The sequence below is a fragment of the Salmo salar genome, chromosome ssa11 (assembly GCF_905237065.1).
Source record: "Salmo salar chromosome ssa11, Ssal_v3.1, whole genome shotgun sequence".
Taxonomy (NCBI): domain Eukaryota; kingdom Metazoa; phylum Chordata; class Actinopteri; order Salmoniformes; family Salmonidae; genus Salmo; species Salmo salar.
Genome location: NC_059452.1, coordinates 19,078,221 through 19,149,677, shown reverse-complemented (window position 1 = coordinate 19,149,677; position 71,457 = coordinate 19,078,221). Strand labels below are relative to the sequence as shown.

The following is a 71,457-nucleotide window of genomic DNA, read 5'->3' as shown; positions in this document are numbered from 1 at the left end:
AGCCGCACTAATGTGTCGGAGGAAACACTGTTCACCTGACTACCGAGGTCAGCCTGCAGGCGCCCGGCCCGCCACAAGGAGTCGCTAGAGCGCATTGAGCCAAGTAAAGCCCCCCCAAACAAACCTTCCCCCTAACCTGGACATCGCTGGGCCAATTGTGCGCCGCCCTATGGGCCGGTTGTGATACAGCCCGGGATCGAACTGGGCTCTGTAGTGACGCATCTAGCACTGCGATGCAGTGCCTTAGACCGCTACGTCACTCTGGAGGCCCGTTTCCAATTTTTTTAAAGGAACTCAGTCTGGCTTTAAACTTACTTTTGAAGTTGTAGTAGTAGTAGTAGTATACACAGGGTGCAGTTTCAAAATGGGGTAGTGCGTCATCAGTTCCTCTTGTCATGTCAGTCATTGCATATCTTAGAGAGCTATTTATAACTTGTCCAGATCAACTGACCCATGTCAGCTGACGTTTATTTATTTTGTTCGATATATATTGGTGTCATTTTTTTGTCACTCAAATATGGCAGGAATACACATTAGACATGGCAAAATGAATAGAATTGCAAGAAAATGTGCTTTAAAACTGTAAAATGTTCATTACACCCCATTACAAAATGTGCAGAATTGCAGGAAATAAGCTTTAAACCTACAAAGTTCTCTCCACCAACAAGAGGGGTGTGAACCGTTTGTCATGAACAGTGTTTGTGCCCATTGAAATAGAAGTGGCTCGTGCGCGGGGGGTTGCGGGATGCTCCCCAATGCTGGAAGGGGGGCCCCGAGTGGAAATGACTAAAATGTAAATGTAGCCTAACCTCAGAATATTGCCTGTAAACGTGTGGTCGGTTGGTTGGCTGTGTGACTGTGGTTGTCTCTCTGTGTGCCAGCTGCAGGAGCAGGCTGATGCCAGCCGGGAACTGCGGGCAGAGCTGTCCCAGGAGCAGGCCAGGCAGCAGGAGCTGCAGGAGAGGAACCAGGGGGCCAGGGAGAGAGAGGCCCGGCTGGAGTCAGAGAGAAACCAGCTCAGAACCAACCTGGAAGCAGCTCACAGCCAGGTAGATTCAAACACTATAATTAATCAATAAGGCACCTCTGGGGTTTGTGGTATATGGCCAATATACCACAGCTAAGGGATGTTCTTATGCACGGCGCAACGCAGAATGCCTGGATACAGCCCTTAGCCGTGGTATATTGGCCATATACCACAAACCCCAGAGGTGTCTTATTGCTATTATAAACTGGTTACCAATGTAATTAAAGCAGTAAAAATAAATGTTTTGCTATACCCGTGGTCTGATATACCATGGCTGTCAGACAATCACCATTCAGGCTCGAACCAACCAGTTTATAATAATGTATATAAAACTAGCGCTCAACTAGACATGTGCAGTCAACAACTCAGCACTCAACCAGGTGCTTTCACACACATACTAATGTATCCAAAAACTAGCGCTCAACTAGACATGTGCAGTCAACAACTCAGCACTCAACCAGGTGCTTTCACACACATACTAATGTATCCAAAAACTAGTGCTCAACTAGACATGTGCAGTCAACAACTCAGCACTCAACCAGGTGCTTTCACACACATACTAATGTATCCAAAAACTAGCGCTCAACTAGACATGTGCAGTCAACAATAGCACTCAACCAGGTGCTTTCACACACATACTAATGTATCCAAAAACTAGCGCTCAACTAGACATGTGCAGTCAACAACTCAGCACTCAACCAGGTGCTTTCACACACATACTAATGTATCCAAAAACTAGCGCTCAACTAGACATGTGCAGTCAACAACTCAGCACTCAACCAGGTGCTTTCACACACATACTAATGTATCCAAAAACTAGCGCTCAACTAGACATGTGCAGTCAACAACTCAGCACTCAACCAGGTGCTTTCACACACATACTAATGTATCCAAAAACTAGCGCTCAACTAGACATGTGCAGTCAACAACTCAGCACTCAACCAGGTGCTTTCACACACATACTAATGTATCCAAAAACTAGCGCTCAACTAGAAATATGCAGTCAATAAATTCACACATATTGCTAATGCATGTCACACTCACACAACATATGTTAATCATACTGTAGTGTTTGTTTGTTGATTTATGACTAAAGGCAATTTCCCAACACAAACAATTAGTGTCAGTGAACGTCATGAATTAAACCTGTGCTTGCTGACAGTTAAACGTTTCAAAAGGCATTTTTTGCCTTTACATGTTGTTTTTCCATTCATCAGGAGAGTGTCTTCTCCTCACATAGTGTCTGACTGAAGCCTGGCTACACTCATCTACAATCCACTCAGATTCCCCCTCCAGCCATGCTCGCAAATTGAATTAGTTTCCGTCTCTGAATTTGTGTTTCAAAAATAGTAATTCTTTTTTAACCCCCAAGGAAGCAAGAGAAATGAGTCAGATCTGCACACGTCATGAATTTTGTGAAATAATAGTTTTCCACCAGCCAAAGGGATACAAGCCTGAAGCGCAGCAATTTACCAACTGTTCAGCTGCTAGGAAATTTAATTGAAGCACATAATTCATATCTTTAGAAAGTTAAATCAATCTGATCAAAAACTTTCTCACTCAATTACGGCCTGAAATTAATCTCCTTAATCCCAATTTAAAATCTGTCATGCATGTAAGTGCAGATCTCTCATCTATCTGCCCATCCATGTTACTTAATCCTGGAACAGAGAGCTAAGATGGCGCTGCGATTGTCAGATTTAGACCCATCTATCTTTGAGCCTGATATACACACAGTGACACACACACCTGATGGGAGCTCTGATAGGGGTGTGTCTCCTGTCTGTCCTACAGCTGAGGGAGCGGGAGAGGACAGTGGGGTGCCTGCAGGAGCGTGTGGTAGAGCTGCAGAGCACCACCCAGAGGCTGCAGGGGGAACAGACAGCCTGCCAGGCTCAGCTGCAGCAGTGTAGGAGGGAGCTGGAGAGCAGGGAGGGCCAGAGCCAGAGCCACAGCCAAGAGGTCAGAGGTCACAGTCACATACTGTCCATATGCTGAGTGTACTTGGTGTGTAGTTAGGGGCCCATGTTCCATGTGTGTGTTCTCCTCTCCAGATAAGCATCCTTCAGGAGACGGTGTCCAGGCTGAGAGAGTGTGTAGAGGAGGCTCAGGCCAGCAGCAGGCAGGGGACCAGGGACACAGCAGCAGCACAACACAGCCTCAGAGAGCTGAGACTGGAGCTGGCCTCCACCCAGGCTTCCCATAGAGAGAGCATGGAGCTGGTGGGTGCCCTGCTTACACACTAGTTCTCTGTCAGGCATGTCATGAAAATACTGACGTTAAAACAATGACACTGACTCTCAACTTGTTTTAGGGTAATGAATGTGAGGAAATAATGTGTAGTGGGACTAACAATGTATATTTTGTGTGGGTGTTTGTTTTGTGGTGTGTGGCTGTGCGTGTGGTGGTACTGGTCAGCTGGCTGAGCAGAGTGGTGAGGCTGCAGGTCTACGTAGTGAGCTGTCCCGCCTGCAGCAGAGGAGCTCCCAGCTGTCAGAGGAGAGAGGGGGCCAGGAGGAGAGGACCAGGCAGCTGGCTGCAGAGCTCCACAGACTACGCACCGCCAGCAGACAGTCACTGGACGAGGTGAGAGAGAAGGATCTACACATCAACATTTCCATTCATCCTCATGGCAATTAACCAATAACCATCCATTTCATTGTCAATAACCACTGATCTGGTTCTAGATCTGACACTGTCAACAGCCAACCATTAGGTCATGTACCAGATAACCTCACATTACATCCTAGACTGTTAAAGCCTGTAGCCAACCATTAGGTCATGGACCAGATAACCTCACATTAAATCCTAGACTGTTACAGCCTGTATCCAACCATTAGGTCATGTACCAGATAACCTCACATTAAATCCTAGACTGTTACAGCCTGTATCCAACCATTAGGTCATGTACCAGATAACCTCACATTAAATCCTAGACTGTTACAGCCTGTATCCAACCATTAGGTCATGTACCAGATAACCTCACATTAAATCCTAGACTGTTACAGCCTGTATCCAACCATTAGGTCATGTACCAGATAACCTCACATTCAATCCTAGACTGTTACAGCCTGTATCCAACCATTAGGTCATGGACCAGATAACCTGACATTAAATCCTAGACTGTTACAGCCTGTATCCAACCATTAGGTCATGGACCAGATAACCTCACATTAAATCCTAGACTGTTATAGCCTGTATCCAACCATTAGGTCATGTACCAGATAACCTCACATTAAATCCTAGACTGTTACAGCCTGTATCCAACCATTAGGTCATGGACCAGATAACCTGACATTAAATCCTAGACTGTTACAGCCTGTATCCAACCACAACACCATCACATGATTAGAAGTGTGATGGCTCAGTCGTTGTATAATAGGAAAAGGGGTTATCTAGTGTAATATACCCAGAGCTGGAAATGAACACTACACCCTTAGAATGCCTGGTCATTAGTGTAGAACACACAGCCCCTCTGAAGTAGAGACTTAACCTCCACAGGTCGCGCTGTACACTAATTGACCACTACAGGAGAGAGCAGGTTCTGTTGTAGAGAAAAGAGGTGTGACTTGTAGCAGTGCCCTTTCTGTGTGTCCGGGGCTGTATTCCTAAAGCTGATTGGATAATGAGACCTCTCTCCCAGACTCCCACAGAGTCTGCATGTACAATACACACACACACACACACACACACACACACACACACACACACACACACACACACACACACACACACACACACACACACACACACACACACACACACACACACACACACACACACATACATACATACATACATACATACATAGAGAAAGTTTTGCTTAGAGGAACTGCCTCACATAATAGCCAAAATATAAATCACAGTTTAACTGAGATACTCTAAGGCCTCATACAGTACAGAAATGTAGTAACAGGTTTTCAATTGAAAATGTGTAAGAGACCTTATGGTTTAAATATTCTAAGCATTGTGTTTGTATTGTGACAAATCCAAAGCACTTTGTTTGTGTACACAGGCACATAAGAGCTGGGTGTGCTTGCTCTGCAGTGCCAAACCTCTCTACAATGTGTTTGTGTCTGTGTTTAGCCGAGGGCACATCTCTGTGGCTCATCGCTGTGGTCTCACGTCATCCTCCTTAAGTGCTGTCAATGTTGCATGGTAACAGCGGCGCTCTGCCCTCTTAATTGGTTTAGGAAGAGGATCCTTGTCATTTTGCGGTCAGCAAACTCCACCAGAGAAAATGAAGTGCGAGTTGCCCCCTCCACGCGCAACCCGTCCCACAAAAAAGAATGATTATGTGCAGCAGGGTGTGTGTGTGTGTGTGTGTGTGTGTGTGTGTGTGTGTGTGTGTGTGTGTGTGTGTGTGTGTGTGTGTGTGTGTGTGTGTGTGTGTGTGTGGTTGTCTGTTTTTACTTTCCACTTTTAGAAATAATTGCTGGTTGCTTGGTGGGATCAAAGGAAGGGTGCAATGATTCTCTGGCCGTGTGGTATGGCTGGGTTCTGGGGAGGTGGGGAGGGAAGGCACTGGGCTGGGGGAGAGCAACTCATTTCACACACCTAAACGTGAGTGTGTGTTTATGTGTGTGAATGTGTTAACATCAGTGTGTGGTGTCTGTGTTTTCTATGTGCTTAATGTGTATCTACATACTGTACTTATGTGTAGTTTAGATGGGGGGGTGGCGGTGTGGGTGTGTGCACCTCTGTCCTAATCCTGTCCGGATTAGCAGGTGAACGCAGCAAGAAGATGGTCAGACTGGGGTTGCAATGCTGTCACACAGGGGTTAGGGGGAATACAGAGCTGCAGTACTGCAGTTTGGAGCCTCCAGTCAGGCTCACCCCCCCCCCACACACACACACACCACTTTAATTGCCTTTGCTTCTTTCATTACATGTATTGCCTCTCCTCTGCATTGCGTGCTCCCTGGGCTTGTGGAAAGGTCATTGTGGTGGGGATGTGAACACTGCACAGCCTCCATGTGTCCCAGCCAAGCAGGCAGAGGATAGGGTGGGGGATGTGAACACTGCACAGCCTCCATGTGTCCCAGCCAAGCAGGCAGGGGATAGGGCGGGGGATGTGAACACTGCACAGCCTCCATGTGTCCCAGCCAAGCAGGCAGAGGATAGGGCGGGGGATGTGAACACTGCACAGACGCCATGTGTCCCAGCCAAGCAGGCAGAGGATAGGGCGGGGGATGTGAACACTGCACAGCCTCCATGTGTCCCAGCCAAGCAGGCAGAGGATAGGGGGGGGGATGTGAACACTGCACAGCCTCCATGTGTCCCAGCCAAGCAGGCAGGGGATAGGGGCGGGGGATGTGAACACTGCACAGCCTCCGTGTGTCCCAGCCAAGCAGGCAGAGGATAGGGCGGGGGATGTGAACACTGCACAGCCTCCGTGTGTCCCAGCCAAGCAGGCAGAGGATAGGGCGGGGGATGTGAACACTGCACAGACGCCGTGTGTCCCAGCCAAGCAGGCAGAGGATAGGGGCGGGGGATGTGAACACTGCACAGCCTCCGTGTGTCCCAGCCAAGCAGGCAGAGGATAGGGCGGGGGATGTGAACACTGCACAGCCTCCGTGTGTCCCAGCCAAGCAGGCAGGGGATAGGGCGGGGGATGTGAACACTGCACAGCCTCCGTGTGTCCCAGCCAAGCAGGCAGAGAATAGGGTGGGGGATGTGAACACTGCACAGCCTCCATGTGTCCCAGCCAAGCAGGCAGAGGATAGGGCGGGGGATGTGAACACTGCACAGCCTCCGTGTGTCCCAGCCAAGCAGGCAGGGGATAGGGCGGGGGATGTGAACACTGCACAGCCTCCATGTGTCCCAGCCAAGCAGGCAGAGGATAGGGCGGGGGATGTGAACACTGCACAGACGCCATGTGTCCCAGCCAAGCAGGCAGAGGATAGGGCGGGGGATGTGAACACTGCACAGCCTCCGTGTGTCCCAGCCAAGCAGGCAGAGGATAGGGCGGGGGATGTGAACACTGCACAGCCTCCGTGTGTCCCAGCCAAGCAGGCAGAGGATAGGGCGGGGGATGTGGCTAGGGAGGATTGGTTATTACTGTCCTTCACATTGTTCCTGTAAAGGAAAACTTGTAATTTATGTTGACCAGTGACCAGTTCTTTGATGTAGTGGCTCAACATGTACATGCATATTAGCATACGCGAGCATTGTTAAGAGTGATTTAGAGTCAGATGAATGTGACTATGACAGGACAATGTTACTAGAAGGAGATGTTTATGGAGGAGTTCACTACAATGTAATTAACTAATGAACTATCGTTTCCCAGTTTCCTACCTGGGCAGGGTTATGGGAAACCCTCATCAATATACATTGCATGTTGCTGTGACTCATTGTTCATCATTCATTTAAAAGGTCCATCAGTCTTCAGAAATGAGAACAAATAGTATATTAGGAAATGCCAGTGACAGGTATCATCCCTCTCTCACCTAGACTCGGTCCTGTGAGGGCAGGCTGGCAGAGCTGAGTGCCCAGCTGGGGAGGTCTCAGCGCTGGGGCCAGGAGCAGCTGGTAGCCCTGGAGGTCCGGGAGGAGGAGGTAGTGCTGATGAAGGTGGAGATGGCTTCTCTCAGGGAGAACTACCATGCCAAGGTGGCCCAGGTCAGACACACACTTACACAATGGGTTCTGGGGACGTTCTGGTAGGGTTTATGACGAGGGATAGCAGGTTTTGCTGACCATGTGACCTGATCAGGAAAAACTCTGGGCCCTTATTGTAGCCTAACTGCCTAACTGTGTAACTAGGCCCAAAGATTTCCTGATCAATTGATGTGCTCATGAAAACCTCTTGGCTCTAGTTATGACATATCCTCACACTTTGCAGTGGCACAGAAAGACCAAACAGCATCGTTAGTAATCCCCTCTCAATGGAAAATGAGCTGTATAGCCATTAGGATGTGCAGCAGGGGTTTGTTCATGTGTCTCTGTTCAGGTGGATGCCTTACACTCACAGCTCCATTCCATGGAGCACAAGTACAGCACAGCAGCTAATGAGGTAGTGAACCCTTAAAACCTCCAGATATGTCAGATAGACACTGTTAGAGTTCTGAGTTATAGACTCTCATTACCTCCTCTCTCTCTCTCTCTCTCTCTCACCCCCCATCTATCTGTCTCAGGTGGAGGTGTTGCACCAGTCTCTGGGTAACGCTCGTTCAGACAGTTCTCTTCTACACAGGGAGAGTGAGCTGGTGGTAACAAACGTCAACCAGTGGGTGAAGGAGCAGAAGTAAGAGCATACCTAACTCCACGCACACACTGATGCCCAGTCACGTTCTACTCTACATTCACTAAGCAGCATTAACCCTGTCTTAACCCTGTCGACAGGCAAGGCAATGAAAAACTGAACCTCAAGATCAAAGACCAGAGCAAAAAGATCATCCATCTCACTGCAGAGAAGGAGTAAGAGCTCTTCCACACACATCCAGCCTGCCCTGTTGTTGTTCGACTCACATTGTTTATTTTATTCACAGGAGACGGGATAGTGATAAATGGTGAAATGCTTAAGCAATAAGGCCCGAGGGGGTGTGGTATATTGCCAATATACCATGGCCAAGAGCTGTTATTAGCACGACGCAACACAGAGTGCCTGGATACAGCCCTTAGCCGTGGTATATTGGCCATATACCACAAACCCCTGAGGTGCCTTATTACTATTTTAAACTGGTTACCAATGTAATTAGAGTAGTAAACATACATGTTTTGTTATACCTGTGGTATACAGTCTGTTTATAAACTGGGTGGTTTGAGCCCTGAATGCTGATTGGTTGACAGTTGTGGTGTATCAGACTGTATACCACGGGTATGACAAAACATTTTTACTGCTCTAATTACATTAGTAACCAGTTTATAATTGCAGTAAGGCATCTTGTTGCGTCGTGCCTAAGAACAGCCCTTAGCCGTGGTATATTGGCCATATACCACACCTCCTCGGACCTTATTGCTTAAATATACCACGGCTGTCAGCCAATCAGCATTCAAGGCTCAAACCACCCAGTTTTTAATTATGATTAGGTCCCCATGTTTAGAGCACTGGTTATCAAGTGTACAGGAGTTAAATGGCTTTAGATTAGATGGAGCAGTGAACATGCTATACTTGTGAAATAAGTGTAAATGGAGCCACCCAGGAGTTGTGACCCGGTTTATTAACTGTGTGTCCAGTCACCTGCAGGAGAGTGTGGAGGGTCTGCAGGAGCAGATGAAGAGGCTGAAGGCTGAGCTGGATGAGAGCAGGATTGAAGCCGAGAGGTTCAGGGTACGTACCATACACAGTTACACACACTGGATAACACTGTCAGACCTCCACACATTTACAACCCTGATATACTGTAATATAACAACACTAATTGAAGAGCATTGTTCCTTTCTATTGAGTAATGTCACTTGTTTTTGTGTCAGGCCTCTCAAGCCAGTATGAGTGACCAGCGCCAGCGCAGTGCCCTGACCAGACTTCCCGTCCAGCTGCTCCACACAGAGTGAGTACTGTACTACTGGCACTGACCTGAGACACTGGATCAGTGGGCTTGGCTCTAGTCCATCCCCTGGCAACTTCCCAGTTCTCCAGGAACAAGAAGCAGCAGGTTCATACGAGACTAATGACTACATGTCCTCTAACTCTCACTAGTTTCTTTGCCGGGGCTCTAGAGACAGCGTCAGTGACAAAGCAGTGACTTCCCAGACTGAGTGAATTCCTCTCTGTTTCTAGAGTAGAGCTGAGACATGGGTCAATAGCAACAATCACCAACACATCTCAGACAGTATTGGTTAAGAGCGGGAGCCTGTCTGTAACTCATAAGAGCTATTGGCAGCCATGTTGATTTCTGTTGTTCTGGGATTAGCATAGGCCTCTCTGTGTTTCTTGGGGCTAATGGTCCGTGTCGTCCGGCTGTGAAATCAGTGGCCTGAGAGCCTCTGAGAAGCCTGCAGATTGGCGTTTCAAATCCCCACCCCCCTCTAATGCAGCCCAGCCTGTCTCAGCCACTCTCTCCATCTCCCAGAGTAGAACAGTTTCGCTGTTCTTAGTTCCCCCTCCGCACCCTGGCTGACCCCCACTGCAGTTTCCTCACGCCGGGGCCCAGATGCCACCGGCCCTTCCTGCCCCACAGGACCACTGCGGCTTGTTAACACCGAAGATGCATTTGTGCAGTCAGGCGGGAAATCCTAGAGGTGGCTATGGATGGTGGTAATCAAAGACCTGGTGCTCTGACACTGAGGACTTGAGGAGGGCTTAGAGATGACCTCTAGTCTAGCCTTCTATCAGGTCTGATCGTCCCACCTAACAGAGACAGCAGACAGACAGACAGACAGGCAGGCAGGTAGACAGAGCCATCCAAGGACACGATCTCCTCTCCTCTGGGCCAGACAGTTCTTAGTCACGTCTGTTTTCAGAAACCAGTCTAGACACTCAGACAGACATCACACACACATTGCCATGATACCGACTATATCTTTTTAAAATTGAACTTGCATTTTATATGTCATGCTGAGAAAAGGCGATTTATTGGTGAAATTGTGTTCCATTTGGTTGTTTGACAGTTGAAACCGTCTCATTTCGCCCTGCCTATACCTCCTCGCTTTAAAGTAAGCCAGTCCTGTGCTCACTGGCATTTCCCTGTAATACGTTCCCGTCTGATTTCCTCCTAAATTGAAATGCGGTAAAGTTAGGGCTGATTGGAGGGATAACTTTTGTTGAGTGTGAGATAGAGGGGGAGAGGGAGGGAGAGAGGAAGAGACGAGGCTGGTTGTGTGAACCCAATCAGAGCCCTGTGCTGACTGTGCTGATTAGAGGCTTGTAGTGAGTGGGATCCATTCTATCCCATCATTCCCTGTGTTTGCTCTGATAACGGAGCCTCAACACTCATCATGGCCCTAACCTCATCCTCATGCTGTCACTTACAACACGCCATACTGAGCTCTCTCAAACGTCTTACGCAAGGTGGCTAATGTACCAAAAGACCCTTTAGAACTTAAAACCTGCTTTGAAAGAACAGTTAGTTTAACTGGTTGGCTGAGTGTGTTAAAAAAAACATTTTAAAAAGTTGCAATATGAGTTGAGGAGCACTGAGGCATTGGGAGGACGTTGCTCTGGAGAGCGTACTGTAGGCTAATAAGTGTTTGTGTGTGCGTTGTGTGTGCGTTGTGTGTGCGTGTGTCGTGCGTGTTGCCTGGCCTGATACCGATGGAGGGCAGATGCAAACTCAGCCCATAAAGGCCCACTGGATGACTGTGACTTCACTCAGCTAATGTTCCAGGAAATCCAGGAAGCCTGTAGGGAGCTGGGAGAACACAGAGGACCTCTAAAAGCAGCCAGAGAGAGGGAGAGAGAGAGTAAATACAAATAAATAGATAAATAAGTGAATGGCATGAGAGGAGCGGAGGGAACTGTCGTCCATTCTCACGCACGCACCGCATTTGTTTATTTATGGCGTCTGAGGGCCTGAGCAGGGCTGATGGGAGGAGGAGGACACTGGGCCTCCTTCCTTATGCATGCCTGGCTCTGCTCCCCAGCTTTCATTAAGTGTCATTACCAGGGCTTTCAGCGCTAGAGCCAAGCTGAGACCTGACAAACACTCCATAGATATGTGTCCATATGGATGGACTGCTGATCCCTCTTATCCGCCACTGAGGAGGGAGAATTAGGCCGAGGGGAGGGGAGGGGAGGGAGGGGAGGGGAGGGGAGGAGAGGAGAGGAGAGGAGAGGAGAGGAGAGGAGAGGAGAGGAGAGGAGAGGAGAGGAGAGGAGAGGAGAGGAGGATGCAGCCATATGTGACTTTAATGGCTAGGATATAGCTATTACTTAAATGAAGGACAGTATTCATGCCTGATTTGTTGTCATGAATATGTCATACGGGTCAGGTTATCCACATTTTGAATGTTTGTACACGTGTACACTCGTAGTGTAAGGGCCATGTACACTGCAGTGTGTTGTAGATAAGGAGGACTAGGAGTTTTAGTGCATATCAATACAGTTACATATCGGGATATCATTTTTTACAATCTATCGTAACGTTTTGACAATATCGCAATATTATTTTTGCACTAGTTGGCTGTACCTGCACCAAAACACCAGTATCTTTTCTTCATCTTCTTTTTAATGCGGAAGCAAAAAAATGATCTGCACTTTTATTTCCATGACTGATCAAAACTCGTTTTCTCATGACTCTCGTCACTGCAGCAGACAGTGACGAAATCACAAATACCGAATCGCAATACATATAGAATCGTGAGAATCGCAGTACACATCGTATCAGCACCTAAGTATCACAATAATATCGTATGGCGAGGTGCCGGGCCATTCCCAGCCCTAATGGCCAGTAGCCATTAATAAAGGCATGCAGCTGATGTGAGATGTGCGTTTCCTTCTACGCATGGTGTTCATTTTTCAATGTCCCTTTCCTGTTCACTTCCTGTTAGAAGGCCTGCTGATTGATGGCTTGTGCTGTTTATTTGGATATCAGCAAATTAAATATTCATGTCGTCCGCTTTCCCAAGCAGAAGTTATCTAGATGCAGTGTAAATGGTACTTGGGATTAGATTTTCACAGCAGATTGCTGTTATTACAGGAGAAAAAGGTGAAAAGAGACTGTGTGAGCAGTCGTCTTCCTGGGAGGCAATCTATTTCTCTTCCACACAGAGCACCGGAGCCCTGGACCAAGCTCTTAATGCGCGGGAGAGAAAGTGCTTTGGTCTGCAACCTTTCACACCTTCACCTCCCCTTCATATGATTGAATAGTTAATAACTTTAACTTTCCTTTGAAAGCCTGTGATGTGGCTCCTACTGAACGGCCTTTTGTCTGGCTGACACACCTGCCTATTGCTCTCTCTGTCTGTCTGTCTGTCTGACTGCCTGCCTGACTACATGTCTACTTGGCCCAGATGCCAGATTATCTGATAGCCCTCTCACTTTCAAGGCTGTCCCTCGCCTGAATTACCGCCTAGCTTATCTGTCTGCCTTATAGGAAGGAGCCTGTACATCATCAGAATGTTGATGGAAAGGGGTTTTGATTTCTTCCTCTTCTTCTCTCCTTCCTTCCTCCCTCAAGACACTTGTACACAAATAGACACACACACACACACACACAGGGAACTCATTAGCGCACCCCGTGCTCACAGCTCCAGCAGAATGTGACCCTGCCTAATTGTGCGCCACGCTCATTTGTTCTCCCTGCATGATGTGGCGATTGCTTATTTATTCTCCTCAGGGCTCCTCTCTCACATTAAAATGATTGACTTATTTCATTCACTGCACATTTGCCAAGCTTTATTTGATAAGCTCATTTCCCTTGGTGCCCAGAATCCCCCCTGTTCCCATGTTTAAAAGTTATAATGTTCCCAATGCAGATTATTATTCATACTTGTGATTGTTTCTTCGGCTAATTATCTGTGTTGGAATAATTTTGCATCTGTGAGCCTGTTTATCCCGGCGGAATGAAATGGCACAAAAGGGCACACATTAACGATGCGGCTGGAATATCCGAGGAGCCAGTTGTGTACACAAAGCTGGCAGACGCGGTCAACAAGAAGCTTAACAGGGATTGGGACTTCGTGGAAGGTTTACCAAAATAAGCAGACAGAATTTGCATTTGGTTAGAGGGCTGTTGACGAACAGAGCCATCAACATTTGGTCCATCAGGTAATGAGATGGGCTCTGTTTTGACGTGGATATATGCAGCGAGGTGGAGCTAAACTAGTTGTAGTCAATAGAGGTCATGGTTAAGGTGGGTAGTGCAGATCCACTCCACTCTGACCCATTGACCACCATCAGCCCTCTCCTCCCCTACAGTGGGGAGACCCTCCCTGCCCCAGACCAAGAGGAGAGTTCTAGAGAGACTCAGCAGTTTAGAGAACAGAGCCAGTACCAGAGCAGAGACACAGACAAGCTAGCAGCAGGAGACCTGTTCAGTAGTGTACCGGTAGGTTAATACACTGGAATGGATATGAACTCACCAACAGAGGACACAGTGGGATAGTATTAGGTAGGGGAATGATTAGCAGTATTTCTGCAGTGGGAAGTGAATGATACCTCATAATGAGTCATGTATTAACAGTAATTCTCTGGATAATATTCATGATGATAAATATGCAAAGTTAAGGTCCATGGTGATGCCAACATACCAATAGTAACACTGAGCTCTGAGGCTGACTATTGACGGTATCTTATTTGAATGTACAGTAATCTGTTTCTGTCTGCCGCTGCTCTGTCTCAGATCTGCTCTGACTGCGACAGGAGCCTTGAGTGGTCAGGGAGACAACCTGTGGAGGAGGAAAGCTCTGGCTGCCAACCTGCATCTGCGTTAGCCCCAGACGCAGCCTGTGCCTGCCTGGCAGGGAGGGGGGCCACGTTTGCTGCGGAGGTGGCCAGAAGAGTGGCCCTTAGGGCCCTGGAGCGCAGACCCCTGTCATGTGGCCACCAACGCTGGAGCAGACCCCGCTCTCTCAGCTGGGACGGGCCACACCCTACACATCTCAGGGAGGGACACTGATGGGTGCTAGTATGAACCAGTGAGAAGGGAAGTACAGGTAGTTAGTATGTTATTATGACTCAAGAGAATACAGCACAAAAATATATATATTTGATTTGTAGTTTGATAGATATGAATACATGATTGTATTATATTTAAGATTTTTTAATGAGAATACTAAACTTGAATAATTTAATTTCTTTGTTATTTTCAGTATGTCCTTTTTTTCAAAATCTTATCTTTTGTGGCACAATATGTTCTCTTTCCTGTGTTCTCGATGACTTCATGTGATTTTGTGGCACTACTACCTTTGCCTTACAATTTATTTAGAAATCAGCTCAGTACTTAGATTGTAATTTACAACTTTATGTATGGATGTACAGAAAATCTGTTGTGAATAAGTAGACAAACATAATGTAGAACTGGGCTGAAAGAGTAATGGTAAGAGATTAGAATCTTACCTGTACAGTATCTGGGTCCTTCCACCAGTTCGGTACCTTTTTAGAAGTGCAACTTGTGATTTCACAAAATGTTGACATTCTGTCCTAAAGAGCACATGTTCAACACGTTGCCATCTCAAGGGGTTAAATTTAAAAAAGACTATAGTTAGTGCCTATTAAGTACCGAATAAATTCTCTGGGTTGATCGTATCAGGGTTGATCGTATCAGGGTTGATCGTAACAGGGTTGACCGTAACAGGGTTGACCGTAACAGGGTTGACCGTATCAGGGTTGACCGTAACAGGGTTGACCGTAACAGGGTTGACCGTAACAGGGTTGACCGTATCAGGGTTGATCGTATCAGGGTTGACCGTAACAGGGTTGACCGTAACAGGGTTGATCGTATCAGGGTTGACGATCTTAAATCAGCCATAAATCCCCTCGTGACAGGGGGAATGGAAGCTTGTTGTGTGCAACAGGGAGTGGCAATTGAATGCAAGCTAACACACAAAAAAATCGAATTGCTAAAACATTTCTAGCCTGTCTATCTATGGGTAACAGGGTTATTCGTGTTATGCTCGACCCGAAAATGGCCAAACAAGTATAACCAGCTCACCTACATTTACACTATGATTTAACTATTAGAAGTTCAAGGTTTCTTTTGTAAAGGAATGGTTTCAACATATGAGGGACTGATGTAAATTAATCACTAATCAAATGAAATAAATATCTTCAGAAATGACTTAAAATAACTAGAGATTTACAATGACGGAGAAATGTTTGGATTAAGTGGGTTGAAGTCTTCCTAGAAGTGACATAGGGTTGGCACTTTAGCAAGCCTTTATTCATATTAAAAATCAGATTTATTGAATTCTCCATGCGGTCTATATTAAAGGGCACTTCATTGAATATAGCAGGCTTTTAAAATCAATATTGGTGGACAATTTCTACCTAAAATATCTAAAGGCACTCTTTGTGAAACGACCCATCTGACAAATACTTGTATCTATCCATTCAGGGTTTTGAGTTTCATTTACATTTTTGTAGAAACCTAGAAAGAAAGAATCCGAAAAAAAAGTGTCCAGCCTTTTGTTGTGGTATGAGAAATAGTCCTGCTTATTTCTGAGGTTGTCAAATGATGACTTGATGTCTAGATAAAAGTCCTATAAATGTATTGGGGGATTTCATGTTTTCAGTCACCTAGAGCAGTACATCCTTGAGTTCATGTAAATCCTAATGAATTGTGTAGGCAGAGAAGTCTTTGTGGCCAAATACAAGTCTGGTAAAGGCATCTAAACCCATAACAAGTGTCCCTTTGTTCTAGCACTACTCCATTCATCATGAGTCGGCTGTGAATCCAGGCATTGCTGCAGCTTTGAGAGCAACTCTGACAGTTCCATGCCCACCAGCTTTCAATCACTGGGGATGTCGGAGCTTGACAGTAGAAAGTATTTTTTCTGACTAGAAGACAATAAGAGCCCTAAGCAATAGTAGATGAGCTGTTAGTAAGCACACAGTCCACTGGGAGAGAGACAACATGGCAGCATACTATACATAGTGCAGTGGTGAAGAATAAAGCATGTGAAACAGGCGATACTAGCAAGACTGGAGATTAGATCTTCATTTATTTATTCATTTATCAGTGGTTTTTATTTTAACATAACGTTACATACATATATAGACAAATATAAATTAAACAATTATATTTTATCGATCTAGTTAAAAGCGAAATGTAATACTATTGTTTGCAGATATTAAAGATATCCAAACTATAGCCCCCCTCCCCCCCAAATACAGTAATAATCTATGCCCATCATTGTAATGATCCACACCAGCATGCAGGGCGAACTTTAGAGGAGGTGTGTTCACAGGGAAGTTATGTGTCCTAAAGAGGCCCTAGTCAGTCGATGGGATCGAGCAGTGGCTGTGGGTCACTGGCAGCCTGCTAGGATTAATCCCAGCCGTACAGGAAGAAGACACCATCTCCTTCTGCCTTGGTCGGATCAATAGGCAACATTCTCTCCAGCACAGCAGTCAATACCCAACACTTAAGGTGTCTGAGGAAACTAAAGAATGCCAATAATTGTTATTAATGCCTAGGATTTCCCCAAGTACTGCATTTATAGGGTAATTCCGATGTAACAGACATTCAACCAACATCACACACACACAACACCAATGCCCTCTGGAGAAGTATTGTATACATTTTAAGAAACCTATACACAAATACAAAAATGAAAAAAAATCTACAAAATGGAAGTGTATCCTTTTTTCAAATAAGTATAGTGTTTGTAACCAGATTATAAATGGTATTGCTCTTTTGAGTCCGATACTATAATGGTACTGAGTAGTGAGCTACAGCTCCGTGCTCTGGGTAAAACCTTGGACCGTTCAGGCCTTATGGAGAAATTGGTCACACTGAGATCCAATAAAATTGCCCAAGGTGCTAGTTTAATCAGTATGCCTGATATGCCTTTGGTATATTAAGCAATAATGCACGAGGGAGTGTGGTATATGGCCAGTATACCACGGCTAAGGGATGTTCTTACGCACAACGTAATGCAGAGTGCCTGGATACAGCCCTTAGCCGTGGTATATTGGTCATATACCACAAACCCCCGAGGTGTCTTATTGCTATTGTAAACTGGTTACCAATGTAATTAGAGCAGTAAAAATAAATTGTTTGTCATAGCCGTGGTATGCAGTCTGATATACCACGACTGTCAGCCAATCAGCATTCATGGCTCGAACCACCCAGTTTATAATGGCCTAAGAACATCCCTTAGCCGTGGTATAATGGCCATATAACACATTATAAACTGGGTGGTTTGAGCCCTGAATGCTGATTGGCTGACAGCTGTGGTATATCAGACTGTATACCACGGGAATGACAAAACATGTATTTTTTCTGCTCTAATTACATTGGTAACCAGTTTATAATAGTAATAAGGCAGCTCGGGGGTTAGTGGTATATGGCCAATATACCACGGCTAAGGGCTGTATCCAGGCACTCCGCAATGCTTTGTGCGTTAGAACAGCACTTAGTCGTGGTATATTGTCCATATACCACACCCCCCCGTGCCTAATTGCATAATTATGCCACAAACCCCGAGGTGCCTTATTGCTATTATAAACCGGTTAACAACATAAATATAACAGTTAACTAGTAGTTTTTCGTTATACCCGTGGTATATTGTCTGATATACACACAGCTGGAATGCTGTTTCAGCAAATCAGCATCCAGGACCCAAACTACCCGGTTTATAATTACATTTAATAAAATGTTGAACATTGTGTGTGTGTGTCTTTAATAGCAGGTGTTATTCCGACCACGTGCTGAGGAATGGGTTTGTGTGGATTGTGGAGTGTTATAAAACATGATGACAGACATTAAAGAAATAGCGCATTTTAATGCCTTTTCCTTGCCTCCAAGATCAAGAGGATTTTTTCTGAGAGCCAAAGAAAGGCATTGATAATTTTGTCTGATTGCTCAAGGATCATAATTATACCTCTGCCACTTTGAAGCTGCTCTGTCAGGAAGATAAAAAATGTAATTCTAGGCATTGCCTGCCATATGAATAAGATCACAGTAAAATGGATGTTTTAAAATATGACCTTTCTCCCATCAACCCTACCTCCTGAAGTATGTTTTTCATTTGCTGTATGTTTAGATTCCAGGAAGTAACAAAGAATCCAACTTCAAAATTGACTTAACCATGAGAATCTACTCCAGCATGGATGTGGGCTGTCCTGTATGGAGTTTTGATTTCCATCCAATTGTGTGTTAATTCATTCTGAAAGCACAGGGTCAGAGTTCACAGGTTTTAAATGTAAGCAATCGTCCTTTCACAAGGCCTAAATACATACTGTACGTACGTGCTGCAAGGACAAGATCTCCCATCGGGTGGGCTGCAGCAGAAAGAGTAGGACTGCTTCAGGGAGAGGGGCCCTCGGAATTGGTTTTATTTCGCTCAAGCACCACCACTCCACACGACACAACAGCTGCTCTAGCAGTGGAAAGTGAAGGACAGTAAACTCCAAGCATACATTCCCTACCTCCTCTTTCCATTGAAAACCACGTGGGGGGGTTCTAAATTCAATGAAGTGAAGGCCGTCCCCAGCAGGCAGGGACAGAGAGAGAGAGAGAGAGAGAGGGGGGACGGATGGGGGAGATGAGGGGAAACTCAACTTAAGTTTCCACTGGGCCTGCTGGGCTTCTAATGCAGCCTTGGATGTAATTGGGTCCCAGAAGGCTGTTCATTATCGGGGCTGAGTGAGGCAACAAAACAGAGGGGTGGAAAGGAAATAAATGCCTCGCTCCACTCTGCGCCCTCCGCTCTGTCCCAGCGCCATTATGGGATTGGAGTTAATTAAAAGAGCAGTTGATGCCTCTGTTTTCCTCATCAATCTCACTTGTGCTCTTATTACATTTGTAATGACAGTGGGGCTTGTCCCGGTCTGCCACACAGCAGGGGAGAGGAGGGGGAAGAGAGGGGGTACGAGGTATGAGGGACAGTATATTTCAGCAAATCTCTCAGCGGTCAACAACTAATACACAACATGATTCTTCTTCCTTTAATTCTCCCGTTGAGGATGTAGGTGGGGGGTGGGTGTAGATACTGCAGCGCTGTGAGAGGACGACAGCCCTCTTCTTTATTCAGGGATGTTGAGGCTGAGGACCAGTCAGAGAGGTGTGGCTTTACTCCCTAATCCTGGAACTCCCATCCCAGTCACCTTGGAGGCCATTTTACTTCCTTTCATCATTACACAGACTTTCCCTGGAAACCTCCTGGCAATCTCAGGTAATTAATGCTGGGAAATTCTGTGGCATGGTGTTGCTTGACCTCCAGAAAGCCTTCGATACAGTAGACCACCAGATTCTACTCTACAAGCTAAGGGCCATAGGTTTTAAAACCATGGCAGTAGAGTGGCTCAATTCATATCTTTCAGGAAGGTATCAGAGAGTTGCTTTCAATGGCACTTTGTCTAATGCCAGGTCAATCAGCTGTGGAGTACCACAAGGGAGTGTTTTAGGGCCTCTTCCTGTTATATATCAACGATATGAAATCAGCTTGCTCCTGTCAGCTTTTTTTTGTATGCAGACAATTCAGCTATTTTGGTCTCAAAAAGACAAGAGTGGTAGAGACTAGGGAGCCAGCTTTTGCAGAACTGGAGGGTTACGGTAACTGGCTGTCGGATAACAAGTTGTCTATTAATTTAGGGAAAACTGAGTCCATTTTATTTGGCTCTAGATTAGGCTAGGTAGATCACCACGCTTCAGAGTCATGGTTGGTGTCAGCGGTTACAGCCAAGAACTGTGTTAGGCTGTGAACTTGACAGGTTTTTGACCAAGGAGGGCATGGGACAGAAAGTTATTGCCAAGGTGAACCAGAAAGTCTAATTTCTTGCCAGAAAAGCCACATTTCTGTATAAGGATACCTTGAAAATACTTTCAACAGCATTAGTGCAGCCTCACTATGATTGTACTACTGGTACAGTAGCTCCCCAAAGGTTATTAAGAACAACCTGCAAACGGAGCAGAATAAAATGGTAAGGGTGATACTGAATCTTAGCCCTCGTTCTCAGGTTGGCCCTTCTCAACTCAGAGAACTCCAGTGGCTAACAGTTTATAAAAGGGAATTGTTGGGATTGACTCACAAAATCCTGTATGGCACAGTCCCCCGGTATCTAAAAAGCTATTTTACTTCAGTAAGGGACTCACATTCTTATGCCATGAGGCAGTGCCACAAACTTTGTGCAATATTTTTTACTTTAGTTTATTTAGTAAATATTTTCTTAACTCTATTTCTTGAACTGCATTGTTGGTTAAGGGCTTGTAAGTATGCATTTCACGCCGCATGTGACAAATAACATTTTATTTGTTTTAAGAGCTGTACTGGGGAAAACGTTTTTATATACGGCATTGGTAGAGTGGAACAAACTCCCGGCTGCAATAAAAACAGTTTCTGACAGTCATAGTTTCAAACACCCCTGCAGGGCTTGGTTAATAATGTAAACCACCCTGCTCTATTGGAGGGATTTTCTATGTGTGTATATTTGCCTTTTTGTCTACACTGAGTGTACAAAACATTAGGAACACCTGCTCTTTCCAGGACCAGGTGAATCCAGGTGAAAGCTATGATCCCTTATTGATGTCACTTGTTAAATCTACTTCAATCAGTGTAGATAAAGGGGAGGAGACAGGTTAAAGAAGGATTTTTAAGCCTTGAGACAATTGAGAAATGGATTGTATTTAAGTGCCTTTGAACGGGGTACGGTAGTAGGTGCCAGTTGTACCATTGTTGTGATTGAATAACATTTTGGGGTATACAGTATGTCTTGCTGGGTGTTAAATGTTTATGCATATTAAATTGGCAAATACATTTTTTTTAAAGGTGACGCTGACACAAATGCATAAGGACTATTTCAAAATGTCAGCCTATAGCCTGAGTGACGCAGTGGTGTAACACACTGCATCTCAGTGCAAGAGGCGTCACTGCCGTACCTGGTTCGAATCCAGGCTGTATCACATCCTGCCGTGATTGGGAGTCCCATAGGGCGGCGCACAATTGGCCTAACGTCGTAAATAAGAATTTGTTCTAAACTGACTTGCCTAGTTAAAAAATGTGTCTCATTAAATTTGGTGGAGTCCATTATAGCCGCTTACTCGCAATCAAGCAGACTTGGGGAATTGAGTTTGAAGAAAATGTTCACAATCATCTTCATTTGCATAAGGGTTACTGGGAGAGAGAACTAAATTGACCAAGTAGAAATGAAAATTCAAGAGGGAGGCTGCCTCCACACAGCACAGGGGAATAGGCAGCAAGTTGTTGCACACCACTCAAGAAGGAATAATTCACAACAAAGTATCGAATTTTCATCTAGTCCTCCAAATGTTTGCCAAGCAGAATGTAAGGTTTCAACTAGAAAACAAAGACATCAAGATATGTCGCCAGAAACACAATGACGACACTGGCACATCATTAAGGCTGTTTGTTTCATACTGGGTATGACCTCAGAGGATTTACATACGGCTTCAGACTCAGAGAGATGCGAGACACGTCTACATAACTCCTCTCTTTATCTCCAACACTCAACACATCAACATCTTACAGCTGAGAAAATCCAAAGCACTGGAATCATTCATGTACTCTAGAGCTGTTGCTGCATTATGGGAGGAATTCAAACCCGAGTTACATAGACATAAGTGGAACATGTTTCCCTTTTTATGCATGTTCTCTCGACACGTATTCTGACCTTGGGGAAACGCATGTGCCAGCCAGGTATTTGGGGAGTCAGAGATGTGTCTACTCTGCCAGTAGTGGTGCGTGGGTAAAATCACCAGGGAAGCCAAATCAGGAAAAAAAGGCATATTATAACCTGTAATGTGATAATTGTGTTGTTGCTCTATAACCTGTTAGTTCATAGGCTTTGCCACTGTGATATATAGGCCAAAGGCTGAGACAATAAGAAGACACAGTGGCAGAATAAATTCAAACACACATTTGTTTCATTACAAAACCGGAGAGCAACATCTGTCCACAAAACATATTGCATGTAACAGTTACATGATCTACAGCATGGTCAAGCAAGGTAATGTTTCCCACATTTTTGGACTACTAAACAACTATTGATTTAGAACCACAGAGAGTTATTGCAAGTTACAAAGAAAACAGGCGCTGCCTCCACTATTATTCCAGCACCATTTCAACATCATCTAATCACCTATACTTAGTCTAATACAGTGACAACTAAAAGAAACCAACAATTATTTAGTCCAATTAACGTAAGCTAAATATGGTGTGTGTGTGTGTGTGTGTGTGTGTGTGTGTGTGTGTGTGTGTGTGTGTGTGTGTGTGTGTGTGTGTGTGTGTGTGTGTGTGTGTGTGTGTGTGTGTGTGTGTGTGTGTGTGTGTGTGTGTGTGTGTGTGTGTGTGTGTGTGTAAGTAGATTTCAATTTTTTTACTCACCCTCCTAATAGAAAAATGCCAAAGCCATCCTCCTCTTTCAGGTTGCCTAAACGGTCTATGACTCTGTCATACAGACTTTTAGTTTTGTTGTCCTTGGCTACCTGGCTAAAATGCTTGCTCGCTAGCCTAGATTCCTTTCATGGGCAATGATGCGCTGTGTCCAGCTAGTTAACATTAGCCTTACGTTACTACATCTGGCTGCATGTTTAACTTCCATCCTCTCAGGCCAGGAGCAAATGTTTTAACTTTATGGTTGGATCAGAATCACAGTTATAATCATTGGCCAGTACGGAGAATTAAGTAAAACCACAAGTCCAAAACATCTCCATCCATGGCTAATTTAGGAAAGGGACATTTTTAGCTAGCTAGCTAGCCACTGGAGGACAACGACACAAGGAGATGGAACAATTCAAGTCTTGTCAATGACGTTTGGCTTCTAATATGATGTGATTGGTGTGAAGCCAAATCTAAACTGGCTTCCGTCAATACTTTTTTTTGGTACGCCAGGACCATCCACAGCTGAGCTCACTCAGTTTAGCTCAACGCTGATTAGCTTTTATTTTATTTACAAAAATATCAAGAGAGGCCAAATGCTCGCTGGCTTCCCTTGCATTCAATGCTATGATTTGACGAGACAGCATAGATGGGCTACACATCAATCAAATAAAATAAAATGTTATTGGTCACATACAAATGGTCAGATGTTATTGATAGTGTAGCGAAATGCTTGTGCTTCTAGCTCCGACAGTGCAGCAATATCTAACATGTAATCTAACAATTCCACATCAACTACCTAATACACACAAATCTATGTAAAGGAATGGATTAAGAATAAATACATTTAAATATATGGATGGGCAATGACAGAGCAGCATAGGCAAGATGTAATAGATGGTATAAAATACAGTATATACATATGAGATGAGTAATGTAAGATATGTAAACATTATTAAAGTGACATTATTAAAGTGACTAGTGATCCATTTATTAAAGTGGCCAATGATTTCAAGTCTGTATGTAGGCAGCAGCCTCTCTGTGTTAGCGGTGGCTGTGTAACAGTCTGATGGCCTAGAGATAGAAGCCGTTTTTCAATCTCTCGGTCCCAGCTTTGATGTACCTGTACTGACCTCGCCTTCTGGATGGTAGTGGGGTGAACAGGCAGTGGCTCGGGTGGTTGTTGTCCTTGATGATCTTTTTGGCCTTCCTGTGACATCGGGTGCTGTAGGTGTCCTGGAAGGCAGGTATTTTTCCCCCGGTGATGCGTTGTGCAGACTGCACCACCCTCTGGACAGCCTTGCGGTTGTGGGCGGTGCAGTTGCCGTACCAGGCGGTGATACAGCCCGACAGGATGCTCTCAATTGTGCATATGTAAAAGTTTGTGAGTGTTTTAGGCGACAAGTCAAATTTCTTCAGCCTCCTGAGGTTGAGTTCTTGAGTTCTTCATCTGACTCCTTTCTGCATTGTAGCATGCAGGCAGTTGTAGGAGAATTTTGTCACTTTGTCACCGTCTGTGTGGGTGGACCACTTCAGTTAGTCTGTGATGTGTAGGAATTTTAAACTTTCCACCTTCTCCACTGCTGGCCAGTCGATGTGGATAGGGGGGTGCTTCCTCAAGTCCACGATCATCTCCTTTGTTTTGTTGACATAGAGATAGAGGGGCGTTGTTTCTTTCGCCTGGATGCTTTCTCCAGTGAGATACATTCATCCTCTTTTGAATTGAAGGAATTTTATGAAACCCAGAGACTACATTTGCACACACTGTACATTTTTCTATTGTGTTATTGACTGTACGTTTGTTTATCCCATGTGTAACTCTGCGTTGTTGTTTTTGTCGCCCTGCTTTGCTTTATCTTGGCCAGGTCGCAGTTGTAAATTAGAACTTGTTCTTAACTGGCCTACCTGGTTAAATAAAGGTGACATTTAAAAAAATTATAATGAAAAGATACCAAAGAGAAATTATGTGGTATATATTTTTTCCTTGGTAATTTTTTTGCCTGGCTTCCCTTGGCATCGATGAATACACGCCACTAACTACAGATATGCCATATTCTGACGCGCAAGGATCATGAATAAGGATGCGCGAACCTGTCGGTTCCAAGAATTAACACCACTCTCCATGCACTGTAATTTATGAATTGATAAGATCTATTAATAAGCGCCAAGTAAATGAGTAATCCGTTTGGATAAGGGGATTTTAAATACAATGAGCAATTGTTTTAGATCATTTTTTGTTTTGATCGCTGGAGATGAATGTGAAACCAGTCAAGGCCGCAAAGTGAAAAGCATATCAACATGACAAGCATTCCCGCCCCTTTCCTTTCCACAGTGAAGTATAAAATGCTGTGACCTTATGCATAATTTTTATTGTATGGCATTTGAAGGAAATTGGAGACGCAAGCCAAATAGGTAGGCCAAGAGCATGTGATGATGATGCAAGCATTGTGCAATGACAGTCGGCCCATAATTTAACCTTTGGGAACTCTCGAATGTTTTAATTATATGCCCTGACTTTCTCTGTATCCTACTATTTATTCATGTCAAATATTAGCCTCTATCAGTATTGACTGTCAGTAATAACCACACATATTTAACTGCCAATTTGTTTGGAATAATACTGTGAAATTGTAGAAATTATGATAATGCCCTTTTAGTGTTAGTTGAAAAAGCCATCTGAAATTTCTGTATTTGGTTGCCTGGTGACATCACTTAGTTAATAGACCAATAAGAAAGTTCCAAACCTCTCTGCCAATAACAGCTAGTTTTCAGTTTTCCCCTCCCCACTCAGACCACTCCCAGACAGTCCTAGCAAAGTTCTTGCTTGAGAAATTGGTCTTTGCTAAGATGCTATTTTAGTTTATTTTGTACCATTTTAATTTAAATCAATTACAGTAAGGTACTTAATCGTTACCCAGAAATGATTTGATACTGAGATAAAAAATTCTGCATTGAAACTGATGCATGGTGCAATACTTGGCGTGTCATCACACAGTTCCATGGTCAGTCAGGCCAGCAATAGCTCAGGGTACACTATTCTCCCTATTAGAATTATACGCACATTAACATTCCAACATTACCATGGGTTGAAGAACTGAATGTGGCCATTTTCAGAATGAATCCAACCACAGTTTTTTTTTTATTATATATATTTTGTACTCCATAGGCTGCATTCTACTGTTGTGCTGATCAAATTAAAAGGTACACAGTATTTAAAGGGATTGCTTTAGATAAATGAAGAGAAAAACAAATTGAAGATAAACTCCCTGATCAAATTGGTAGGCCACACAGTGGGTGTTTTCTGGGATTTAATAAAAATGTATTCAGTGCGTGTAAGGGAGCCACATCCGCAAACCTCGTTATACACATGCTTAAATCAAAATTCGTAAAAAGGCATACATTTCCTATGTCTGAATTGGACCCTATGTGCTGGGGTTTAATTGGGAATTCAGAGGTTGGGGAGTTATGCCAAGATTTGGGATAGGGCTCAATTCAATCCATATCGTGGAAGTATAGCACTATAGGGCAATTACAATTTAAAGGCAATGTTCCTGCGTTAGCGCAGACTGCATTCACGGTATACGCTGCATATGTTGGCTCGATTGGAAATGACCTTTACATTTTACCTTTAAATTGCGCTATAGCACTGAACTTCCGCAATACGGATTTAATTTAAGCTAAGGTTAGGGTTGTGGCTAGGGTTACACTGGTATGTGGGCATCAACTAGGGTTAGGGTTGAACCCGGATATGGACATTAAGCTACGGTTAGGGTCAGGGTTGGAGCTAGGGTTAGGCTTGAGGTTAGGGTCAGGGTTGGAGCTAGGGTTAGGGTTGAGGTTAGGGTCAGGGCTGGAGCTAGGGTTAGGGTTGAGGTTAGGGTCAGGGTTGAAGCTAGGGTTAGGGTTGAGGTTAGAGTCAGGGTTGGAGCTAGGGTTAGGGTTGAGGTTAAGGTCAGGGCTGGAGCTAGGGTTAGGGTTGAGGTTAGGGTCAGGGTTGGAGCTAGGGTTAGGGTTGAGGTTAGGGTCAGGGTTGGAGCTAGGGTTAGGGTTGATGTTAGGGTCAGGCTTGAGGTTAGGGTCAGGGTTGAGGTTAGGGTCAGGGTTGGAGCTAGGGTTAGAGTTGAGGTTAGGGTCAGGGTTGGAGCTAGGGTTAGGGTTGAGCTAGCGGTCAAATATAAGGCTTGGGACAACACTAGCTCAATAATCCCTAATCATAGCTCAACACAACCCTAGCTTCAAGTCCACGTCACGGTTCAACCCTAGCTTCAACCACAACCCTAGCTTCAAGTCCACATCACGGTTCAACCCTAGCTACAACCCCAACCCTAGCTTCAAGTCCACATCACGGTTCAACCCTAGCTTCAACCACAACCCTAGCTTCAAGTCCACATCACGGTTCAATCATAGCTACAACCCCAACCCTAGCTTCAAGTCCACATCACGGTTCAACCCTAGCTACAACCCCAACCCTAGCTTCAAGTCCACATCACGGTTCAATCCTAGCTACAACCCCAACCCTAGCTTCAAGTCCACGTCACGGTTCAACCCTAGCTACAACCCCAACCCTAGCTTCAAGTCCACATCACGGTTCAACTCTTACCCTAACTTCAACCACAACCCTAGCTTCAAGTCCACGTCACGGTTCAACCCTAGCTACAACCCCAACCCTAGCTTCAAGTCCACATCACGGTTCAACTCTTACCCTAACTTCAACCACAACCCTAGCTTCAAGTCCACGTCACGGTTCAACCCTAGCTACAACCCCAACCCTAGCTTCAAGTCCACATCACGGTTCAACTCTTACCCTAACTTCAACCACAACCCTAGCTTCAAGTCCACGTCACAGTTCAACCCTAGCTACAACCCCAACCCTAGCTTCAAGTCCACATCACGGTTCAACTCTTACCCTAACTTCAACCACAACCCTAGCTTCAAGTCCACGTCACGGTTCAAACCTAGCTACAACCCCAACCCTAGCTTCAAGTCCACATCACGGTTCAACTCTTACCCTAACTTCAACCACAACCCTATCCATCTTCAAGTCCACATGAAGGTTCAACCTTAACCATGATTAAAGCTGTGGTTCATGTTAAATCCTAACCCTAGCTGGCTGCAACCCTAATTTTAGCATAACCTTGGTTTATCATACTTTTATTCTACTTTTCTTTTTGGACCCGTAAGGTGCTGAAGCTCTACTCTGCCTGGCACTCCCTTTAACAAGGAGTCTGGCTCTGGGTAGCCTGGCTCAATTTAACCACTGCATATGTGAAGGGAAAGGGTATAGCTAGTCAATTGCACGACTGAATGCATTTAACCCAACCCCTCTGAATCAGAGATGACTGGGCTGCCTTAATCGACGTCCAGAGTAGTTGTTGTCTGGGGTTAACTGCCTTGCTCAAGGGCAGAACGGCAGATTTTTCCACCTTGCCGGCTCAGGGATTCTAACCAACAACCTTTCAGTTACTGGCCCAACACTGTGTTTGTGTGAGGGGGATGCATTGATTTCTTTTGTTTTATCTGACAGGTTTACTCATCTAAACTCAAGTTGTGTTCACTCTCTCCTATGTCAATAGAACGTCACCGCAATTCTGTCAGAGCTACTAGTGTTGAGCGCCCGGGCCATTTCTGCTCTACTACACAGTGAAATCAGTCATGACCATTGCACTTCACCCCTAAGGTCAAACATGAGAAATGAGAAAAAAGTACAAAAGGCCATGTAAATCTATGCTAGCTGACTGGGAGAAACATTTAGAAAAGAGTAAAAAGGACACTGCTTTGTTTGTCCAAGGATGGTCTTCCATCATAATTATAATTAGAAAGTGTCACCTCACCTTTCTGCCCGATCAGCAGCTGATTAAATATTCTCTGGCTGCAGCCAATAATTGAATTGTGTGTGTATGTGCAAGCAAGTGTGTGTAAAACCTAAGGGCTGCTGGGAAAAGCAAAATTAATTACGCACAGGTCTGGCGCCACTAATGAGTGGGCAGTGACTAGCTCCTTATTTCTTCACATTGTGTTGTTGGGCAAGGTTCACCTTTGTCTGGCAGAAAAGCTGTTGGAACTGTAGTCACTACTAGTCAGACATTAGCAGGTTATATACATGAAAACCCATCCATCATTAGCAGGTGATTAGTCCGGTATTTTACCTGTATGTAAACAACATAAACATGGACTGGATAAAAATCCGTATCACAGAAGATCTGTGTTCAAATGTAAAGGTAATTTCCGATTGAGCCGACATAGCCTATGCAGTGTTTACCGTGAATGCAGTCTCCGCGAACAGTGCCTTTAAAATTTTATTTGCGCTATAAACGCAGATCTTCCGTGATACGGATTGAATCCAGCCCTTTAAGCGTTGATCATTATTTCAGAGATGAGGTTTAGGGGATGGATTCAATCCGTATCGCTGAAGTTCCACGGTATAGCATGATTGAAATGTAGGGGTGGATTCAATCCGTAGCATCGAAGATTAGCGCTGTTTCCCGGTACAAATGTTACGATCATTTTCGATTGAGCAGACATGCAGTCTCCGCAGATACATTGCCTTTAAATTTCATATCACGCCATAATGCTGATCTTCGGCGCTACAGATTGATTCCAGCCCTTAAAGGCAATGCTCCCGCGTTCATGGAGACTGCATTCACAGTAAACGCTGCATGTCGGCTCAATCAGAAATTACCTTTACATTTCAATTGTGCTATACCACAGAACTTCTGCAATACGGATTGAGTCGAGCCTTTAGGCTCGCTACACTTGCATTAACACCTAACCATGTGTGACAAATACATTTGATTTGATTTTGATTTGACTGAACTAGTGTTTACTTTGTGGTGAGTGAATCAAGGACACATAAACCAACAGAGTTAAAAAAAAAAAAGACCATTTATTTTCAGTTCCCAAAAGTAGTCAAGATAAAAATTATATTCGCAAACCATGGGCTGGTGTTACCAGAGCCTAATTTCACATCACAAAACAATCACTGACCACCAACAAGACAATATAGTCTGTACAAAACTATACAAAGTCAATCTAGTACACAGAGAATGAATGACTTCAGAATCAAGTCCACCACTTGGAACTTGCTGAACCACCTTGCTAAACCTGACTACTCAAGTGCAGGACATATCAGTCTGGGGTCCTGGGGCCCTCCAGGTGCACTTTTGGGTTTTTGCCCTACACAGCTGATTCAAATAACCAACTCATCATCAAGCTTTGATTATTTGAATCAGCTGTGTAAAAACCCAAACGTGCACCTGGGACCGAGAGACGTGCACACACACACACACACACACATATCAACTCCAACCATGGCCCCTGCAAAATATGGCCCCTGCAAAATACATTTCTGGGATCATTCACTTGACTTGGAGAGGGGAATCTCAAGATAAAATTGGTGGGCATTTTTAACACAAGGATCATGAGAGGCTGAGGCCGTCATGAGTTTCATCCAGGTTCTGACATTCATGTGTAAACGGAGAGAAGCTGACTAATATATATATATATATATTTTTTTTTTTTAAATTTAACTAGGCAAGTCAGTTAAGAACAAATTATTTTTTACAATGACAGCCTACCGGGGCTCAGTGGGTTAACTGCCTTGTTCAGGTCAGGGGCAGAACGACAGATTGTTACCTTGTCAGCTCAGGGATTCGAGCCAGCAACCTTTCGGTTACTAGTCCAACGCTCTAACCACTAGGCTACCTGCCGCCCGTCAGTGCGTTGAAGGGCTAATGGGGTTAGGAAAAGCTCAGTTGCTAAAGCTTGTCCTCCAAACAGTTTGCATGAAGGGTGTTGTTAAGGTAACTCCAGATATACGGTCTGAGACACTCATGCCACAAGCACAGTTTGGATAATGCTTCAGTCAGTGAAGGGGCACTTCACCATGGCACAGGCCATTTTCTACACACGACATACAAAGGATACAGAGGTCAGCCAGTTGTACAATGTGAAAATGATCTCTTGAAGGAGATTCGAGAGGGACATGATGAAATTGAAAAATAACTAAAGAAAATCAGGCAGAATTCATGAACACACGACACAGTACTACTTCTGCCTCCTCTCTCTACTCACACTGAATGACATACAGCCCAATGAACACACTACGGGATCAGACTAGTTTGGACAGTTACATATCTGGATATTATTTGACGATATTTCGTATTGTTTAGACAATATCGCACTAGTTGGCTGTACCTGTACCAAAACGCCAGTATTTTTCCTTCATATCTTGTTCTCTGTCTTCTTTTGTATTCAGCACTTTTATTTCCATGACTGATCAAAACTCGTTTCTCATGGATCTCTCTCGTCCCTCTGCAGAAGTTATATGGTGAGCAATATGTTTGGAACATCGACTCACAATAAAATCACGGTATTGAATCGCAATACATATAGAATCGTGATAATCGCAATAAACATCGTATCGGCACCTAAGTATCACAATAATATCGTATCGTGGGGTCCCTGGCAATTCCCAGCCCAATTGAACAGTTTATATTGATCGGGAGAGACTACAATCAAAAAAATAGCCCCTTGTAGGGTACAGTAGGAGATGGAACAACTAAACATTTCCTGCTTGGACACTAGCCAGTGAAGGATTATGATAAAGGCCTTGACAGATTTTCAAGGTATATCAAATACTCTTTAAAGACGATACCTTTTCAATGATGTTTCATCATTGTGTTTATATATTTTTTTACAATCACAGAAATAGAAAATACTGCATTCTAACATACATCTCTGCACATAAAAATGGAGCGACACTATGTGGATTTGCTGACAGAAAAGGTCTGTTATGGGAGCCTCATGCCTTATACAAGTTCTACCTCTGCTGGCCTCTGTCTGAACTGCTGCTGGTTCCAGACAATAGGAGGGGACAGTAAGGCCTCACAGCAAGGCTCATCCAGTGATGGTATGGTACACATACAGGTGATATTTAGTGGGGAGTTCAAGTGTTTAAGTCTTAACAGAGAAGATCTAGAGCCCAAAACGAGCTGGGGTGCGCTTTGGGGTCATGGGTGCCTCCTCCTTCCTTCCCGGGGTGCAGATTTTCACAGCCCTATCGAGACAAAAGAATAAACAATTGGCAATGACAGAAGATAATAAAAATAAAAAAAACTTGCCATGTCAAACATAATGGGACAGGCTAGTAGGGAGGGACAGGCTAGTAGGGAGGGACAGGCTAGTAGGGAGGGACAGGCTAGTGAGGGGGGACAGGCTAGTAGGGAGGGACAGGCTAGTAGGGAGGGACAGGCTAGTAGGGAGGGACAGGCTAGTGAGGGGGGGACAGGCTAGTGAGGGGGGACAGGCTAGTAGGGAGGGACAGGCTAGTAGGGAGGGACAGGCTAGTGAGGGGGGACAGGCTAGTAGGGAGGGACAGGCTAGTAGGGAGGGACAGGCTAGTGAGGGGGGACAGGCTAGTAGGGAGGGACAGGCTAGTGAGGGGGGACAGGCTAGCAGGGAGAGACAGGCTGACAGCAAAATCTATAATCTTTAATTACAGTAGCGCAACACCCTCACACTACCCAGTATTCTCTCCTCAGTCCTCACACACACCAGCAGCAGCAATTACAGCCATCAGGTCATAACCCAGTCCTTCCCTTCATCCCTAAGTTCTGACGTAAAGCTGAATGACAGACAGGAACCAGATCAAAATGTGTAGTAGAAGTGTTTCATGGGGCCCCGGCACGGTGAAGGGACGCTGGTGTTCACAGGCAGAGGAGGACAAAAGCAGCTGAGAGCCCACGAGAGCCAGCCATGTTTATTATCAGAATTCTGAGGCACTCGCTCTCTAATCTATTCCTTAATCCTCCGTGTTTTAATGTGATTATTTTGGAGAATGGCTGACACACACAGACTGATATAGAAATACATCTGCTGATTCATTAACAATAAAAGTGTTATTTCTTTCCTCCCAAAGCCATCTCTCTTTTGTGAGCCTTGTGGAACGAGTGTGAAATAAAAAATGTCCTTTCTAATTTGAAAATTAACGCTGGCTCCTTTCTCCCCTCTGCTGTGGCACCATTTAAATTGCAGCAGTAATGGGGGTCAGCCAGGAGTCAATATTATTCATTTTGTCTCGTCTGGAGGGACTGGAGGTGAGAAAAGCTCATCATGGAAAGAGAGGCAGAGAGGATAAGAGAGAAGGAGAGGCAGAGAGAATAAGAGAGAGATAGGTAGAGAAGACAGAGAAGATAAGAGAGAAGGAGAGGTAGAGAGAATTAGAGAGAGATAGGAAGAGAAGACAGAGAGGATAAGAGAGAAGGAGAGGCAGAGAGAATTAGAGAGAGATAGGAAGAGAAGACAGAGAGGATAAGAGAGAAGGAGAGGCAGAGAGAATTAGAGAGAGATAGGAAGAGAAGACAGAGAGGATAAGGCAGAAGAAGAGGCAGAGAGAATAAGAGAGAGATAGGTAGAGAAGACAGAGAAGATAAGAGAGAAGGAGAGGTAGAGAGAATTAGAGAGTGATAGGAAGAGAAGACAGAGAGGATAAGGGAGAAGGAGAGAATTAGAGAGAGATAGGAAGAGAAGACAGAGAGGATAAGGGAGAAGGAGAGAATTAGAGAGAGATAGGAAGAGAAGACAGAGAGGATAAGGCAGAAGAAGAGGCAGTGAAAATTAGAGAGAGATGGGTAGAGAAGCAGCTAAATTAACCAGTTTCTACGACTCGGAAGGGGCCCATTCTGGAAAACGAACATTGTTTCCCATTGACCCCCACTGTAAAATAGCAAACTTCGTCGTCCATTTTTTTGTTATACAGAAATAACAAAACATGCAGAAAAGCTGCTGCTGTTGTTCAATGTACATGTAGCCAGGTCAAAAATCACAACCTACGGTTCACAATGCTCCCACGTAGGGAAATGGAGCCTGCGAGAAGAGCCCTGTGGATTCAGGCTATTCGGGGTGGGAGAGTGGGAAATGTAGGGACGTGGTGTCCAATTAGGCTACATGTAGCTATGTGTGTAAAAAAACATTTAATCACAGGTAAGACATTTAATTTGTTAAGTACAGTCTGTTTGTAACTCCACTCACTACTTGTAGCTGTATAGTCTGTTGTTGACCTGGCTAGCTTAATGTTCTGGTTGGTAGGTAGCTAGCACTCACATGGCTAACGTTAGCGCCGTCATGAAACGGGGCATGAGGGAAGCCTTTCAATATTACGTTTTTCTCAGTAGCGGGAACGCTTGGCAATGTTGAAAAGTCATGTTTAGACATGTACTTTTCTTAACTGTAGCTTTGTAATTGACTAAAACAACCAGACAACAAGAAAATTGCGTTTGAAAAAAGGTGAAGATTTTGCTGTGAGCCAATTGGGTAACCAAGGTAGCCACAGGTTGTTTTCCCCACAGGCGGGTGGGGCCGCCGCGGTCTATTTCATAGCGACTGGGACTATTGTCAGAGTGAAACCTCTCTGTGAAGAATAGATGAAGGTAGATGAGTGTATACCTGACGCTGCCCACGTTACTCTTCCTGTCCTGATCCTCTCTCCTGCTCCTCAGTTGCTGCTCCGCCAGAGACATCTCCTCCTCCATGTTAGTGATCTCCTCCTTGGCCCGCCGCCGGTTCTCCTGCACAGAGAGAGAGGAACAGAGGGGTGAGAGGAGAGAAAAGGACAGCGGGAGGAGGAATTAACCATGAGACGTAGGGAGGGAGGAAGTAAAGGCCGAAGAGCTTACCATCCTGCTCTTCCCTGCCTGTTTGACGCTGTAGAACATAGGCCCCAGCTCAGCCAGCCACTCCCCATCCACCGCAGTCACACACTGCATGTACTCCTACAGGAGGGACAACAAACAACACAGGTTACAACATTAGAACACAGTAACAGAGCTAGAAGGCTGATATATACGACAGCTCTTTCTGGTGAGTCAAGGTGTAGAACATCGTCTCTGAACAGTCCAGTTCATAGCGTAGCTATGTGGAGGCTGGGTCTGTTACCTTGGTGGTCATGACCAGCTCGTGGTAGGTGATGTAGTCTGGGGTGTAGCCCATGCCAAACAGAGAGCTGGTGGGGTGGAGGTGGCAGGGCATGCCTGTCCTCACGTTCACATACTCCCCTATGCCCTTCAGCTTGGCTGCCTGGTGGAAGTAGGCAGCACAGATACACTTCCTGATGATGTCCCAGTCTGAGCCACAGGACACCAGGTTCATCCTCTGCTGCACCATGATGTCTTTGAGCTGGGAGCGCACCTCGCGCACCTAAAACACCCACAGAGACACGTTAGCTACCGGAGAACCAACACAACAGGACATTCGATACACATTGCTCAGTGTGTGACTATTGTGATGCAAAGCGGTAATCAAGTGTATTTGGATCCTAAGCCAGGGAGACTGGTCAGAGAGGGTGAAGGACAGGGGCGTGGTCTGACCTTACGCATGGCCTTGGTGTGGATGAAGTGTTCGTTGCACCAGATGCTGGAGTAGTTGTTGTTCTTCCACTGCAGGTAGACGTTCAGGTAGGTCAGGTGGTCACTCTCTGGGACCGAGAACTTCTCCCTCACCTGGTCACTCTCCTCCTCACGACCCTGGAAAGGTCGCGACACAGAGGAAATACAGGGGTCACAACTGTCCAGTGGGTAATGTGAATTTTTGTTAATGACAGAAAGAGAAACAAACATTAGCGACACATTAAGAAATGAATCGGTTGGCGATCTCAATGACATGTACCTTAGGCCTGTAGAAGATGGCCGGTACAGACAGCATGGAGACGATGATGAGGATGTCAGCACTGCAGCCCATGTCACATGATACGATCAGCATCTTGGACAGAGCCGGGTCCAGAGGGAACTCCACCATCAGCCTCCCAGTGGGCGTCAGGGAACCTGAGGGGGACACAAATAATAACACTTCCTGTCTACAGATAGAGGAGAGGGGGAACACAATACAGGTGACACCTTCCTGTGTTGACAGTGGAGGATGGTTGTAAAAAATATTTACATCAAACTTTGCCAGGTCTGATTTAAATGATTACATGACAGACTATAAGGAGCTTAGAGGGAAAGTGCAGAGGAAGAACAGGTTGTATTGGCCAGGTAAACCTTAATCAGAGATAATCTGCTGTTAACACACCACACAGGCAAACGTCAAAAGTCCTCCACAGACACCAAATCCCCTAATCCCCAGGGATCTGGCTCAGATGAGACAGAGATGAGACTCAGCCAGTCAAATCTAACAGAGGATAAAGCACTATGCAATTACTCCACTACCTACACCACAGTGCTACCTAGCTCTGTACTTTACGTTGTGCAGTGCATGTACATACCATTACAGCAACCTATTGACTAGTTCCATCATCCAAGTCTCTCCTCGCAGCACATGAAGTAGTTATTGTTAATCTGTTGGCTGTATGCTGGTGGGGAACACATACTTATCCCAGCCTATTTTAACCTTGTTTTCTCAGATAGATTATTCTATTTGATCAGTTTGTGCATTTGGTGGCCTAATCTTGAGTGATGTGGTCCAGGCCAGGGCAGAGACCCACCTGTGTTGTCCAGGGCCCCCAGGATCCACAGCTGGTACATGGAGTTGAGCATGTTGTCCTCAGGCGGGGGGTCCATGAAGTGGAAGAGCAGCAGGTCCTGGACCCCCAGGGATTTGAGCAGCAGCACCACGTTGGCCAGGTTGGTCCGCTGAATCTCTGGGATGGTGGTGGTCAACATCTCATTCTTGAAGGCGCTCTGGGTGTACAGCCTGGATGGACAGAGGAGGAGAGAGGGAGAGATGGAGTGACAGAGACAACGACAGGGGGGAGGTTATTGAATCATCTAGCAGACACACCATTTTTCTAAACGCACAAATGCTCCATGGAGTGACAGGTCTGGAGACGCTGTCTTCACCACCTGGTTAAACCCACTCTGCAGGGCACCGATATGATTTCACACAGCGCTCACACCTGTAACAGTGGCACCGTGATTGAGAAGCCTCCGTTTCCATGAAAGCTGAACTCTCCCCAACTGACATTTAGAGAAGGGCAAAGAGACAGGCCTACTGCACATGATTAACATTTAACCAAGCTACTTATGAGGTATTTACTATCCAAACTATTTAGAGCAACACCCATTGCTGCTTCAGACTGATAGGACTGGCCTAACAAAGCATCTCTCAACCATTTCAGTTAGTGGCTAATCCCTCTGAAGTGTGTGCATTATGGGGGAATGATCTGCGTTTGTTTACGCCGGGTTGTGTGAATGTCCTCGGGGCTGGAGATGTGCGGTGTGTGTGTGTGTTGGGTGCAGTCACAGCTAAGAGGTGCTTTGAGTAGCAGATTCTCCACACAAGTCGAGTCACCCAGCACGGCGCATCCACGTCACCTCCCGCCCCTCCAAACGCCTAGGCCCCACTCACTCTAAAGCTCCACTCCCAAATTGATTCTTCACAGATCTGTGCGTGTGTGTGAGGGGAGGGGGGTAATCTTGGTAGAGGGCGTTTTTATAACATTCCCTGCTCATTTACAAGGCAAAACAATCACGTGTCTGGTGCGTGTCACCATCTCCCTCAACTTGGGGAAGTATGACAGATAGGAGAAAGGTCATGTGAAATCTCAGAGAGAACAGGCTTTTGTGTCACATTCTCCCTGCTGTAAACAGAGTTAAACTGCATGAAATCCTGTGGAGATTAGGATTCTCCCTCCTTCTCTCCCTCCCAGCCTCTGATGGCTTTGAAAGCAGCCCGGCCGCCTTGCAGATCAGAGGCCTGGACAGCCCATCTGAGGGGAGCTCTGATGTGCATCAGCCAGAGGATGAAACACCGGCGGCGGCATTGCACACAACAACACACACACACACAATCGCGCTTCAGATAGACACCAGTTTCAGCACGGCTCACCATACAAAAGGATGCTAATGTTTATATCTGGCTTTCTACCTTTTTGGTAGATAGGAGCGGTTGGAATGAGATAGCAGGCAGAGTGAGGAGAATTGTGTAATTCAGCCTGTATCTAGGCCCAGATAGACATAAAAGGGGGAAGATATGGCTGATCTAAGGTTTAGTTCCAGACTGCTTCCATCAGATGCAGGAGTACTGAAGTATCTTTCTAGAAGACAGGACACTCTTGACATAGACCAGTGTCAGCCATCTGAATACTACTTCCTGCTAGCCCTGACTGGAACACTCAAACATCACACCAAGGTGACACCTTCAAATAACTGCCTTTCATTACACCTTCATTATGGCTCCATACTTGACAACAACTGGAGGACAAAGGAAGCCCTCTGGAAACTGAGGAAGGTGGGAGGACTGCACATTTGGAGTGTGAGACTGCGTGCTTGTGAGTAAGTGTGCGCTTGTGTGTGTGTAGACACTTACCTGTAGCACTGGCCCGGCCCTGTACGACCTGCTCTGCCTGCACGCTGGTTGGCATTAGCCTGACTGATGGGGTACACCTGCAGGGCATCCATGCCAATGCGAGGGTTGAACACCTGTCAAAGAGAACACATCAACAACAGAGAAATACTATCCTAACATGGCTTGTCTTATCATTCGATAGTCTGGGGAAGATATTGAGGGTGACAGGGTACCTTGAGTTTGCAGTATCCAGCATCCACAACAAACATGATACCATCCACAGTCAGGGAGGTCTCGGCGATGTTGGTGGCAACGATGCACTTCCTCACACCATCTGGAGCCTGGCAGTTAGAGAACACAACAAAGACATTACCTACACGTCACTTTACCAGTAAGGAGGACGAGTTCCTTTTTGTGTTAGGTATATGCATTCCGACTAGCTAATAGCAAGTATGCTTGTGTACAAAGGATACTGCAGTATGTTAAGATTTCCAACTGTACATGTTAGTGGAACAGTAAGTGGGTGTTATTGGTTACCTTCTGGAAGATCTTGGCCTGGAGGTCAGAGGGCAGCTGGGAGTAGATGGGCAGTACAGTTAGAGGAGGGGCGCTCTCCAGATCCTCCAGACGCTCCACGATCTGGTCTGACGTCACCTCAATGTCCTCCTGGCCAGGCATGAAGATGAGGATGTCTCCCCCCATACCACTAAGGTGGATCTGTAGGGCCTGCTTCACTGCTGCCTCCACATAGTCTTCCTGGGGAGTCTGCACTCAGATAACACACAACACTGTTAGAATACACAGCAACCACACACTACCTTGGTACAAATAACAGTAGTCTTACCCCATGACTAAACCGGCCCCACGGCTACGGCTGCCATTGTTGCGCATGATCATTTTATCGATCCCCACCAGATGCGACCATGACACGCAGGTTAAAATACCAAAACCACTGAATCAATTATATACATTTCGGGGAAGGTCAAAACACATGAAACATTCATGGACATTTAGCTAGATAGCCGTTGCGAGCAGTTTGTCCAGGGATGTTATTTTACCTGACATGCAAATGGTTCTCTTTTTAGTTGGTTCTTTGTACAATTTTACAAATTAGTGTTTCTCTACTCCGACGACTAATCCACAGACAAAAGTGAAACCCAGTTAGTTTTTTAGTTATCTTTGATTAATCTCTCCTTGTTGGTCTTTAAACAACCACGTGGGTTTGCATCTTTGTGAAAACCAATAATAGATGGAAATGGTGGGACTTGCATTGCATCGAGCATCTTAAATAGAACCAAGTAGTGTGGATGAAATGACTGAAAAACATGCATGCGTACATCTATTTTGCAACGCTCGCCCCGGTCTAGTCAGGGTGTAAGTCATTATACAAATGAAATGGCTGTGTTGAAACAAATAATAATAAATGGATGTTGAATGGATTGTTGGACACAATACCTTGCTGAATAAGATGTCTACAGGGAATGTTCTTCCTGGAATGTGGAATATGGGAACGTTGCCGAAAAATGCAGCAAATTTGTCAGAGTCCATGGTGGCTGAGGTGACTATCAGCTTGAGGTCAGAACGCCTCGATACAACCTGGAAGAAAAGGACAGAGAGAGAGAGTTCTAATACTGCTTACAACAAGAATGAATAAAAAAATATGCATGCAAAATAATCACAATTGAATAACATCCAGTGAGCTGTAAAAGTGTCTCCCTGGTCTGGCAGTCTAAGCCACTGTCCCTGGAACACATATCACTGCCAGTATGAGTTTGAATCCAGCCCACTGCTCTTTCAGCACTCTCTCTCCAACCTTTCACCTCTATATCGCTCTATCCAATAAACATACAAAATACTTTAAAAAAAAAGGTGTCTCTCTGACCTCTCGTAGCAGGCCGAACAGCACGTCTGTGTTGAGGGAGCGTTCGTGGGCCTCGTCCATGATGACAGCACTGTAGTGGTCCAGATCTGACTCTCTGAGAGACTCTCTCAGCAGGATGCCGTCTGTCATGTACTTTATCACAGTCTTCTCCGACGTACAGTCCTCAAAACGGATCGCATAACCCACCTGCAAAGAAAAAAAAACGGAATGGTTTAGTAGTGAACTACATATATTTACATTCCACGTATGAATCATGGCCTTCAAACGACAGTGCTACGGGCCAACCAAAGAGACGAGCTGGCGAGGACAGTTCTATTACAAGTTGTAGAAAGGAAGCGGTGTATAATCTCTGAATCACCACTAGATAGCAGTGTTGCACAACATATGAATACAAGTGTCAACTCCATAAGGAGAAAACCAAGTCAGGACCATGACTCAACATTAATTGACAGATGACCTCTAAAAAAAAAAACACTTATTGTGTTCTGGAGTACTTCTTTCCTCTATCAACAAATTAATTGCAGTTCATAAACTCTTGCCAGGTCTGCTACACTGGGTTAACTGATAAGACTAGTTATCCACTGCTTTGACTGATCCATAGATCAGTGTTTCTAAGATCTAGTTAATGTTTGTCTAGTAGCTCCTCCATCAGCCAGCTGAATGCTCACCTCCTCTCCCAGGTTGCTGCCCAGCTCCTCGCTGACTCTCTTGGCCACGCTCATGGCTGCCACTCTGCGGGGCTGGGTGCAGCCCACCATGCCGTAACTGGTGTAGCCGTCCTCGTGAAGGTACTGGGTCAGCTGGGTGGTCTTCCCACTGCCCGTCTCCCCCACCACGATCACAATGCTGTTGTCCCTGGAGAGAATCACATCACAACCAATAACATTACAATCCTGATGGGACTTTCAACCTTACGAAACTGTGGAAACATGAATAACGGCTCACGAAAACAGATCCGGAAGTGTATTCGTCAATGATTTACAAATGCTGTCTAACATTACCTAAGTCACCTTTAATGTGCTCATTCTCTAACCAAAGGTAAATCACATATGAACATTCTGACTTCACAGCCCCCCAACTCCCCCCTTCATTGCCATACATGTCTTGTCCTACACCCTGAATGAAAGCCTGCATCTGGGGTAAGGCTGGGGGTGACGTGGTCCCAGGACAGCCAGGCCGGGTCCAGTAGAGTAGCTACCTGATGATGTTGAGCAGCTGCTGCCTCACAGCGAAAATGGGCAGATACTGCCTCTGCTCCAGCAGGGTCTTCTTCTTAGCAAACTCACTGCTGGCCTCACTCTTATCTTTCATGTGGTCTGCAAACTTCTGATCCGTTCTGGAGGGAAGCAGGAGAAGAGAATTAATGAGGTTGTTCTTGTCACAACGGATGTTTAATAAACATTCAAAATGGACACAAAATAAGCCTTTAGTAAAGGGCTTGTTACCTGTAGTCCACCTTGCCATCCTCGCCCACTGGCTTGCCCCCAGAGCTATCCCCGTCCTCGGTCTTCTTGATGCCCATAATGTCACCCAGCTTGGTGCCTGCCAGCTCCCAGTGTTTCTGTTGAGCCTGGAGAAACAATCAAAATAACAGTCAGATATTCAGCCAGTAACCATACCATCAAGTACTTTATAGCTGTTTTAAACATTGCCTTCATTCCACTCAGCCTACCTTCTTGCGTTCCTTCTGCTCGCGGTGCTTGCGGACCAGCTGGCTGCCCTTGCGGGAGATGATGGCCATGTCAGAGGTGGCGTCTTTCACAGGGATGACAGGCTCTGGCTACAGCACAGAGAGACATCAGCAACAGTACGCATTCAGTACGCATTCAGTACACAGCAACTCTGATAGTAAGTCCACTAGTTATTACTCAACCAGTACCAAATACTTTACAGCAGACTCTCACAATCCCTCAACAAGCCTGCAACAGCTCTCCCCCAACGGCTCTGACCTTAAAACTATATACACTCCTCTACATATTTGGACAGTGAAGAAAAAATATTTGTCTCTATACTCCAACATTTTGGATTTGAGATCAAATGTTTTATATGAGGTGACAGAACAGAATGTCAACTTATTTAGAGAAGGGTACCAAAAAATGTCTGCAGCATTGAAGGTCCCCAAGGACACTGTGGCCTCCATCATTCTTAAATGGAAGACGTTTGGAACCACCACTCTTCCTAGAGCTGGGTACCCGGCCAAACTGAGCAATCGGGAGAGAAGGGCCTTGGTCAGGGAGGTGACCAAGAACCGATGGTCACACTGAAAGAGCTCCAGAGTTCCTCTGTGGAGATGGGATAACCTTCTAGAAGGACAACAATCTCTGAATCACTCCACCAATCAGGCCTTTATTGTAGAATGGCCAGACGGAAGCCACTCCTCAGTATAAGGCACATGACAGCCCGCTTGGAGTTTGCCAAAAGGCACGTAAAGGACTCTCAGACGATGAGAAACAAGATTCTTTGGTCTGATGAAACCAAGATTGAACTCTTTGGCCTGACTACCAGGCGTCACGTCTGGAGGAAACCTGGCACCATCCTTACGGTGAAGGATGGTGGTGGCAGCATCATACTGTGGGGATGTTTTTCAGCGGCAGGGACTGGGAGACTAGTCAGGATCGAGGGAAAGATGAACGGAGCAAAGTACAGAGAGATCCTTGATGAAAACCTGCTCCAGAGTGCTCAGGACCTGAGACTGGGGTGAAGGTTCACCTTCCAACAAGACAATGACCCTAAGCACACAGCCAAGACAACACAGGAGTGGCTTCAGGACAAGTTTCCGAATGTTCTTTAGTGGCCCAGTCAGAGCCCGGAGTTGAACCCAATCGAACATCTCTGGAGACCTGAAAAAAGCTGTGCAGCGACGCTCCTCATCCAACCTTACAAAGCTTGAGAGGATCTGCAGAGAAGAATGGGAGAAACTCCCCAAATACAGGTGTGCCAAGCTTGTAGCGTCATACCCAAGAAGACTTGAGGCTGTAATCGCTGCCAAAGGTACTTCCACAAAGTACTGAGTAAAGGGTCTGAATAGGTATGAATAAAATAAGTGAATACATTTGCAAACATTTCTAAAAACCAGTTTTTGCTTTGTCATTATGGGGTATTGTGTGTAGATTGATGAGGAGAAAATTTTTTTAGAATAAGGCTGTAACATAACAAAATGAGGTAAAAGTCAAGGGGTCTGAATACTTTCCGAATGCACTGTATATTTGGCTTTGTGTTTTAGGTTATAGTCCTGCTGAAAGGTGAATTTGTCTCCCAGTGTCTGGTGGAAAGCAGACAACCAGGTTTTGCTCTAGGATTTTGTCTGCGTTTAGCTAAAAAACTCCCTATTCCTCGCCAATGACCCATAACATGATGCAGCCACCACCATGCTTGAAAATATGATGTAATGTGTTGAATTTGCCCCAAACATTTCTTTGCCACATTTGCTGTTTTACTTTAGTGCCTTATTGCAAACAGGATGCATGTTTTGGAATACTTTTTTATTGTGTACCGGCTTCCTGCTTTTCACTCTGTAGTTACTCCACAATACTACCCTAATTGACCATGTTAATGATCCATCCTCAATTTTCTCCTATCACAGCCATTAAACTCTGTAACTGTTTTAAAGTTACCATTGGCCTCATGGTGAAATCCCTGAGTGGTTTCCTTCCTCTCCGGCAACGGAGTTAGAAAGGACACCTGTATCCTTGTAGTGACTGGGCGTATTGATATGCCATCCAAAGTGTAATTAATAACTTCATCATGCTCAAAGGGATATTCAATGTCTGCTTTTGTCATTTTTACCCATCTACCAATAGGATCCCTACTTTACGAGGCATTGGAAAACCTCCCTGGTCTTTGTGGTTGAATCTTTGTTTGAAATTCACTGCTCGACTGAGGGACCTTACCGAGATAATTGTATGTGTGAGGTACAGAGGTATTCATAAAAAGATCCTGTAGAACACTACTATTGCCCACAGTGAGTGAGTCCATGCATCTTATTAAGCACATTTTTACTCCTGAACTTATTTAGGCTTGCCATAACAAAGGGGTTAAATACTTATTGACTCAAGACATTTCAGATTTTCATTTTTAATTAATTTGTAAACATTTCTAAAAACATAATTCCACTTTTATATTATGTGGTATGTGTGTAGCAGTGACCCAACATCTCAATTGAATAGATTTTTAATTCAAGCTGTAACACAACAAAATGTGGAAAAAGTCAAGGGGTGTGAATACTTTCTAAAGGCAGTGTATTTGGACAAATTCACTTATAGTGTATTCAATTCTGTAAAAGTTTAGTATTTGGTCCCATATTCCTAGCAAGCAATGACTACATTAAGCTTTGACTCTACAAACGTGTTGGATGCATGTGCAGTTTGTTTTGGTTGCGTTTCGGATTATGTTGTGCCCAATGGTAAATTGTGTCATTTTGGAGTCACTTTCATTGTAAATAAGAATAGAATATGTTTCTGAACACTTCTACTTTAATGTGGATGCTAGCATGATTACAGAGAAAAAAATGTATGAAATGTATGCATTCACTACTGTAAGTCGCTCTGGATAAGAGCGTCTGCTAAATGACTAAAATGTAAAAATAAAATTACAGATAATCATTAATTAATCTTGAATAATGATGAGTGAGAAAGTTAGCGGCATAAATATCATACCCCCAAACAATGCTACCCTCCATTATTGGTATAGGAAACAAAACCCGAACCAAATTTAACTTCTTTAGGAAAACTGCCCTAATGTTAGAAACAAACATCATTATGTTGTCACCCAGAGTCACATTTATTTATTTTCCAAGCTATAGAACACAATATTTTACATACAGCAGGTTTTTAAAGGACCTAAGAGAGTGGTCCGCTTTGTGTTTTCATTTTTGCCATGGAAAAAAATATTGCGACACCGGTATCGTCAGAGCCCTAGTGTCGCCTCACAAAACATTTGATCTCAAATCCTAAATGCTGGAGTATAGAGCCAAATGAAAAGTTTTAGCTTCTCTGTCCAAATAAATAGGTAGGGGAGTGTTGGTAATTTCATTGGCCCATAACGTGCTGTGATGATGTATTACCTGCTTGGTGAAGACTATCCTCCCGTCCAGGAAGGGAGGGACCAGGTTGTGAACCAGCAGGTGGACCTTGGCAGCGTTGTCCTCCTCAAAGTCATCATCCACCTCCAGCCTCTGGACCACTCCACTGGTCAGCATACGGTTAGTCTCCCAGCGCTCATTATCCTAGCAGGAGGAACACAACATGCATCGTTGAACACAGACAACACACACACACACAATTCTAATCCACGGATGGTAATAACGATCAAAACGATAACTAAACGGGCTACATGCACCCAGGGCTGGAGGTGGTCAAAGAGTAGCAACACAGTACCATACCTCATTGATCTGTCGTCTCTGGGCAGAGATGCGTTTCTGTGTCTGCTTCTGCAGGATCTGCTCTCTTTTCTTCACATAATCCTCAGAGGTGGAGGTCAGTGGGTTGTGGAACTCGTCATAGCCTTCGTCCATCATGTACCAGTCTCTGTCCGCTTGCTGCAAAACCACAGGGCAATAGTCAATACAAAGACATGTGCATTTATGAATGTTGGGAAAGCTATTCATTTGTGTTACTACCAAGACTCCACATGTCCACTGACCTTCTGGTCCTCCTCCCACTGCTGCTTCTCATCATCATTATCAAAGGCGATGCCATCCTCTCCTTCATTCTTACCTGGGGCACAGAGACACAATCCACAAACATCAGCAAGCCTTATCAGAGCATTAATAAGAGCTCAAACGTGACTGGGGGAAGAGGGAGAGGGGAAAGAGGAGGGGCTTACCTTTCCCACGGGACAGACGAGGAGTGGAGCCCAAGTGCTTCCTGTCATTGGCCCATTCGTTGTACTTGTATGATGGGGTGGGAAGGGGCGTGTCATCAGGATACCGGCCTCTGACTGACCTGGGAACAGAAACAAGAACAGTTCATTTAAAAGCTGAAAATAACACACTTCTAATAGCCACTGAAAATGTGTCTTTTAATAGTACTATAAAACCCAGTTAATTTAACATACGAGTGTTGAGCTGCAGTTGCTTACTTGTCCTTCCTCTCGCTCTCCCGTCCAGAGCGGGGGCTGCGCTCCGACCGTTCAGACTTGTCAGAATCCTTGTGTGAAGGGGCAGGAGAGGGAGATTCCCAGTGGGAACGGCGTGAGCTGGCATAGCCGCTGTCATCCTCATCCCAGCTGGTGCGCGAGGGAGTGCCATCTGAGTCAAAGGGTATGAGGAATGGAGGGAGAGAGAGTGCTTAGTGTATTGTAAGCATGACCTAAGGACCTTAAAGAACTGCCTATCCGGGGGTGTGGCAGGGTTACTGACCTTTGGGGCGTGTCTGGGGCGTTGGAGGCTCCTCTCTCTTGCTCCCCCGGCTGATGCGTTCGGAGGACCAGCCTTCTCTCTGTGAGCGCTCACTCCTCTCACTGCGGTCTCCACGCTCCGACCGGCTGCTGCCGCCGCCGCGGCTGTTACTGCGCTCCCGCTCATCTGCCATCAAAACAGTTAGTCATTACTTCAGTTACAAATGCACAACAGATAGAAAAGATTGCTATTGCCTGAATATTAACATTGTATACATTTTTTTGCTCACCTCTTTCACCCCTTCGATCTCTGTCCGTATCTCTGATCCTCTCTCTGTCCTTCTCCCTCTCTCTGTTTTTGTCCTCTTTGGAGGAGGCGTACATTCCATGCTCACGCCGGTCTTTCTCCCTCTGCTGGTGTTTGCGACGGAACTCTTCGCTGACCCCTCCAGGGTTAGAGGGTGTCTCTGAGCCAGTCACACGGTATTTCCTGCTGCTTTATGAAACATAGAATAAAGTGTCAGTAAGACAACACTGCATGCATGACATCAGTTTAGATATGATCTCTTGATAGGGAGAGAGTATGTATTCTATGCCACTACGAAAAGAGGCTACAGTAACTCAAACCAAATCACTTCAAAACAACATACCTCTCTTTTTTACCACCTTGGTCCTCCTCATCTTTGTCTTCTTCATCAGACCCAGAATCACTTTTCCCTTCCTCCCAGTCCTTGTAGGAGGACACCTTGGATTTCTTGTTATTTCTGTCATCACTGTCAGCCTCAGCCTGCTCCTTGCCCTCACGCTCCTTTCTCTTTTGAGCTGCCAGCAGATCCAGGCCCAGGAGAGAGGTGCGTGGAGTGGGTGCACGAAAGACATGAGGCTCTACTGCTGCACTCTTCTTCTTCACGATCAGCCCGCCGACCTGCGCAGTGGGGTCACTGCCCTCCAGTCGGTGTAGCGACGCATCATCCTCCATGGTCTCAAACAACTGTCTGGATTGGATACCACATTTTTTGGGAGATTAGCCAACTACTAATTCTGTAACGTTACGTTGCATATGGAAATTGCATTAAACTAATCGATCCAAAGTATAAAATTGCGCCCGAATAATTCACGGGATGTATTTTAGATTGCTACAGTAGCTAGCTACGCAGCTATTTAGTCACTACTGTAGCTACACTAGCTACTTATAGTATATTTGTTACTACTACATCTAACTATTATAACTTAATGACAGATGTGACTTCAAATATATATTTGTTTAAGTAGCTATAGTACCCAGCTAGCTAACTGGATATCGCTCAGCCAATGAATTAATTAGCGAGCTAGCTATTACGTTACAAAAATGAAATTAACTAATAGCTACGACTATACACCTGATATTACAGTTGTCAAATCCCATTCATAAACACCGGCTTGCTTACCTTAACAATAGGTGGTGAGTCTATCAAGATCCTGACACGCTAGCTAGTATGTTTTAAGCGAGCTAACGTTAGCTAAACCTGCCACATGTATTTATTGTAACTCAAAAAACGAACTTCAATTACATTAACAACCCGAGTTACTGGGAAAATACCATTCGTGTAAGTACTAAACTGTGCCACCCACTTGAGATGATTCAAACCATTACGAAATAATAGCTATTATCTTTTGTAAATTATGCGTTTTTTGTTTACAAAGACAGAAGTCGCCATTGCTATCCCACAATTCCACGGGATATTCATAAGAAAAACTTTATTAAAATTCTGTACCAGAACAATGGACAATCTACTTTCTTCTTCCTGTGGTTTTCGGCAGACTAGTTTCATATTGGTGCAATTCGCAGGTTGGAGTGCAATTTGCACATTTTTGTAACAAAAAAGGGAAAAGCAGAATGGGGAAAACTTCAGTTGCACCACCATCTAACCGTGCACTTATACACTATCCCCAAAAATCCACCACCCCATCACACTACTTTGGTCCTTCTCTCAAAACTTCCTGTAGCTCTTCGGCACTAAAATCTCTCACTTCTCATTTCCGCTCCATCAGTGCAGTTGATCACCATGGCTATAAACGCAAGAAATCCAACCATACTAAAAAGCTCTACTCTGGCTCTCTCTCTTCAGGCTTACTCACTGGGGACCTCCCAGTCAACTCACTCACCCTTAGGCTATCCTCTACTCTCTTCACTGCCTCAGCATATGAAACGTTCTGCCCCACTCAAACTCTGGCAATCTGAACCTGTCTCTCACAGGGCACTTTGGATCTCCAGCTGAATGGGCACCCACACAGTTGACACACAGTGCTTTCTCTATCCCAGCTGTACACTCCCTCTGACGATGCACTCCTGCACATTTCTCACATCTTGGGACCTCTCTTCTACACAAATCAAATTTATTTATATAGCCCTTCGTACATCAGCTGATATCTCAAAGTGCTGTACAGAAACCCAGCCTAAAACCCCAAACAGCAAGCAATGCATGTGAAAGAAGCACGGTGGCAAGGAAAAACTTCCTAGGAAAAACTCCCTAGAAAGGCCAAAAACCTAGGAAGAAACCTAGAGAGGAACCAGGCTATGAGGGGTGGCCAGTCCTCTTCTGGCTGTGCCAGGTGGATATTATAACAGAACATGGTCAAGATGTTAAAATGTTCATAAATGACCAGCATGGTCAAATAATAATAATCATAGTAGTTGTCGAGGGTGCAACAAGCACGTCCGGTGAACAGGTCAGGGTTCCATAGCCGCAGGCAGAACAGTTGAAACTGGAGCAGCAGCACGGCCAGGTGGACTGGGGACAGCAAGGAGACATCATGCCAGGTAGTCCTGAGGCATGGTCCTAAGGCTCAGGTCCTCCGAGAGAAAGAAAGAAAGGGAGAAAGAGAGAATTAGAGAGAGCATATTTAAATTCACACAGGACACCGGATAAGACAAGAGAAATACTCCAGATGTAACAGACTGACCCTAGCCCCCCGACACATAAACTACTGCAGCATAAATACTGGAGGCTGAGACAGGAGGGATCAGAAGACACTGTGGCCCCATCCGATGATACCCCCGGACAGGGCCAAACAGGCAGGATATAACCCCACCCACTTTGCCAAAGCACAGCCCCCACACCACTAGAGGGATGTCTCCAACCACCAACTTACCGTCTTAAGACAAGGTCGAGTATAGCCCACAAAGATCTCCGCCACGGCACAACCCAAGCGGGGGGGGGGTTGTACACACTGCTGCAACATGTCTGAATCCTTGGCACCTAAAACACCGAAGCGGGTTCGGAACCCTCACAGAATGCAAATATAACCTAACCTGATCAGGTAGAAGCTCTGTGTCAAAGCTCAACAAGACAGACAGGGTATTCTCAGACTAGCCATTGCCACTGGGTCTACGTCTCACCAAACGGTGGACGTCACACACATACTCCCTTCAATTTTGTCAACAGCTACACTCAATGCTACCCCATTGATCACCCCTCTTAGTTGCACCTTGCTCCGGACAGTAAAGCACACCACAGGTTGAGCCCAAACCGTATGACTCGAAGTGCCCGCTTCCTCTGGGAGGCAGATATACAAAAAATTGAAACAACCTTCACAGATCTAACCATTCCCAGTTTGTCCTTAACCCAGTTTGACACATATGGGTCAGCCAAAAAACAGGAATCCACTCTTTCCAAAAATCTCATTCCTACCGTTCCAAAATCATCTTTGGTAGGATTCTCAGAGCAAACGTTGGAAGACTCTACCACACCTGTCGCCACATGTAGGCCCACTATATCCTGGACTGCACAGGAGGCTGCTGAGGGAAGAACAGCTCATAATAATGTCCGGAACGGTACAAATAGAATGGCATCAAAAACATAGAACGCATATGTTTGATGTATTTGATACCGTTACACTTATTCTGCTCAAGCCATTACCACGAGCCTGCTCTCCCCAATTAAGGTGCCACCAACCTCCTGTGCTGGACTGGCTCAACTTCAGAGCTCACATCTGCTGACTGACTCCATTTTGAGATCATCAAGGTTCTCAAGACAGCATGAAGACCTATAAGTAAGACTACTTGGTTTGTAATCTGGAGATGTACACCTCGAACAAAGGTGTATACTCAGGAGAGAAATCTCTGATCTTAACAGTGCCATTCTTACACTTTCACACCGTCGCACTTCTTCCAGCTGTCTAATGTCCTATCCAGATTCCCAACAATCTACTTCTGTGCAGAACAAGATATAGGCAGGAACTACATAAATGCTGTATACTGAATTAAGTGATGATTCATCTGCAGAATTTGTTAACATTATCCGACCGTAGCTATTAAATGGAATTAAAAAAAATTTAAAAAATCATACAGCTTTCAAAATATTTTCAGATAAAACTTAAGAATTTTATAGGAAATGGCAGTCAATGACAGTAATTGACGTTACATAGTATAACGACCCTGGGTTTATAAGCGCAGAAATTGACTCTGCAGGGCGATCATGCTTTTGCGGCACTTCGGGCTTGAAGGTCGAGGGTTCGAGACCTGCTCCCTGGTTCATTACAATTGCGTATATCTGAATGAACTGATCTATCACTAAAAAAATAAAAAAATCCTTACACCTCTCAAATTGTTCCCTGTACTATGAAAAGCATAGCATAAAATTGCAACATGTCACTCAAGTAATTGTTTTAAAATGATAGCACGATTCAGCCTTTTACTTTGCATGACAAGGGCAATGTCAGACCCGACGGGAACGATCATTTCAAATGGGACTGGTCTTTGAAGTGTCCAAATGGAATATGTTGGTTATATGTACAAATCAGTATTATGAAGTCCTGGGCAAATTGTTTTCAGGTGCTTCCCAAGTAGTGAATAGCAACATTTATATGAAACATGCAATAGCTGAAATATATTGTTGATATACCAATTCAAAATTGGTATCCACATATGCTTTCAAGTACACAATTCCCACAGATCCAAATTTACATTTCAAAATGGCACGTGACCAACACTACAATAAATGAACAGCTAACACAATACCAATGTAAAGCAGTGTTTTATGCCTTCAAGAGTACAACAATTTTAATCCAATCGTTAGAATTCACTCACTATAGGGCAGCATTTGTTATTTGCTAAAGGATGTGCATAGGAAGTGAAAGATATCCTGCACAATGTGTGTAATGCAATAGAATTAATCCAGGTTAGAATACATACCAATTCTCATACTTAATGTTTAAAGCATAGTATCACCAAATAAATGCTTAGTGTAAAATGGGGATAAGTACATTTCACTTTAAATAATCAATTTAACAATACATCAAGAGAATACTGTACATGGCGTGAAGTCTTTGTAATGCAAAATGTAGATTGGGAGAACGAGGCCTAATGTAAATCAGTCGATGCATGCAACGCAATAATCATAGCTGAACATAAATGAAGTACTTTTAATGAGGCATATTGTTTAAATCAATTATTTAAGTTTGAAATGACAAATTGCATGACAAGGTACACTCAAGCAAACAGATGTGTTATTCAGTCACCAGAAATTAAATACTGAGCAGCAGTCTGAGAATTAAGACTCACAAGGAGTAAGTAACTCAACCTAAAAAACATGCTATTCAGATTTCACCATAAGAAAACAGCATTATTTCTTATAGATATGACCCCATAACCTGTGTTGCTATGCTCTACTACACAAATATATTTCTACTTCCTAGACCTACAGTCAAACAGATGTGGGGTTAGCCACAAAACAGGTCTGAACAAATTGAGAGAAACACAGAAAGCTCCAAAAGTATTAAGACAGTGAAGTGACACACCAACCCCCCCCCACCACCACTTTAACCGCATAGTCATTGTATCATTTAAAGTCTAAAGTGCTGAGTACAGAGATATTATTATTTTAAAAAATTCACTGTCCAAATAAGTTTGGAGCTCACTGTGAAAGTCCCACAAAGCAGATATACATTACAGATTAGATCACTTGCATATTAAGTAATTTAAGACACCACACAATAAGTATTACAAAAGGCAGAGTGAGTAAACAATATGAATAGATTAGAAACCAATTTAAAGAGACTAAGGGCAGAAAGTTTCCAGATGCATCTCACCCCAAAGCCTGTTGGATGAGGTGTAGAAAAGAAAGCCGAGGGGCAAGGTGTGGGCACTGAGTTGAGTGGGGGCGCACCTCTGAAAAGTTGTGTTCAATGGAGGGGGGGTGACGGGGGTTTGGGCAAACATGTCAAGGCTTCCAAACAGAAAGAATGAGAAGAGATGACAGCATCAGGACTCAGGAAGACTTGCGCTCCTTCATGTAGCATCGTTGCATGATACCCACAACAACTGCAACTATGGCATGCATCAACCATGTTATCCACGAGCTAGAGAAAGACAGAAAGAGCACTTAAACATTAAGCCAAGGAACAACAAAAAAACTCAGTGAAGAATGATTAGGAGACAGAATACTTAGTCAATGCAAATGGAATAATCAAATTCTTATCACTTATGACTGACCTGGAGCCATCTTTAGTTGATATTAATTTTTCCTGTGGGAGAATTTTTGTTGTTGATTAAACAAAGTTCAAGACTTAGCATTAGCAAACTAGGTATAACATTATAAAACATTTTTACAGAACATTAACTTGAATACTTTACCTTTGCACCGTCCTTCTTCCGGTCATCCTAAAAGACAAGGTGAAATAATCATTTATACACTTTTACAATCCGATTAAAATCATGCCACAGATATGTTTTTGTTCCATCATTAATTGAGAACTGTTTCAAAGACACTTGTGAACAAACAAATTTGTAATGATTGAGAGTTCAACAGTTGAGAGAAAGCAATCTCTACCATCTGGAGCTCCCCAATGTAGAACTGGATGAGCATTTCTTTGGCATCTGGAGAGTGACCAACAGCCTCAAAGCTCGCTGTGGCATCTGCACCTGCCTCCATCATCACAATTTCCACTCCTCCTGGATGCTGGAAACAAGTAGACTTACTTTCATCATGATCTGTCACTACCAACAGTTGGAATGTAATCACACTACACAACTGTAGCATATCATGTCCTACATGACATGGATGGCTTGCTTATGTCGACCTAAATGTCAATATGATAAGTGTTAAATAAAACTCTGAATTCTCTGATATCCTCAAATGATTACGTATTGACATTATTGGGATAGATTGCGTCATCATAATGGTTAAAGCTCTATTTACCTTTGTTGGCAGGCTTACTCTTTGAAGGTAAACAAATCTTAGTGTGGCTTTACTTCACAAATACAGCTGTGATAATGTAACACATGAAAGATTGAAAAGACCGAGATTTTAGTTACCTAGTAATGTCGTAGTTAATGTGTTACGTTAGCTAGTAAAGGTGGTATTTTGAGCTTACCTCTTGCAAGAAACTGGTGACGTTATACACTTTATCGTGGATGATAAGCCATGCGTCCGTGGTCGTATTATGAGTCTTTACTTCTTCCAAGGTGTAGTATGTCACATCGCTGTCTGCTGTCTCTTCTGCTGTGTGAGTCACGTCCATGTTATCGTTAATTTCCTCGGCCATTCTGTCTAGTTTAACACGCTAAGTCCCTTGGCTATGCACTTCGATTATCCAACGTTAATGAGAACGAATGAAGGCTCGTGTATCCAAATGCCTGTGTTTCGTAGGAAAATACACAGCAAGCCACGGTTTCCCCCTTTTGAACCGGCATATGGAAAGGAAAGGACCAATGATTTCATTCCGATGTCACCTTCCAATTAACGTGTATTACATTTTAGACAAGTAACCAATGAAAGGCAACGTTGTAGAATTGTAACCAATCACAGCTGACCTTTGAATGATCACGAGACCTCGTCAATTAGCACGTCAAATCAAATCAAATCAAATTGTATTTGCCACAAGCGCCGAATACAACAGGTATTACAGTGAAACGCTTACTTACAAGCCCTTAACCAACAATGCAGTATTAAGGAAATACCCCACCAAAAAGTATGAGATAAGAATAACAAATAATTAAATAGCAGCAGTAAAATAATAATAGAGGTGCTATATACAGGGGGTACCAGTGTCGAGGTAATTGAGGTAATATGTACATGTAGGTAGAGTTATTAAAGTGACTATGCATAGATCATAACAGAGAATAGCAGCAGCTAGAAGGGGGGGCAATGCAAATAGTCTGGGTAGCCCTTTGATTACATGTTCAGGAGTCTTATGGCTTGGGGGTAGAAGCTGTTTAGAAGCCTCTTGGACCTGGACTTGGCGCTCCGGTACCGCTTGCCGTGCGGTAGCAGAGAGAACAGTCTATGACTAGGGTGGCTGGAGTCTTTGACAATTTTTAGTGCCTTCCTCTGACACCGCCTGATATAGAGGTCCTGGATGGCAGGAAGCTTGGTCCCGGTGATGTACTGGGCCGTACGCCCTACCCTCTGTAGTGCCCTGCGGTCGGAGGCCGAGCAGTTGCCATACCAGGCAGTGATGCAACCCGACAGGATGCTCTCGATGGTGCAGCTGTAGAACCCTTTGAGGATCTGAGGACCCATGCCAAATCTTTTCAGTCTCCTGCGGGGAATAGGCTTTGTCGTACCCTCTTCACAACTGTCTTGGTGTGCTTGGACCATGTTAGTTTGTTGGTGATGTGTACGCCAAGGAATTTGAAGCTCTCAACCTGCTCCACTACAGCCCTGTCGATGAGAATGGGGGCGTGCTCGGCCCTCCTCTTTCTGTAGTCCACGATCATCTCTTTTGTCTTGATCATGTTGAGGGAGAGGTTGTTATCCTGGCACCACACGGCCAGGTCTCTGAACTCCTCCCTATAAGCTGTCTCATCGTTGTCGGTGATCAAGCCTACCACTGTTGTGTCATCTGCAAACGTAATGATGGTGTTGGAGTCGTGTTTGGCCATGCAGTAATGAGTGAACAGGGAGTACAGGAGGGGACTGAGCACACACCCTGAGGGGCCTTCGTGTTGAGGATCAGCGTAGCAGATGTGTTGTTACCTACCCTTACGACCTGGGTGCGGCCCGTCAGGAAGTCCAGGATCCAGTTGCAGAGGGAGGTGTTTAGTCCCAGGGTCCTTAGCTTAGTGATGAGCTTTGAGAGCACTATGGTGTTGAACGCTGAGCTGTGGTCAATGAACAGCATTCTCACGTAGGTGTTCCTTTTGTCCAGGTGGGAAAGGGCAGTGTGGAGTGCTATAGAGATTGCGTCATCTGTGGATCTGTTGGGGCGGTATGCAATTTGGAGTGGGTCTTGGGTTTCTGGGATAATGGTGTTGATGTGAGCCATGACCAGCCTTTCAAAGTACTTCATGGCTACAGATGTGAGTGCTATGGGTCAGTAGTCATTTAGGCAGGTTACCCTGGTTACCCTTGGGCAAAGGGACTATGGTGGTCTGCTTGAAACATGTAGGTATTACAGACTCGGTCAGGGAGAGGTTGAAAATGTCAGTGAAGACACTTGCCAGTTGGTCAACGCATGCATGGAGTAAACGTCCTGGTAATCCGTCTGGCCCTGCGGCCTTGTAAATGTAGACCTGTTTAAATGTCTTACTCACATCGGCTACAGAGAGCGTGATCACACGGTCGTCCGGAACAGCTGGTGCTCTCATGCATGCTTCAGCGAGCATAGAAGTAATTTAGCTCGTCTGGTAGGCTTGTGTCACTGGGCAGCTCACGGCTGTGCTTCCTTTTGTAGTCTGTAATAGTTTGCAAGCCCTGCCACATCTGATGAGCATCGGAGCTGGTTTGGTACGATTCAATCTTAGTCCTGTATTGACGCTTTGCCTGTTTGATGGTTCGTCAGAGGACATAGCAGGATTTCTTATAAGCGTCCAGGTTAGAGTCTCGCTCCTTGAAAGCGGCAGCTCTACCCTTTAGCTCAGTGCGGATGTTGCCCGTAATCCATGGCTTCTGGTTGAGGTATGTATGTACGGTCACTGTGGGGACGATGTAATCGATGCACTTATTGATGAAGCCAGTGACTGATGTGGTGTACTCCTCAATGTCATCGGAAGAATCCCGGAACATATTCCAGTCTGTGCTAGCAAAACAATCCTGTAGTTTAGCATCTGCATCATCTGACCACTTCCGTATTGAGCAAGTCACTTGTACTTCCTGCTTTAGTTTTAGCTTGTAAGCAGGAGTCAGGAGGATAGAGTTATGGTCAGATTTGCCAAATGGAGGTCGAGGGAGAGCTTTGTATGCGTCTCTGTGTGTGGAGTAAAGGTGGTCTAGAGTTTTTTTCCCTCTGGTTGCACATGCTGGTAGAAATGAGGTAAAACAGATTTAAGTTTCCCTGCATTAAAGTCCCCAGCCACTACAAGTGCCGCCTCTGGATGAGAATTTTCTTGTTTGCTTATGGCCTTATACAGCTTGTTGAGTTCGGTCTTAGTGCCAGCATCGGTTTGTGGTGGTAAATAGACAGCTACGAAAAATATAGATAAAAACTATCTTGGTAAATAGTGTGGTCCACAACTTATCATGGAGATACTCTACCTCAAGTGAGCAAAACCTTGAGACTTCCTCTTAATATTAGATATCGTGCACTAGCTGAAATAGTGTGGTCCACAGCTTATCATGGAGATACTCTACCTCAGGCAAGCAAAATCTTGAAACTTCCTCTTAATATTGGATTTCGTGCACTAGCTGTTATTTACATATAGTCACAGACCGCCACCCCTTGTTTTACCAGAGGCAGCTGTTCTGTCTTGCCGATGAATGGAAAACCCAGCCAGCTGTATGTTATCCATGTTGTCGTTCAGCCACGACTTGGTAAAACATAAGATATTACAGTTTTTAATGTCCCGTTGGTAGGATAGTTTTGATCGGAGCACATCCAGTGATTGCACATTGGTTAATAGGACTGATGGTAGAGGCAGATTACCCACTCGGATTACCCACTCTGTCTCTTCTTCATGCGAATGATGGGGATTTGGGCCTTGTCCTGTGTCTGAAGTAAATCCTTCGCGTCCTGATATCCAGAAGCTCTTTTGGGTCATAAGAGATGGTGGGAGAAACATTATGTACAAAATAAGTTACAAATAACGTGAAAACACACACACAATAGCACACAGATTAACTTCCCTGAGACGGTTTCTGACAGTTTGTGCAGAAATTCTGTGCAAACCCTCAGTTTCATCAGCTGTCAGGGTAGCTGGTCTCAGACGATCCCGCAGGTGAAGAAGCCAGATGTGGAGGTCCTGGGCTAGCGTGACTACACGTGGTCTGCGGTTGTAAAGCCGTTTGGACGTACTGCCAAATTCTCTAAAACGAAGTTGGAGATGGCTTATGGTAGAGAAATGAACATTAAATTATCTGTCGACAGCTCAGGTGGACATTCCTGTAGTCAGCATGCCAATTGCACGCTCCCTCAAAACTTGAGATATCTGTGACATTGCGTTGTCTGACAAAACTGCACATTTTAGTGGCCTTTTATTGTCCCCAGCACAAGGTTCACCTGTGTAATGATCATGCTGTTTAATCAGCTTCTTGATATGCCACACCTGTCAGGTGGATGGATTATCTTGGCAAAGGAGAAATGGTCACTAACAAGGATGTAAACAAATGTGTGTCCAAAATTTGAAGGAGAATAAGCTTTTTGTGCTTATATAAAATGTATGGGATCTTTTATTTCAGCTCATGAAACATTTGCTATTTTTATTTAACCTTTATTTAACTAGGCAAGTCAGTTAAGAACACATTCTTATTTACAATGACGGCCTATAACGCCAACACTTTACATGCGTTTATATTTTTGTTCAGTGTACTATGTTTCTCTGCATCCAGTGATAAGGAGGCAGTGGGAGGCTACATGTACAACATTGATATGCTGGATAAGGGGGGCACTGACAGGAGTGTAGCAGAGAGTTTTTATCAGGCCTGCCTGATAACATACACACAGATGTCGTGCATTACTGTCATCTCATCACCAATATAGACAACCCCAAGCAAACATTGCTCTGAGTTTGAACTAATAACAGCTGATAATGTAGTAACCTGAATAGGAATTCATAAAACGTCATGTAATTTTCAAGAAAACAGGAAATACTTCCACTTACATCATGCATTTCATCCTATAAATATATTGTAGCAATCCTTGCAATACGAGCTACGTTACAATTCCCACCTAGTTGGTTACCTATTTGCGCGATGCATAAAATGTTTGCCTTTCATGCCAGTGACCCGGGTTCGCTTCCCTGCCATTCACTGCATTGGTGTCAGAAGTGGGATGGCGGCCACGAGGCCATCAGAACGCATGGGCAGACGTGTGAAGGGGCTTGAAAGAATGTCGAAGCACGGGGACGTGCATTCTCGTTCGAAAGGAAGCAGTGTTGCAATCCATGTTATAATGTATGAGCCACGTTATAATTCCCACCAAGTATGTTAACCCTATTGGCGCGGTGTGTAGGGTGTTTGCCTTCCACGCCAGTGACCCAGGTTTGCTTCACCTGCCCCACCGTTTGCAACAATGCTACAAAACAAAACAAAAATGGTGATCTTCACATGCTCCACAAGATGGCAGTAAGTTAATACCCTTTGGCACCTGTGTCTAAACTAAAGACCAAACCTTGAACTTTTGGATTTATTTTGCTTTGTTCACTGAGGTCCCTCTTGGGTCATCATTGCACTATTTAATATACGTACAGATGTAGGATCTTCATTTTAGCTAGTTTGCTACAGCAGGAAAATAATCCTGCAGCAACAGGAAATGTGAATTATTATTTATATTACAATTAATTGCATTTTTTGTAGAGGTTGATACATTTTTAATTAGAGCAAATCAAGTCTGACATTTTAAAGTGGGAATTACAAACTTTGAATACACCACAAGTTTGCATTTCCTGCTGTGCAGGAAAATTCTCAGCAACAAAAGAGTGATCAAATTAAGATCCTACATCTGTAGGGCATGATATGAAGAAATGTGTAAGAATGTCAGTGCCAAACCATACATACAAAATATCAACCAATAACAGAAACATGTGTCATCAACCTCTTATACGAAAGATCTCCCCTGAAAATATCTACTCTAATGTTGAGTAAAATTACAACCGGGGAATATCTTTTGGGAGGGGTCTGAGTTATCTCTCGAGCTGTAGCCACATCTCAGGGGGCCCGTGTTAGACACTTCGATAACAGAAGGGAGGGGAGTGACAGCAGAGTGAGCAACATTTGAAGCCAGCCAGCAGCTGAACAGTGTGTCATTAATACCCCTGTCTTGTCCTCGCCCTCACAGACGAATTGCTCTCACTAGGGGGAAACAAGGCATCCCGGTGTCCCCAAAGACATAATCTGTGCAATTAGACCTGCCCTCAAGGCAGGTAGATATTGGTCTAGAAGCTGACTGGCTGCAAGCGGAATCATGATAAGACGTTTCATATTCTTGTAGAGTACCTGCTCCCCCTGGGATTTGTGTATGGAAGACCGCACTTCATCTGACCTATCTTTCCATCAAGTATATTTTCATAGCTTAAAAATGACCCTGTGTTGTGACATAAATTCAGTCCACCCCTAGTCAACCACCACCTTTTTACTAAATTCAACAAACTAGTTAAAGTATTGTGAGAATGATGATATGAACCTTTGACATCTGGCATTTCCACTGTGACCTTCACGTTGGTGAGCAGAGTACAGCTGAGACCTGTGAGATCTGTGTAATGTGACTTCTGTTGGCAGGCTTTTATTCTTAGTGACCCTATTGTATGAACAACAGCACCACAGATCAATTGTATGAAGCAAGTGTTTTGCTGCCCATATTCAGGGCACAGACAACATTCTACTTATTTTCAGCCTGTCACAGACAGGTCAGAAAGCTCCATTCTACACACACACACAGTCTCAGTCATGGAGCACTTATTTCTAAATAACACATTCCCCTAATCTCCAGCAGATAGGTTGTTTAATATCATGTTGAACCAAGTAACTCCCATGAATTGCCATTGAGAATGAAAGTAATGGGTTAAGTAAGCCCGATTTAGATAAGCATTTGTGTGACAACTCAAGTAACTATTTCTCTGTTCTTACAAATTAATTAACTATATTACTTTCACCTTTACAGAACTTTTAGGAGAGCTGTTGTCTCAATTAGCTGTCTCAATTCATTCATTTTCACATCCAATACCTAATGACTTTGGGGGAGGAGGGTGGCACATAAACACAGAAAGTAACGTGGTCACAGGCCACCCACTCATATTCATTGTTCTCTTAAACAGTCATTCCATGGCACAATACAAAATGGTCTGTGGCCACACACTGAATAATGCCTTCCTTCCTCCAGGCACTTCCCTGATGAGGAGCGGGTGGTTATTGAAATAAAAGCTTTGCCGCCTACAGTCCCAACAAGAGCACTCGTGGAGAGTGTGCCCATGCCCAGCAAACCACAGATGGTACAGATCAACAGTCACTGACTCATCAATCATAATCAGGTGTGGCACAAACATAAAACATGATGACCACTCCACAGAATGTGACAAGTAGACAAAGAGAAACGATGACAAAAGAGCAGGTGGACATGGACATAACTCCAGCTACATGGAGTTTACCTGTTCACTGGAAGGCTGGATACCAGATTAGACATTTTTCTATAAATCTATACATTATTGTCTGAGTTTTACTTCAGTTCTTACAACCGACTGTCACCATAAAGGTGTTGAGAGAGAGCCATATGATCACATCACACATTGTGGAACCTACTGTACATATCGGTAGGCCAATATGCATGAACACTAGATGGCACTACAAGGTCAAGCTGATGCTGCCAACTTACTCCTCAGTCGCATCAATTGTTCCATTTTCTGTTAAGAGGAAGAACTGAACAGGAATAAAACACAAAATCCACATGGTTGATTTGATTTACGCATCCAGATTCATTATTCCTATTTATAATATATTCATCAAAGGAACACCACTCAGCATGTCCAGGGGGCACGGGAAGTAAACGCAGTGGGTGGTGTCACACATGATGGGAGAGACATTAAACACCAAACCAAAACAGCAATAACAAACAACAACTAACAAAGACTATCATGATGGATAATTGGGGGAAACATTCGCATGAAAAGGTTTCGATGCCACTAGAAATCCTCTTAGCCATCTAATGACAAAATTGCTATGTGCCCCATTGACAGTAGCCTATTCCTTAAAGCAGGTCATTTGATGACGACATTCTATCTGTTAGCTCCTTTATCTTGCCTTTCCATGGATTTACACTATGCACATAGCAGATTCTTTGGACCAGACAGATGGTGGTGTTTATACACAGACTATTGGACAGCAATTTCCCTGCTCTGTTTCTCTCTGTGTCTATCTGCCATGTGGAGTGGGCATTTAGATCATTTATTCTGGTCAGACTGACTGGGACTGAAGAGCAACAACAGTAGCATCCACGGCCCTTGCATAATCTTCCATTTGGTTACACAGCTGTCGACACTGTCAATCATTGCACTATATCTCAACCCAACCTGTTGTGTGACAACAACTTATTTGCAGTATAGTACTGTAATCAATGTGTGTATTTATAGAGGAAAAATATACAGTATCTAGACTGGAGCGCTGATGCCCCATATATTGCCCCTGAGACAGACATACTTTATATTTGTGACAGGTTTTCAAAGTCAACACTGCAAAGAAGAAAAAAATTATTCCCCTAGCTATGAGACATGTTCAATAACCACATGCTGCAAAAAGGGAGTGTCTGACAGCCTGATATTAATTGTATGGTAAGTCAATAGATTGGTCTGAATAAACATTTATGTGGAAAAAGCAGTAGGAAAGTAGCAGAAGCAGCTCTAATATTAAAATCTAAATACTTGATTTTTGTAAACCAGCATTAAACTTTCTTACTGACTCAACTATGTAAGGCGCACTTGGCCACAGACCATTTTGTCGACTACATTTATTCTCTGGGTGGTGGAAAAGGCAATGGGCAGGCAGTAATGTTATTGGAGTGTAGACTGTAGTACTATATATCTGCGGCCCGGTTGGGAGCAGATGAAGACATCAGTCCCCATGGCTGAGGCAGCTGTCAGATCCATCACAGCCACTCGTCAAGGAGAGCCTCGGCTGCCAATGCACAACATCACAATGCCCACGGTGACTGACAGTCTCCGTACCATGTCAAATCCTCACCGGCCTGGAATTACCTTTTTGTCTATAAATGGAATCAAAGGAGTATTCAATATATGAATAATATGTCTAGTTGTACTGAATCTAGCTGTATTCAATACCCAGATCCAGATGAAAATGAATTTTGGGACTATGATCAACAGATTGGACCAAAGCATGTCTATACATGTGCCCGTCAAACAAACACCTGATGCATATGTTGGTATTAGTAACACTGACAATTCAGTAACTTTAGTATTTCCACATCATTGTTATCGACTATGACAGGCAGTGGTTAGAGCCAATCAACTCTTCCTGGTAAATTACACACCTTTATCAAGGCCTTCTGTTGCTTTCACTATTAATCAATTCTCTTCAAACTCAGAATAATACAGAAGAGCAAAAAACTGTAATTTATCAATAAAACATTCTAGCGTTATGTGATGCTATCCCTTCTGTATCATAGAGATACAGACTTAGAACTACTGCTTTTTCCAATACTTCCATTCAGAGCAGAATGAATGAGTGATTCATCCCACTTCATTTGAGTGGCCAAAGGACCTTCGGAGGAAAATCAAGCTTTACACTCATGTCAGATGCACACAAGATATAAATGGCAGCCTCCGCCCTCATATGAAAGGTCCAACAACACATTTGTGTACTGTACATGGAGCGAACATTCCATCAAACTGAGTAAAATGATGAAAAGACAGCATGCATACTCCCTAGCAATGGATGCTGGTGGGAGGATCTATAGGAGGATGGGCTCATTATTATGGCTGGAATGGAATCAATGGAACGGAGTCAAGCATGTGTTTTCAATGTGTTTGATACCGTTCCAATTATTCCATTCCAGCCATTACAATGAGCCCATCCTATTATAGCCCCTTCCACCAGCCGCCACTGCTCTCTAGCCCAATATTTTGCCCAAACCCAAGCCTGAGCCCATATCAGATGTGGTCAATATAAAATAGGTAATTCTACAGTGTCAATTTGCCAGTGTTCGTCTCATATGATGGTGATACTTGGTGAATTGTCAGATAGTAAACTTCCTTTCCAAAGGACTATTCTTCTATTCTATTATCAAATGACTGAAAACTTTTGTAGTCCGGCTATGACTGCAGCTGAAAAGATGTACTGTTAACCTTTTGTAGTCCGGCTATGACTACAGCTGAAAAGATGTACTGTTAACCTTTTGTAGTCCGGCTATGACTGCAGCTGAAAAGATGTACTGTTAACCTTTTGTAGTCCGGCTATGACTGCAGCTGAAAAGGTGTACTGTTAAACTTTTGTAGTCCGGCTATGACTGCAGCTGAAAAGATGTACTGTTTAACTTTTGTAGTCCGGCTATGACTGCAGCTGAAAAGGTGTACTGTTTAACTTTTGTAGTCCAGCTATGACTGCAGCTGAAAAGGTGTCCTGTTTAACTTTTGTAGTCCGGCTATGACTGCAGCTGAAAAGATGTACTGTTTAACTTTTGTAGTCCGGCTATGGACTGCAGCTGAAAAGATGTACTGTTTAACTTTTGTAGTCCGGCTATGACTGCAGCTGAAAAGATGTACTGTTTAACTTTTGTAGTCCGGCTATGACTGCAGCTGAAAGATGTACTGTTTAACTTTTGTAGTCCGGCTATGACTGCAGCTGAAAAGATGTACTGTTTAACTTTTGTGGGATAATGAGGATCCTGCTCTACTTTTCACTGGATAAATTAGATCAATTCCTGAACTTACTTATTTAAGAGGTAGCCCAGAGCTATTTCCGCCAAGTCAGACCTATGGCTGAATAACTGCATTGCACCCACTACAGTGTAGGCTAGAACTACCAATTGTGACAAATGTAATTGCATTGTGAAAATGAATTCTTAATTACAGATGTCAAAACAGTTTTTCATAGCTTGTTTTACATTTTTTCAAAACGTTATTTTCAAGTGTTTGGATTCAGTCATATTGAACTAAAATCCTCCAGAAGGGCACACAATATTGGGATGTCAATATTTCAGTGAGCAGATTCATGGAGAGGTTTAAGAAATGCAATATGCGGTGTTCTAATAATACAAAGTACATTCTTACCAGTCTACCTCAGTGGTGTGTTGCCATGTCCTCGGGGTCTGCTGGTAGGCCAAGTAAAGTGTTCCCTGTTCTAAAACTTGACAGATCTACCTTGATGTCAGCATATCAATGAAAATGCACTCTGTCATGGGAGCATAGACACAGAGAGAGGAGATAAAATAACAAAAACAAACCTCCAAACACTCATGAGATGAAACCAATTGTTTCGAGAGCTCAAACGGAACTATCCTGCAGTGCTTCCTTCCTATCAAGAATTCCTTCATAAGATCTGATTAATTCAGCATGTAAACAACAGCTAAGTAATTAGCACAGTCATAGTCTCTGGTGATGAGCTCATAGACAGACCTGTGACTGTTTACCTTTTCATTGGAATTGGAGGGATTGATGTTGTACCCAGTCACTGACCCATTAAATCACTGTTACAACGTGAGACCATGGCTAATGAGAGTTATCTCTGTCAGTTCAGCAAAACCCAGCTCAGCTTTAGCATCAAATCATCTGCTGAATCCACTAAGCTACTATACACAACTTGCCCAAAAATTGCTGGAGGGACTGATAATCAGATTTAGATAATACTAATTTGATGCTCAGATGTAGATATGATAAGGATGTACAGTGGGGGGAAAGTATTTGATTCCCTGCTGATTTTGTACGTTTGCCCACTTACAAAGAAATGATCAGTCTATAATTTTAATAGTAGGTTTATTTGAACAGTGAGAGACAGTATAACAACAAACAAATCCAAAAAAACGCATGTCAAAAATGTTATAAAATTATTTGCATCTTAATGAGGGAAATAAGTATTTGACCCCTCTGCAAAACATGACTTAGTACTTGGTGGCAAAACCCTTGTTGGCAATCACAGAGGTCAGATGTTTCTTGTAGTTGGCCACTAGGTTTGCACACATCTCAGGAGGGATTTTGTCCCACTCCTCTTTGCAGATCTTCTCCAAGTCATTAAGGTTTCGAGGCTGACGTTTGGCAACTCGAACCTTCAGCTCCCTCCACAGATTTTCTATGGGATTATGGTCTGGAGACTGGCTAGGCCACTCCAGGACCTTAATGTGCTTCTTCTTGAGCCACTCCTTTGTTGCCTTGGCCGTGTGTTTTCAATGCCCTGGCTGAGGGAAGGAGGTTCTCACCCAAGATTTGACGGTACATGGCCCCGTCCATCGTCCCTTTGATGCGGTGAAGTTGTCCTGTCCCCTTAGTAGAAAAACACCCCCAAAGCATAATGTTTCCACCTCCATGTTTGACCATGGAGATGGTGTTCTTGGGGTCATAGGCAGCATTCCTCCTCCTCCAAACACGGCGAGTTGAGTTGATGCCAAAGAGCTCCATTTTGGTCTCATCTGACCACAACACTTTCACCAGTTGTCCTCTGAGTCATTCATATGTTCATTGGCAAACTTCAGACGGGCATGTATATGTATTCTTGAGCAGGGGGACCTTGCGGGCGCTGCAGGATTTCAGTCCTTCACGGCGTAGTGTGTTACCAATTGTTTTCTTGGTGACTATGGTCTCAGCTGCCTTGAGATCATTGACAAGATCCTCCGGTGTAGTTCTGGGCTGATTCCTCACCGTTCTCATGATCATTGCAACTCCACGAGGTGAGATCTTGCATGGAGCCCCAGGCCGAGGGATATTGACAGTTCTTTTGTGTTTCTTCCATTTGCGAATAATCGCACCAAATGTTGTCACCTTCTCACCAAGCTGCTTGGCGATGGTCTTGTAGCCCATTCCAGCCTTGTGTAGGTCTACAATCTTGTCCCTGACATCCTTGGAGAGCTCTTTGGTCTTGGCCATGGTGGAGAGTTTGGAATCTGATTGATTGATTGCTTCTGTGGACAGGTGTCAATTTTTACAGGTAACAAGCTGCGGTTAGGAGCACTCCCTTTAAGAGTGTGCTCCTAATCTCAGCTTGTTACCTGTATAAAAGACACCTGGGAGCCAGAAATCTTTCTGATTGAGAGGGGGTCAAATACTTATTTCCCTCATTAAAATGCAAATCAATTTATAACATTTTTGACATGCGTTTTTCTGGATATTTTTGTTGTTATTCTGTCTCTCACTGTTCAAATAAACCTACCATTAAAATTATAGACTAATCATTTCTTTGTCAGTGGGCAAACGTACAAAATCAGCAGGGGATCAAATACTTTTTTCCCCCACTGTATGACAATAGTTCCAATCCCCTAGTAGGGCTGCTATAGTCCCACAGTTATTGGACATCACTTTGATGGGCATTTGGACCTCAAAATAAGAAAAAGCTTATGCCAAGAGTGTCTGACAGCATCAAACCCCAGGGAAGGTGGAGAGCCCTTTAATGTGTATTCCATTTTTGAGATGATAAAGATTGCCCAGTTCAGTCTACAAAGTACCATATGCATAGAATTCCTCCGAAGTTGTCAGAGGATATGTTTTCACAAACCAAAAGATGGCAATCATCTTGGCTTGTGGAATGAATTCCAAGGAATAGGATGACCAACATTAATTGGTAAGCCATATGCCACCAAAGAGGTTCATTAATTGTATAATTTCACATTGAGGTGCAGAAATTGGATCCATCTTGATGTACTTCCCCACCTCTTTTTTCATTACTCAATGTCCAGTGAGGGCAGGCCATCTGTATTATCTGATCATACGACATTTACTGCATCCAGAGGTTCTCTATAACTCCTGAAGAGGATTTCACTTTAGTTTTACTGAGCCATAAAGAAAATCTATGTCTTCAATTTATATACAACCCGATATGACCACATTGACATATAGTCCATTAAAAAGTAGCCGTCTGAAGGGCCTGTAAGGAGGATCACATGATGTGGAGGGTAACCCTGAGTGGTGTGGGAGCCGTCCTGTGAAATAGATCTAAATTTACTACAGTAAGAGCATTATGTTCAGGCCCTGTTGCTTTATCTGCCCTTCCTTTGCCCATTTCAGAAGCAGTGAAATGGCTCTAGTTTTAATCTGCCAGCCTCTGCACTGCTTTGATGGTGGTCCCCTTCACATCCCATAATAGGCTGAGGCTGCACTGTGCTGAACAGCACAGCAGGTGCTCAGGGATCCTCATCAGGATGTGTGGGGTTGCTTAAGAATTACTCCGAAAGTAAATCCATGTTACTGGCAGCTGCTACTTTCTTATCTGCTTAATCAAAATGTTCTACTTACTTACAGTATACCTAGGGCTTGATTTAATCTTTCAACACTGTGCAATGTTACTCAGTACTGCATGCAACCATATGCAACATTTTGAAATTAATTAACATTAGCCCAATTCTGGGACAAAACTGGCACGCCACTGTTCAATAAAACTGAATTGGTTGAATTCAAGAGTGGTGACACACTTCATATCCATGGATACTAGCTGGAGGAAAAATGTACAGTTGAAGTCGGAAGTTTACATACACTTAGGTTGGAGTCATTAAAACTTGTTTTTCAACCACTCCACAAATGTCTTGATAACAAACTATAGTTTGGCAAGTCGGTTAGGACATCTACTTTGTCATTTTTCCAACAAATGTTTACAGACAGATTATTTACCTTATAATTCACTGTATCGCAAGAAGTTTACATACACTAAGTTGACTGTGCCTTTATACAGCTTGGAAAATTCTAGAAAATTATGTCATGGCTTTAGAAGCTTCTTCTAGGCTAATTGACATCATTTGTGTCAATTGGAGGTGTACCTGTGGGTGTATTTCAAGGCCTACCTTCAAACTCAGTGCCTCTTTGCTTGACTACATGGGAAAATCAAAAGAAATCAGCCAAGACATCAGAAACAAAATTGCAGACCTCCACAAGTCTGGTTCATCCTTGGGAGCAATTTTCAAACGCCTGAAGGTACCATGTTCATCTGTACAAACAATAGTACGCAAGTATAAACACCATGGGACCATGCAGCCGTCATACCGCTCAGGAAGGAGACACATTCTGTCTCCTAGAGATGAACGTACTTTGGTGCAAAAAGTGCAAATCAATCCCAGAAGAGCAAAGGCCCTTGTGAAGATGCTGGAGGAAACAGGTACAAAAGTATCTATATCCACAGTAAAACGAGTCCTATATCGACATAACCTGAAAGGCCGCTCAGCAAGGAAGAAGCCACTGCTCCAAAACCGCTATAAAAAAGCCAGACTACGGTTTGCAACTGCACATGGGGACAAAGATCGTACTTTTTGGAGAAATGTCCTGTGGTCTGATGAAACAAAAATAGAACTGTTTGGCCATAATGACCATCGTTATGTTTGGAGGAAAAAGGGGGAGGCTTGCAAGCCGAAGAACACCATCCCAACCAGGAAGCACGGGAGTGGCAGCATCATGTTGTGGGGGTGCTTTGATGCAGGAGGGACTGGTGCACTTCACAAAATAGATGGCGGCATGAGGGAGGAAAATTATGTGGATATATTGAAGCAACATCTCAAGACATCAGTCAGGAAGTTAAAGCTTGGTCGCAAATGGGACTTCCAAATGGACAATGACTCCAAGCACACTTTCAAAGTTGTGGCAAAATGGCTTAAGGACAACAAAGTCAAGGTATTGGAGTGGCCATCACAAAGCCCTGACCTCAATCCTATAGAAAATTTGTGGGCAGAACTGAAAAAGCGTGTGCGAGCAAGGAGGCCTACAAACCTGACTCAGTTACACCAGCTCTGTCAGGAGGAATGGGCCAAAACTTATTGTGGGAAGCTTGTGGAAGGCTACCCGAAACGTTTGACCCAAGTTAAACAATTTAAAGGAAATGCTACCAAATACTAATTGAGTGTATGTAAACTTCTGACCCACTGGGAATGTGATGAAAGAAATAAAAGCTGAAATAAATCATTCTCTCTACTATTATTCTGACATTTCACATTCTTAAAATAAAGTGGTGATCCTAACTGACCTAAGACAGGGAATTTTTACCAGGATTAAAGGTCAGGAATTGTGAAAAACTGAGTTTAAATGTATTTGGCTAAGGTGTATGTAAACTTCTGACTTCAACTGTATCTGTAAATGGTTGTTCTTTGTTGAGTACATCAGACCTTTCCCTGACAAAATAGCCCCCCACTGTATGGCTGAGTGCTCGCGTGTCCTCCATAAAATCACAGAGACCCAACCACACTGTCTGACAAGCCGGCACCTCCTACCCTGCCGTCAGCAGCCTGAAGTCTTTATGACACAAGGCCCTAAAAGCATGCAGCTGTGCTCTCCTCCACAGCTCTGACAGACAACAGGCTCATGACACAGCCCTCTGAAGCTTATCAAAGAGGAAATTAGAGGGGGAGGATGGTGTTTGCACGAGCTGTCCCTGCTAAGTTAACTGATGTTTTAATTGCAATGTTTCTGACACCTCTCTTTGTGAAAATGTAGAACAAGCACAAAAGGGCAGGCAGAGGCGATATGTCTCTGGCTGCATTTAACCAGGCAACCCAATTCTAATATTTTTTTTCACTTATTGGTCTTTGAAAAAGCTCAGAAAAAGATCTGATGTGATTCGTCAAAAGACCAATTAGTGGAAGGAAAAAATATATAAATTGGGCTGCCTGTCTAAATAAAGCCTTTGTAGACTGAGAGGGTAATGGAATAAGGAGTTTAGAATGATAGGTGGTGGGCCGAAGCCGAAACCCGTTTAGTTGATCGATCCCTGTCGAGAGAGGAGTTGATTTTTTGTGTATATCACAAACCACGTTTCCATCCAGTTTTTATGCGTGTAGTCATGCCGTATATAAAAAAAATCACGACAGCTGTGATGGAAACAGGAAGTTTCTGTACAATTTTATAAATGTCGACAGATAATTTGTTTGTTCGACATGGTGGGATCTTTTTATGTCGGTAAAATGTATTATGCAAGGAAACGCGTAATGACATGGCGTGTGCTCTTCCCACTACGGCTCAGGAAACCATGCAGTTTATTAGGCTACAGATGATATAAACTTCACAGGGTGGTGAAAGTGTACAGTACGAGCTTGATGCTCCTTTGCAATAAATGTCGGTCTTATTCTGATGACTTGATGATCGATGCTTGACTGACTTTTGACAAATACAAATAGTATCGCTCTTATCCATAATAATCGTATCATGTGGTGTAGACTAACCAACCCACAGAGCCTACCTGCACTTTATCTACGAGATGTTGGCTAGAGCGCATGTGCCAAAACCAGACTTGGCATATTTGTTATTTAACAGTTTTTGTGACAAAACTATCAGTAAATTTGAAAATTCGATGGAAACACGTTGAACATTAGATTTTGCATGAACACTTTTGTGTGCACTACGTCATCACGCACTGATTTTTATCTGCAACAAGTACGTTTGATAGAAACTCATATTTTCTTAATGCGGATTTTAGAAAATTCGCATTAAAAATCTGTCGCCAGTTGGATGGAAATCTAGCTAGTGCACAGCAAATGAGGGATGCTTTCATGACATCACTGTAATAGGATCTTGGTAGACGTGATAATGTCTGAAAAACAGGAGAAAAAATGGAAGAGAAAGAACCTTTAATCCACATATTTTCCATTATTTTATTAATGGTCTTAAATGGTTCATTCAAGATAATTGGAGAGATATGAAAGGTGACACAAAGAGTATGGCCTTTACAGAAGAGCACAACTACAGAAGTTCAAAGTCTAGATTTCTGATTCTGTAATAATGGCATTAAATGAAGACTGTAGTGTGTAGTGCACAGTTATTCTGACTCGGTCTAGTCCACCTTTATTATTGACAAGAAAAGCTCGCCAGATTTTTGGTTCAAACCAAACGATCCTTCCCATTAAAAATCACTCCATATTACAGTTCTGAGAAATAGGCTACAACTTTGTTGTCCTTGGAACGACACATATCTGTTTCTCTGAAAGGAAACAGATATCCTGATTTACAGGAAGCTATTGTTTCTTTCGCACTCTCTCTGTCAGTGAATTCAAATATTTAATCATGTGCTGGCATGGTTAT

General features: G+C 44.1%; 3 protein-coding genes across 8 annotated transcripts in view; 1 reads left to right on the top strand and 2 right to left on the bottom strand.

The window, feature by feature from the left end:
• pmfbp1 (polyamine modulated factor 1 binding protein 1) overlaps positions 1-15,304 on the top strand; it is a 202,490-nt gene extending 187,186 nt beyond the window's left edge. For 4 of the 5 annotated variants that reach the window (XM_045689148.1, XM_045689147.1, XM_045689149.1 and 1 more), the window contains 12 exons: positions 882-1,049; positions 2,822-2,989; positions 3,082-3,249; positions 3,446-3,613; positions 7,481-7,648; positions 7,980-8,042; positions 8,164-8,273; positions 8,372-8,446; positions 9,206-9,299; positions 9,443-9,519; positions 13,827-13,956; positions 14,251-15,304. In XM_045689148.1, coding sequence (XP_045545104.1) covers positions 882-1,049; positions 2,822-2,989; positions 3,082-3,249; positions 3,446-3,613; positions 7,481-7,648; positions 7,980-8,042; positions 8,164-8,273; positions 8,372-8,446; positions 9,206-9,299; positions 9,443-9,519; positions 13,827-13,956; positions 14,251-14,526 — 1,665 coding nt within the window. In that variant the 3' untranslated portion in view covers positions 14,527-15,304. The remainder of the gene's footprint in view (positions 1-881; positions 1,050-2,821; positions 2,990-3,081; positions 3,250-3,445; positions 3,614-7,480; positions 7,649-7,979; positions 8,043-8,163; positions 8,274-8,371; positions 8,447-9,205; positions 9,300-9,442; positions 9,520-13,826; positions 13,957-14,250) is intronic. The other variant, XM_045689150.1, reaches the window with a different exon arrangement.
• Positions 15,305-29,772: 14,468 nt separating this feature from the next.
• LOC106562086 (pre-mRNA-splicing factor ATP-dependent RNA helicase PRP16-like) lies at positions 29,773-48,133 on the bottom strand. 2 transcript variants are annotated; one of them, XM_014126649.2, is made up of 25 exons: positions 47,831-48,133; positions 47,054-47,398; positions 46,694-46,896; positions 46,426-46,590; positions 46,146-46,314; positions 45,891-46,009; positions 45,708-45,781; positions 45,448-45,603; positions 45,130-45,291; positions 41,740-41,847; positions 41,513-41,637; positions 41,266-41,403; positions 40,736-40,922; positions 40,068-40,253; positions 39,641-39,781; positions 38,723-38,950; positions 38,419-38,526; positions 38,207-38,319; positions 36,384-36,592; positions 35,570-35,724; positions 35,272-35,427; positions 34,841-35,101; positions 34,582-34,677; positions 34,352-34,473; positions 29,773-31,964 (listed from the first exon to the last, which is right to left on the bottom strand). In XM_014126649.2, exons 2-25 carry the CDS (start codon positions 47,380-47,382, stop codon positions 31,883-31,885), a joined length of 3,792 nt encoding a protein of 1,263 aa, XP_013982124.1. In that variant the 5' UTR covers positions 47,383-47,398; positions 47,831-48,133; the 3' UTR covers positions 29,773-31,882. The 2 variants fall into 2 exon arrangements, with proteins under 2 accessions (XP_013982124.1, XP_013982123.1); XM_014126648.2 differs by having other exon boundaries at positions 46,694-46,899; positions 47,831-48,132.
• Positions 48,134-51,401: 3,268 nt separating this feature from the next.
• Positions 51,402-54,112, bottom strand: LOC106562087 (cytochrome b5). The gene is made up of 5 exons (XM_014126650.2): positions 53,757-54,112; positions 53,213-53,341; positions 53,017-53,043; positions 52,876-52,907; positions 51,402-52,742 (listed from the first exon to the last, which is right to left on the bottom strand). The coding sequence occupies exons 1-5, from the start codon at positions 53,925-53,927 to the stop codon at positions 52,652-52,654; spliced, it is 450 nt and encodes a 149-aa protein (XP_013982125.1). The 5' UTR covers positions 53,928-54,112; the 3' UTR covers positions 51,402-52,651.
• Between the last annotated feature and the right edge of the window lie 17,345 nt (positions 54,113-71,457).

Bases quoted from the DNA above. Each gene is read 5' to 3' on its own strand.
- LOC106562086 (XM_014126648.2), bottom strand. From the start codon at position 47,382: ATGGAGGATGATGCGTCGCTACACCGACTGGAGGGCAGTGACCCCACT. The intron at 46,591-46,693 runs GTGAGCAAAAAA...TTTTGATGGCAG, and splicing joins AGATCGAAGGGGTGAAAGAG to ATGAGCGGGAGCGCAGTAAC. The intron at 40,254-40,735 runs GTGAGCATTCAG...TTTTCTTTGCAG, and splicing joins GCAGCAACCTGGGAGAGGAG to GTGGGTTATGCGATCCGTTT.
- LOC106562087 (XM_014126650.2), bottom strand. From the start codon at position 53,927: ATGGCCGAGGAAATTAACGATAACATGGACGTGACTCACACAGCAGAA. The intron at 53,342-53,756 runs GTAAGCTCAAAA...ACTTGTTTCCAG, and splicing joins TCACCAGTTTCTTGCAAGAG to CATCCAGGAGGAGTGGAAAT. The intron at 52,743-52,875 runs GTCAGTCATAAG...GTCTTTCTCTAG, and splicing joins TCAACTAAAGATGGCTCCAG to CTCGTGGATAACATGGTTGA.